This window comes from Bos mutus, chromosome 9, assembly GCF_027580195.1.
Source record: "Bos mutus isolate GX-2022 chromosome 9, NWIPB_WYAK_1.1, whole genome shotgun sequence".
NCBI classification, from domain to species: domain Eukaryota; kingdom Metazoa; phylum Chordata; class Mammalia; order Artiodactyla; family Bovidae; genus Bos; species Bos mutus.
Window position 1 is genome coordinate 25,807,805 of NC_091625.1, and position 72,089 is coordinate 25,879,893.

Here is a 72,089-nt window from a genome sequence, read left to right on the forward strand (position 1 = left end):
CAGTTTAACAGCAGCTTATAGCCTATTAAGTACAAAATAAATGCTCTCTAGGAGTGCAATAACAATTGAAAGCAAGTGGGAAAGCCATATTTGTTAGAAATTATTTAATACATAGTCTTACACTATTTTTAACATTTAAACCATTTTTCTGAAAAAAAAAAAAAAATATATATATATATATTGGAAGAGCCCTAAGAATTCATCCTGCTGTTATTTGGTAACACCCACAATAATGGAATAAGAACCAATCAAAATGCACAGAGAAATAGATTCTACTTCTATTTGTACAAATATAGGCTTTTGCTTCACTTCACCCAACTATGCTCTGCTCTAGCTTAAATCCCTTACCTCTTTTTATTAGATCTTAAGAGAGACTGAGTGTATTGATCCGCATCCTCTGTAATAAGAATACTATGTCTGTCTGTTACTACAACCCTTTCTGTCTCCATGTTAAAGAAGGCCAGGTCATACTGGCCAAGTGCTTAAGTATGATATGTTCACTTCTAATCGTCTCCCTGTCAGAGCGACACATACACTAGTATCCTTTTCAAAATGGAAGAAACTGAGCCTCTGCTGCAAATCAAACAACACAAGCCAGTCCTGCAAATCTCTCTGAAGAATAAAAATTTATGTCTATACTCTCTACGTATGCTGCTGCTGCTGCTAAGTCATTTCAGTCGTGTCCGACTCTGTGTGACCCCATAGATGGCAGCCCACCATGTTCTGCCGTCCCTGGGATTCTCCAGGCAAGAACACTGCAGTGGGTTGCCATTTCCTTCAATGCGTGAAAGTGAAGAGTGAAAGTGAAGTCACTCAGTTGTGTCTGACTCTTCACGACCCCAGGACTGTAGCCTACCAGGCTCCTCCGTCCATGGGATTTTCCAGGCAAGAGCACTGGAGTGGGGTGCCATCGCCTTCTCCACTCAACTAATGCAGACCCCACTTTAGTGGTTCCTGGGAATCATAGACTGTGGAATAATAAGCAGGCACACCTGTTGACTGCTTTCTCTGTGAAGTTAAGTTGTAGAAGGAATTCGTAGAACTTGTAGAAGGAACAGTGGTAGAAGCAGACTACCAAATTCTGTCAGTGGTAACGTGATTTAAAACTTTCTCAGGGCCTAACTGCTGTATAATCTGTTTCCAGGGGATTATTTGTGGAAAAGCTTCCACTGTGGGGTCATGCTTTAGGGTTCTCAAAGGACACCCTTGAACTATTAGGCAGTGTATTCATTTTTTAATGTAGAAGGATCTTAACTGTGAAGATGTCAAAAGTCCCATTATGTTAGATATTTTCTTAGACTCTAGGCCACAGAAACAGAAAATGTATTGAACTGAAAAAAAATCTTTCAGAGGAATAACCCATAACTCGTAGTATATATTAAAAAATTTAAGAAAATGTCTTGATGCTGTCTTTTTCTCCCCTATATCAATGCCCCACGGTACTCATTCTCATTGGCTTTTCAGTATTATGACACAAGACTACTTTTTGAGAAGGAAAATTACTTGAGACGTGTACCCAGAGCTGCTGATAGAGATTTTGAAAGTACCAACATAGTAAATGAGCATGAGGTGAGGGCATGGTGGTATGTCCTGTGTGAAACATGGAGCCAGGGGTCCTGATCATTGTTCTTACCTGCTGCTGCTGCTGCTGCTGCTAAGTCACTTCAGTCGTGTCTGACTCTATGTGACCCCATAGAGGGCAGCCCACCAGGCTCCCCCATCCCTGGGATTCTCCAGGCAAGAACACTGGAGTGGGTTGCCACTTCCTTCTCCAATGGAGGAAAGTGAAAAGTGAAAGTGAAGTCGCTCAGTTGTGTCCGACTCTTAGCGACCCCACAGACTGCAGCCCACCAGGCTACTCTGTCCGTGGGATTTTCCAGGCAAGAGTACTGGAGTGGGGTGCCATTGCCTTCTCCGTTGTTCTTACCTACAGAGTATCAGACACCTCTCACATGGGCTCTAACCTTGGTGTGTGTCCTAGGCAGTATGGTTTGCAGAGGAAAAAACTGGTGAAGACACATTAGAAAATCCACCTCTATCCATTGAAGCCTTTTCTGTAGAAGGTATTTCTCCTTAGTTAAGTAGAACTGGAGCCCCAGAATCAGAATCTGAAGTCTTCTTAATCTAATCCAGGTTCTTCTAACAGATCAGGTGATTGCCCAGCTCTTTTCACTAGAGAGTGTTTCTGATTCCTTTTCTTACCCATGACTCCAAAACAAGATCACGAGATCTACTCCCTTGCATGAATATAGCAGCCAAGGTCAGAGCTGTTAGAGAGAGACTGAGGGATTTTATGTGCCTAGAAACATAGGAGAATCCCGACGCTCTTGTTTCTGTGATAACCCAGAGAAACAAGATGGCAGATTGGGCATTCCTTTCCATTTCAGGGAGTTGGGGGTGGGGAATGAGTTGGAGAGTGGAGTGAGGGCAAGGAACAGGAGAGGAAAGAGACCTGGGGAGGAGGAGAAAGGATTGGGAAGTGAGCCCAGGGCTGGTATCTGGGGAAAGGAGAACCAATACCTCTTTTGTTGTCAGGAAAGCCCTGGACACAAAGGGTGAGTTTGAGTTTCACTTTAGGTCAGTTCAGGGCATTGTGAAAAGGCAGTGTTCAGACAGTGAGCTTAACTGACTGACTCTGAGGTAATTAAATCACTACATTAGGCTGCTGACCATGAAAGCAGAAAAATACAAGCACACAAAAGAAGAAAACAAAAACCTTACATTTGCATCTAATTATATAATTAAAATGTTTACTGTTCCATGTAATAATTATGTGGCTCATATTTGATCATGATGGCATTTCTCTAATTGGGTAAAAGTTTTACCCATTTTTCTTGTGGGACAAAATTTGGTTTCATTTAGTCATTTTTCATTCAGGCATGTAAGGCTTCCATGCCATCTGACTTTGTTTTATTCTGGCTGGGTTTTTGGCAACTTCTGTGGTAATTTTCAGTTTTATTTCCTCTCTTCAGTGATGACTGTAATTGTGGACAGCCACTTACCTGAGGAAAGGATTCTTTCTTGGTCCTCCGTTTGCTTGCTTAGTGTACTTTCTCAGACTCCACAACACACAGTTGGCATCAAATCAGAGCAGTTCTTCTGCAGTGTTGAGAAGGTTCCTAACAGAGGAACCGTTGGCCTCTGCTGTTCCATTGTGATTGGTTCATTTTTCCTTTTTTCATCATCATTACCATGCTTCCGGTTTATGTAGTGGTCACATCCACCAAGATGGAAACAGGAGAGTCTGACAGAGAAAATAAAACTTTTGGTGTGGTTTGTTTTCGTTTGATTGGTATGGCAGGTAGTGAGTAAAGCAGTGTGATAGGTTCAGCCAAGGTTACAAAATGCTGGGCATACAGTGATTATAAAGACAGAAGGTACCATTGATGCCAAGGACCCTTCTGTCTATGGGAGAGAAAAAGATAGCTACATAGGAAATAATAACAAAGGACCTGAGGGTGCATGGGCGCACAGAGGAGGGGGCACATGTTCTACACTTAAGGGGCTAGACGGGCATTGTGAAGAAAAGGAAAGCTGGATAAATGGGCAAGTTGCAATTACTATAGCTGTTCTTGGTGGGTGGTAGCAGATATTCACTGAGATCAATAATAATCCCATTTGGCATGGTCTGTGGAGAGTTAGAACACAGAGATCTCCTTTAGCATATCTCTGGGGATATTAATAGGTATTTTTCCTTCTTATCACATTGTTTGGAAATGTGCTCTGTAGTGATTCAAGTGAGCTAAGATGCTAGTTGGAGCATCTCTTTTTATTGTGGCTTTCATACTCATTTCATTCATTTACTTTCTGCCTTCTCATTTTTAGCCTTTAAAAGACTTCAATAATAATAAACTGTAATGTCTTCAGCATAATGTTTTCCTGAATGCAATGTTCTGACCCTCCACAGTCTGTTGAAAAAATGCATAAAGAAATTTATTTATATACAATACAAAAAGAAGCAAAAGTAGGAGATGCCTTCATCTTGAAACAAAAGTTCAAAACCAGAGAAGTTCATATGTGATTTTTATAGAGACATGACTTTTCTAGTGTGAAAATATGGTATTTTTTAACATTTAAAATATGAATTTTGACCCATATCTCTTAAATGCTACAGTAAAAAAAAAAAAAAAAAAGACTTTTTGAAATCATTTAGTTGAACTTCCCAATATTATTTGTGATAAAAACGGGGATCAGAGTGGCAAAGTGATTTGCATAAGATCATCACTTATTTAATACTGGAGCCAACTAAGAACCCCAATATCATAGTCAATGCCCCTTTCAAATGTGCCACATTATTAGAAGACTGGAATCTGCTAGTAACAGACACAACAAGATATTTCTATTTGGGGAAAATTATCTTGGGAAGTTTAATTTATGAATAAAAATTCAAAAATGAAAAGTGAGCCTATATCTACACTAGACAAAAATATGAGACCTGGTGGATGTGCTGTTGCTCTAAGCAGATAGACAGATAGAAAGAAAGACATGTGTGCATGTGTGCGTGCATGCTAAGTCGCTTCAGTAATGTCTCACTCTTTGCAACCCTATGGACTGTAATTTGCCAGGTTCCTCTGTCCTTGGGATTCTCCAGGCAAGAATACTGGAGTGGGTTGCCATGCCCTCCTCCAGGGGATCTTCCTGACCCTGGCATCAAACCCGTGTCTCTTACTTCTCCTGAATTGGGGGGTGGGTTCTTTACTGCTAGCACCGCCTTGGAAGCCCCATACATATCTGAGAGAGGTCAGGATTTTTCCCCTAAGGCAAATTTGCATGTAACTAGTATTTATGAAAAAAAGCCAATCTGCTAAACTCATTGATGATTCCTAAGGATTCATCTTAAAGCTCTTTCTCCCTCTAATGATTGCATTGGCTTTATTCTATCTGCGGCCATTGCATGTCTTCACTGAAAAATCTTAATTTATCATAAGCTCAGGGGAGACACCAAGCACCAGGTTCTCTGTATCAGTTTCCTTGATTGCCGTGACAAATGACTACAAACTGGGCGGCTTAAGGCAGCACCAATTTATTCTCATCATTGTGGAGAGCGGAAGTCTGAACGCCGAGGTGTTGGCAGGGCTGTATTCCCTCCAAAGGCTCGTGGGTAGATTCTGTTCCTTTTGTCTCGCAGCTTCCGGTGAGTGTTAGCATCACCGCGATCTCCGCCTCTGCGTTCCCATCACCCTCTCCAGCGTGTTCGTGTTCTCTCATCTTCTGTTTCTTATGAAGACGGCTGACATTGCACTGAGAGTCCACTGTAAATCCAGATAACCTCAAGATCTTTCTTTACATCTGCAAAGACCTTTTTTCCCCAAAAGGTCTCATTCATAGATTTGGGGGCTAGGGGTGTGGATATGTCTTTGGGGGAGGACACCATCCTGCCCACTGTAGTTACCTTTCCACAAACCATACAGTCACCTGTGCAAACCTGCAGGTCCACTGTTAGGCTGGCCCACTGTCCTGGTTTTCCCTGCATGAGATTTCCTGGCAATGGAGCTTTTGGTGCTAAAACCAGAGGAAGGAACATTTTGGCTAAAGCATGATGGTTGGTTACCCCCCAACAGACCAAAGGGACTGCATGACCAATATCCCCACACTGGAGGTGTGACGGCAAGGCAGGAGAAAACAAAACCGTCCAAGACAAGGTGAGTTGGCTCAGAGGTGCCCCATCTCCTTCTGAGCTCTGCTTTGACTCCTGTGATGAGTGAGTCAGAGGCCGCTGCTGAAATGAGAGACCCTGGAGAGAAGTACTGTCTGTCAGAGTCGCTCTCCGGACTTCATTTCTGCTCATCTCATTACCTGTAGCAGCCCTGCGTTCTCAGCTGTTGAGGACTCCAGAAGCAGCTGTGGCCGAGGCAGCTGACTGGTTAGCCTTTAGCCACCTGGCCAGTGATGCCTCCGAAGTGTTTCTGTGGACCCCTCGGTGATTTACATTGTGCTAAAACGCCCTTCCTTTTTCTCCCTCCCACTCCCTCCTTAACCGCCCATTCAGCCCCCTCCGAGGGGAGTCAAGAGAGCCAGTGATGAAGGCGAGGGCTTTGATCTCCCTCTAGGCAGTGTCTCTTTCTCTATCCACTTGGGCCAGAGGTCACTCGGTGAGGAGGAGCGGAGATGACCTCGGCCCCGGGGCCCACATGTCTCTCTCTTTGAAGAGTTCATCTCTGTCAAGGACAAGGAAAGATGTCTGGAGTTTGCTGGCTGCGGGGCTGTCTGAGAGCTGCAGCCCTCCACCTTGATCTAATGGCTTCTGTCTTGAGAGAACAAGATAATCCCACCTTCAGACCAACTTTATGAGCTCCTGGTACTGCTTGTAGCCTCTTCCAACCTGAAGCTTCATGGACTGGGGCTGTATCTGGTTGCATTTTAAACCCTATTTTATTCTCCATGCTGCAAAAGATAAGATTCTTTTGTGGGAAAACAGCTGCTTTGCATCAAGTTAGAGCAGTAAATTAAAAAACAAAAGTAATCTGAATGAAAGGATGGGATCAGGACAGGGTCTTGAGGTTGAAATGACCACACTTGCTGCTTTTGTGAGATTGCATTTTTATCTTTGCTGTTGTTTGTTTGTTTGGGGGGTTGTGTCTTTCCTTTACGCAGATTTTACATTTCTTTTTCATGATTAAAAATGTTAATCTCCTAATACAATACCAAAAAAAACTTTTGATCATTGTCATGTATAATGATGATGATTTTCAAAAATTTATATTCAATAATTTTTTTTGGTTGAAAGCAAGATTTTTAAAAATTAGATATTCCTAAGAACCTATTTCCATTCATTCATTCATGTATTTGTGGCATCTTGATTGACATATAGTCTCTGAGAATATACAGCTTTGTATACTGTTCTTAATGGTTGCTTTCTATACTACAAGATGCATATGCAATTTACCATGGTTCACAGGCACATTTAATCCTCACAACATAGTTATAGTTTTCTGCCTTTTAGTGATTAAAAAAAAAAAAAAAAATGAAGTTCAAAAAGCTGGGTGTCTTGCCCAAAATCACAGAGCCAGAAAGTGTCAGAAACTCAGATCTGAACCCAGTGTTAGCTGATATCAATATCCTCATTCTTCATGCTGCACTAGATTAGTAAACCTATTTAGGGAAGGCTTACCATAAAAGATCAAGCATCCCATCATGAGAACCTCTTGTGTAATCACTGCTCAGGGGGCATGCAGTCATATAGGTGTGAGCATCTGCTGATAATATGGCAAGGGAGTTAGAAAATTTGTAGTTTCTGAGGTTAGACTCCCAGGATGAAGAGTCAGAAAAAATAGTAAAGAGGGGTGTAAGGAGGGTTGAATGTTGGATAAAGGCTGGTGCTCTGGGTGGGCAGGGGCTCTGCCAGTGAAATTTAAGACACTTCCAGGACACTGAAGTGTGTTAGCTGGAAGATGCATTTTGGAAAAGCACTGTAGTACCTCCTGAAATATTCTTCCACTGATATGCAGGAAAAAATCCCTCATATTCTTTGGGAGAAGGAAAGAGAGCTAGAAATAGTAAGAAAAATGCGGTGCCTGATTTGAAAGTTTAAAGAATTGCAACCAGTTCCAAGGGGAGAACTGCAGCTATGCGACCTTGGTAAGTTATTTAATCAACCTAAGGCCCAGTTTCCTTACTTGTAAAATGGGGAGAGTAATACAGAGCTAGAGTTCCAGAAAAACATCTACTTCTACTTTATTGACTATGCCAAAGCATAGTGGATCACAACAAACTGGAAAATTCTTAAAGACATGGGAATACCAGACCACCTGACCTGCATCCTGAGAAATCTGTGTGCAGGGCAAGAAGCAACAGTTAGAACTGGATATGGAACAACAGACTGGTTCCAAATAGGGAAAGGAGTATGTCAAGGCTGTATATTGTCACCCTGCTTATTTAACTTATATGCAGAGTACATCATGCTAAATGGCAGGCTGGATGAAGCACAAGCTGGAATCAAGATTGCCAGGAGAAATATCAATAACTTCAGATATGAAGATGACACCATACTTATGGCAGAAAGCGAAGAAGAACTAAAGATCCTCTTGATGAAAGTGAAAGAGGAGAGTGAAAAAGTTGGTTTAAAGCTCAACATTCAGAGAACTAAGATCATGGCATCTGGTCCCATCACTTCATGGCAAATAGAGGAGAAACAGTGGAAACAGTGAGAGACTTTATTTTCTTGGGGTCCAAAATCACTGCAAATGATGACTGCAGCCATGAAATTAAAAGATGCTTACTCCTTGGGAGAAAAGTTATGACCAACCTAGACAGCACATTAAAAGGCAGAGACATTCTTTTGCCAACAAAAGTCCATCTAGTCAAAACAATGGTTTTTCCAGTAGTCATGTATGGATGTGAGAGTTGGACTATAGAGAAAGCTGAGTGCTGAAGAATTGATGCTTTTGAACTGTGGTGTTGGAGAAGATTCTTGAGAGTCCCTTGATCTGCAAGAAGATCAAACCAGTCAATCCTAAGGGAAATCAGGCCTGAATATTCATTAGAAGGACTGATGTTGAAGCTGAAACTCCAATACTTTGGCTACCTGACGTGAAGAACTGATTCATTTGAAAAGACCCAGATGCTGGGAAAGATTGAAGGTGGGAGGAGAAGGGGATGACAGAGGATGAGATGGTTGGAGGGCATCACCGACTAGTTGGGCATGAGTTTGAGTAAGCTCCAGGAGTTGGTGATGGACAGGGAAGCCTGGCGTGCTGCAGTCCATGGGGCCGCAAAAAGAGTCGGACACGACTGCCTAACTGAACTGAACTGAATACCAAGACTGTGTGACTGTTTTGGGGATTAAATGAGACACTGTACATGAACCACTTGGTACAGTAAAGTTAATTCCCCTCCACTCTTGCCTTTATTGCATTTTTCCCTTGCTTTGTTAAATAGCATTCTTGTATTGGAGTACAGGACTCTTACAGTCATTACTATTTGAAATTTTCTATATTGAGTATATATGACCCTATTCAGTTAGAAGGGCTTCCTTGGTGGCTCAGTGGTAAAGAATCTGCTTGCTAATGAGTAAGATGTGGGTTCAGTCCCTGGGTTGGGAAGATGCCCTGGAGAAGAAAATGACAACGCACTCCAGTATTCTTGTCTGGAAAATTCCAAGGACAGAGGAGCCTTGGGGGTCTACAGTCCATGGGGTCTTAAAAAGTCAGACATGACTGAGCAAGTAAACAACAACAAATTCAGTGAGAAACTTGTTGATTTAGCATGAGGAACCTCATTTACAATTAGAATATTTAATGACATCACCTCAGATCCAGTTTTTCAGGCCAAAAAACTTGGGGTCACCCATGAAAATTCTCTCTCAAACCCCAAATCCAGAATAAACAAATCTTGGTTTTATCTTCCAAATCTATTCAGAATCTGTCCACCACTCATCACCTTTGCTGCTTACACACTAGTGATAGCCACCATCAGCTTTTATTTGGAAAAATGTAGTAGATTTCTAAGTGATTTCTTTGTCCATCTTGCCCTCCTTAGGTCCATCCATTCTCAACACAGCAGCTAAAAGTACTTTTTTACCTTTTATGTATAATTCATATCAAATATCATATCTACTCCAAACCCTCCTATGGTTCCCCATTTCATGCAAAGCCAAAGCCAAAGTCCCTACAATGGTCTGCAAGGCCCTACACAGTCTGGCTTCCTTATTATTCCTCTGATTTCACCTTTTACCACAGCTGTTCTTGCCCTGATCCACTTCCTGCTACACAGGACTTGTATTCCCAGAGTGTGACCAAGCACCCTCCTGTCTCAGGACTTTAGCGTTTGCAGTTTCCTCTGCCTGGAATGCTCTGTGTGGCTTGTTCCCTCATCTTTTAGGTCTGGGCCCCAGCAGCATCTTCTCAGGGAGACTATCCCTGACTACATGATCAAAAATTACAATATTCCACACGCTAGACTTCTTCTTTCAAAGTATTTATTACTCTCTAGTACTCTGCTGTAGTTTTTTGAACCTTAAATGCTATCACTGAAGTTTTATGGCTTACCATAAAAAAAATCACCAAATGAAATACAAGTTACCATCACTTAAAATGCATATTATGTGAACCCCACGGGAGCAGAGCTTTTGGTGCATTTGATCATTGTCTAGAAGAAGACCTGGCCCCTAGCTGGTCCTCAAGGTGTAAGTATTGAATGAATTAAGACCCGACTCCTGCCAAACAGCAACTATGGTGATAAGACATTGACATTTAAAGATAGGCTTTGCAAAAAAATAAGTTAAAAAATAAAACAGGCTTTGCATAAAGAAGGTCAGTTCAGTAGCTCTGCCCCAAGCCCATGCTCTGGGAACGTCAAAGGAAGGGAACAAAATATTCTTGCTCAAGCTTTTAATTACAAACATATTGTGTAGCTAAACCTGATATGTGTTACTACATAGCAACAAGACCCACCTCCATCCTTCCCATCCCAGGACCAGAGAACATTTAAAAAGGAAAAGGAGAGAAGATGTAGGAGTAGATTAAGGATTCATTTTCCCTCCGCTATACAGCACCAACTTTTTTTTTTTTGGCTCCTGTGCCCACACTTGACCTCTTATTTCCCTCTTTCACCCTGGACCTCAGTAACAGCTCCTTGACAAGGGCATCTAATCATTTCTAGCATACGACAACATTTGGTTCAGATTCCCTTATCAGCATTACCATTTTTTTCTCTCCTATTTGCCCCACCTCCACCTTAAAGGAGACCCAGAATGGACCTCAGAGATCAGTGACACGTCCACCACTTCTTCAAACACTTCATGTAGAAAATCTTTCAGAGATGTGATTGTGGAACCCTCGACCTGGAAAATACCTGTCATCAAGACCTTTACATCTGTTCAAGGAATTCATTCCAATGACATTGCTTGGCCCTAAATTTATTGCTAGAAATTTATACACACTCACTCACACACACACACACGTGAGCATTTTTTACACATTTAAAATACATTTATCTAAACTCATTTATTTCTACTGAACAATTATAAATCAGTCTATTTAATAATTTAAGAACTTCAGTTTGATTTCTCTTAACACGTATTAAAGGTTTGAGTTAGAGTTTTGAAAAGTTTGTTTCCTGCTTTTGAAAAATGTATGGATAGCATTATAGTAATTTTTAAATATGTTACATATATAAAAAGCATTTTCATTACATACAATGCATATTCAGTAATCTGAAATTAAGTTATGCCTAGTATGTATTTTGTTACTTCCCAGTATCATTACTTTATTCACGTTCAGGGTAACAGATCCAACTAAAATGAAACATTAGCCATGGCTTTTAATTTTCACTTAAAAGGAAACTTCAAGATGCTGAAAATTGTTGCCTTTTAAAATCAGAATTACTTCCAGATTTCTGTAGTACTCTGACTACAAAAATATTTTTAAATATGTAGAACTACCATGGTGGGAAAAAAAATGGGAAATTTCTAATCTTTTTACTAACTTTTAAAGACTTTCTTTATAGTTCATCTGAAGAAGGTGTCACTTCTTTGAAAGTCAAGCTATTTTCTAAAGCTAACATGTAAATCCACGTTAGCTTATTCACTGTGATCCATGGTCCTTAATTAGAAGTGAGTGTTAGAATTCCTCACATATAAATGTGAATTTTCCCTGTACCAACTCAACTTTCTAAATAAGGTAAGAAAATAAAACATAATTAATATACAAACAATGTGTTCGATTCACAGAATTCTTAGATAATTTTTTGAAATAGAATTCTTTATTTTTTAGGAAGTTATAGAATGAGAATAATAATTGTGTGATCCTGTTCTTAAATGGTATATTTTCTCTAATTTGTTTTCTACAATATAACAAGGTGAACACCAGAATGATGGAGAAAATTTGAAGCAACTTGAAATAAAATTAATTTGGGGGTTATTAAAATAAGTATTGCATTATGGTAAAAGTTTGAAGTTTTCTTTGTTTATTGTTAATAGCCTCTGCTTTAAAAATTATTTTTAAAACATTTTATTGAGGTATGATTGATAGAAACTCTTAATTTTAAATCTACCTTCAACTTTAAATGATTTTAGATGTAGTTTCAACTGCTGCTAAATATTTTATAGTCATAGATATGTTTTATAAAGACAGGAATCAGATCCTAAAGTTAAGGGGCATGTAACATTTCTAAAATTATATTAAATATAAATTTAACAGAGAAAAATATTAAACAAGGGCACTGTGATTAAATAAAGTAAATCTTAAAGATATTTCAATAGCAATTAAAATCTGTTTCTGATAACCATAAGCCAAGAACTGATACAAGATACACAAAAAATCAAGAGAAAGGACTGCAAACAAAAATACTAAAGAAAATCATCAATCACAAGGTAATAGAGCAAAGAAGAAAGGAATAGAGAAAGACAAATAACCAAATTACATCACTCTGTCAGCTCCAAATGAGAATGCTGTTACCTGCTCCACCACTGTTATAAGAATGAAAGGAGCCAGTGCATGTGAACAACTGACATAGAACCAAATAGTGTTAATTCCTCTTATTAGCAAGAATCCAAAAATTGCATATTCTAAGATGGGTAGAGTTGCATCAAAAAGAACAAACACCTCGGAATAAATGTAACCAAGGTGGTAAAAAACCTATACTCTAAAAACTATAAGACATTGGGTTAAAAAATTCAAGAGGATACAAATAAATAGAAAGATACACCATGCTCAGGGATTGGAAGAATTAATGTTGTTAAAATGTCCATTCTAAAAAAAAAAAAATCTACAGATTCAGGGCAATCCCTGTCAAATACCAACAGCATTTTTTCCACAGAACTAGAACGAATTAACTTAAAATTTGTGTGGAACCACAAAAGACCCTGAATAGCCAAAGCAATATTGAGAAAGAATATCAAAGAGGTATCACGCTCCCTGATTTCAAACTATACTGTGAAGCTATAGTTTTCAAGACATCTAGATTAGTTCCCCAACCAGGGATCGAACCCATGCCTCCTGCAGTGGAGGGCAGAGTCCTAACCACTGGACTGCCAGGGCATTCCCTGGTTTGCTCTTTTTTTTTTTTTTTTTCACTTTCTGTGAGCTAATAAACTCTTTCTAATTAACATAGCAAATAATGAAAAAAAATTTTAATTTTATTTAGAAATAATTCACAAACCATAAAATTCATCCATTTAAAGTGCCCAAGTCAATGGTTTAAGTATATTCAGTTTGACAACCATCACCACAATCAATTTTGAAATATTTTCATCACTCCAAAAAGTGAATGAATCTTTTTGCAATCTCTCCCATACCCATTAGCAATCTCTCCCTGTTTTCCCCCATTTTTCCTAGTCCTCAGCAATCATTAATTTACTTTCTATCTCTAGGAATTTTCTCATTCTGAACATGTCTTATAGATTAAATCACATAATCTTGGCCTTTTGTGACTGTTTTATTTCACTTGGCATAATATTTTCAAGATTCACCCATGCCGTAGCATTTATCAGTACTTCATTCCTTTTCACTGTGGAATAATTATTGTATGGATATATCGTGTTTGTTTAGCCATTTATCAGTTGATGGATATTTGGGTTATTTTCATTCTTTTGGGCTTCCCTTGTGGCTCAGCTGGTAAAGAATCCGCCTGCAATGTGGGAGACCTGGGTTTGATCCCTGGGTTGGGAAGATCCACTGGAGAAGGAAAGGCAACCCACTCCAGTATTCTGGCCTGGAGAATTCCATGGACTAAGTCCATGGGGTCACAAAGATTCATACACAGCTGAGCGACTTTTACTTTCACTTTCATTCTTTGGCTATTGTTAATACTGCTGCTATGAACACCTGCATGTAAAATTTTGTGTGGACATATGTTTTCATTTCTTTTGGGTATATTCCTAAAAGTGGAATTGCTGGGTCATATGAGACCCGGGTTCGATCCCTGGGTTGGGAAGATCCCTTGGAGAAAGAAATGGCAATCCACTCCAGTACTATTGCCTGGAAAATCCCATGGACAGAGGAGCCTGGTAGGCTACAGTCCATGGGGTTGCAAATAGTCAGACACGACTGAGTGACTTCACGTCACGTCATGTTAAGATAACTTTAGGTGCTTCCAAGGTGGCACTAGTGGTAAAGAACCCCCCTGCCAATGCAGGAGACCCAAGAGATGGGGGTTCAATCCTTGGGTCAGGAAGTCCCCTTGAGGAGGGCATGGCAACACATTCTGTTATTCTTGCCCGAAGAATCCCATGGACAGAGGAGCCTAGCGGGCTACAGTCCATAGGGTCACAAAGAGTTAGATACAACTGCAGTGACTTAGCAGGCACGCATGACAACTTTAATGCTAACTCTAACAATAATGTACAATTCTGAGGACTTGTCAGTCTATTTTCCAAAGTGGCTGCTCCAATTACATTCCCACCAGTGGTGAATGTAGGTTACAAAATTTCTTCTACATCCTCACCAACATTTATTACTGCCTGTATTTTTTACTATGCTCGTCCTAGTAGGTATAAAGTGGTATCTTATTGTGGTTTTTGATTTGCATTTTCCTGATGTCTACTAATCCAGTCTTAGTCTAAACCACAAAGGCATGTTTTTCAACAACCAAATACATTTTTCAGATTTTCAATTTTTTTTGCCAAAAAATATATGCATTAAACATGTTCATATACATGTGATCTACTCTCCTTAATTCTCAAACTGTGAAGGTTGGGTTGGTGGACAAGGAGACTGTCAGACCAAGTTACCTCTCTTTCAGTTCAGTTCAGTTCAGTCGCTCAGTCATGTCCGACTCTTTGCGACCCCATGAATCGCAGCACGCCAGGCCTCCCTGTCCATCACCAACTCCCGGAGTTCACCCAGACTCACGTCCATCGAGTCAGTGATGCCATCCAGCCATCTCATCCTCCGTCGTCCCCTTCTCCTCCTGCCCCCAATCCCTCCCAGCATCAGTCTTTTCCAATGAGTCAACTCTTGGCATGAGGTGGCCAAAGTACTGGACACGTTAATCATTTTTCTATATTCAATCCCAGAACACAAAATTTTTGGACTCTTTAATTAGAGTAACTAATACTATCTAATCATCAGTTCTTAACATACATTGGTTCCTTTAATTCTTATCACAAGGCAGGAACAGGTATCATTGTTCTCATATGGAGTTGACTGAGTGAGGGAATTTGGCCAAGGCTACCTATCTAGTAAGAGATGGAGTAGACATTTAAACCAGGATCTGCCTAATTCCAAAGCCTATATTCATTATCACTGCTTCCTCTTAACTTTGATATAGTTTTGCTCTATTGGTAATGTCGTTTGATATGGACCCAGGGTATTCTTTTTAAGTCCTGTCTAAGGATTGCTTAAGGGAGTCATCAACCAATATCCACAGTGTGGTGTTTCTTACATGCAATGGTTAATTGATAACTTGTACATATTCTGGACTGAGGTGTATGTTACAAACTTTGGAAAAAAATTAAAACTTCTGCTTACTAAACTCATGTTGTTGTTGTTGTTAGTCACCAAGTCATGTCCGACTTGCAACCGCATGGACTGTAGCCCCCTAGGCTCCTCTGTCCACGGGATTCCTCAGGCAACAGTACTGGAGTGGGTTGCCATTCCCTTCTCCAGGAGATTTTCCTGACCCAGGGATCAAACCTGCATCTCCTGCATTGGCAAGTGGATTCTTTACCACCAAGCCACCAGGGAAGCCTGTGCTTGCATGCTAAGTCACTTCAGTCATGTCCGATTCTTTGTGACACTATGGACTGTAGCCCGCCAGGCTCCTCTGTCCATGGGATTCTCCAGACAAGAATATTGGAGTGGGTAGCCATGCCCTCCTCCAGGGGATCTTCCTGACCTAGGGATCAAACCCGAGTCTCCTGCAGCTCCTCTGTTGCAGGCAGATTCTTTCCCAATGAGCCACCAGGGAAGCCCAGGGAAACCTGTACCATATGCTAAATACTATACTAGGTCCTTGTTATATTACATCTCTTTAAACATGCACAACAAGCTCATTCATAGTCCTGAATCAATTTACAGTCTAGTTGGCAAGATGAGACATGTATTTGAGTGCACGAATAACATTTTTTAAAGAGACAAATAATAATACTTGGCACCATTAAGCAGTATGTGCTTAATTTCCAAGTGAATCATATAACATTTCTAGAAATCTGCCCATTATGGAAAGCAAGACACACTTACAGTGACATCTTCTGTAGTCAGGGCATCTGACGGTGATTCTAAACCTTGTACTCCAGTCGCCTAGCAGGAGTGAAGTAGCAGCTTCTACTATTTCAGTAGTCTTTCTTCACATATATTATGTTTATGGCTATACTTTCATTGCTGCTAATTTGGAAGAAGGGCTGGGGCAGGGTTTCTGAGTCAGTTAGCTTCCTTGATTGAGTTGAAGTCCCTGGCAGCAGCTAGTGAGCTATGGCAGATTCATAGACAGCAGCAGCAGGCTCAGGAAGGCCAAGCAAAAATCAGTAAAGCTTCTACTGTTTTCCTATGGGGGGTGGGGAGATGGGGCAAAGATAAAGCAAAATTTAACATTTTAACCATCTTCATGTGTATGAGATATACAATTATCACTGTCATTCATCCCCAGAACTTTCTCTATGTTGCTTTTTGAGCCAGCCCTGCCCATGTGGGGAACTTGGAGATTGAGAAGGTTGCAAAGCAGATACAGAGCCATGGTCTCTTCATTTTTTCCTTTCTTGAGTTGTTGTTGTTCAGTCACTCAGTCATGTCCAACTCTTTTCGACCCCATGGACTGCAGCACATCAGGCTTCCCTGTCCTTCACCATCTCCAGGAGCTTGCTCAAACTCACGTCCACTGAATCGGTCATGCCATCCAACCATCTCGTCCTCTGTCATCTCCTTCTCCTCCTGCCCTCAATCTTTCCTAGCATCAGGGTCTTATCTAATGAGTCGGCGTCCTCTGTCATCCCCTTCTCCTCCCGCCCTCCATCTTTCCCAGCATCAGGGTCTTATCTAACAAGTCAGCTCTTCACAGAGACCCCCAGTCAACTACAAAGACAAAATATAGGTACATTAATTTTTTCTTGGGCTTTTCATGTCTTCTTTCTGTCTTATAATATTTTAACATAATAACTCAAAAAGGAATGTGGAAAAAAAAGAATGTGGATTTCTTAGATAAATGTTCTAAGCATCATGAGGACAGAAATACAGCCTTCCTGTAGAAAATAGTGAAGTGTGAGCCTCTACTTGTCACATTAAACTTATCAGAGAGTAATTGAGAGCTTTAGCGTTTCATCTATGCCACAACCTCCTTTCCTGCTACTGCTGCAAAGTCACTTCAGTCATGTCCAACTCTGTGCAACCCCATAGACGGCAGCCCACCAGGCCCCCCCATGCCTGGGCTTCTCCAGGCAAGAACACCGGAGTGGGTTGCCATTTCCTTCTCCAGTGTATGAAAGTGAAAAGTGATAAGTAGCCTTCTTTACTGCAGAAAGACAAAGTAACTTCAAAATAGGCTATGTATTTGTAATATTTTTTTTGTAAAGAATTGTTTGCATTCAGAAGAACTTGCAGATTGGATAAGATAACCTACCAAGAGAGACGTTTGAGGGGAATGACAGAAGCATAAATAAAATAAAAGTCAATTAAAATGAATTTTAAGTGCTGTTGATGATGATAAAATGGATAAGATCTTAGAAATGTTGCTAATGGAAAATAAGTTAGTAAACCTATGGGGAAATTTTTATGTATATTTAATGTACATTTATTTCTACCATGAAATTAAAAGACGCTTACTCCTTGGAAGGAAAGTTATGACCAAACTAGATAGCATATTCAAAAGCAGAGATATTACTTTGCCAACAAAGGTCCGTCTAGGCAAGGCTATTGTTTTTCCAGTGGTCATGTATGGATGTGAGATTTGGACTGTGAAGAAGGCTGAGCACCGAAGAATTGATGCTTTTGAAGTGTGGTGTTGGAGAAGACTCTTGAGAGTCCCTTGGACTGCAAGGAGATCCAACCAGTCCATCCTAAAGGAGATCAGTCCTGGGTGTTCATTGGAAGGACTGATGCTGAAGCTGAAACTCCAGTACTTTGGCTACCTCATGCGAAGAGTTGACTCATTGGAAAAGACCCTGATGCTGGGAGGGATTGGGGGCAGGAGGAGAAGGGGACGACAGAGGATGAGATGGCTGGATGGCATCACCGACTCGATGGACTTGAGTCTGAGTGAACTCTGGGAGTTGGTGATGGACAGGGAGGCCTGGCGTGCTGCGATTCATGGGGTCACAAGGAGTCGGACACAACTGAGCAACTGATCTGATCTGATCTGATCTGAGCAACTAACATATACCATTCATGTAAATTGCCCATCTATTGTTGCATTATTGTTTTTCTCACGTAATGTACACTTATTCATTCATTTATTCAATAACTTCTAAGCACAGAACGATCTACTAGGTTCATCCTGTGATTCTGGGACCTACATCCCTAACCTCCATCATTTCTCTCTAAGCTCACTCCCTGGAACTAACACACTATTCATCAGACATTCAGCAAAATGCTTACCATCTGACAAACTCTGAAGTTAGAATTAGGATGGAGTCTAGCACAGACCCCAAATAATACATCCACTCCAAATGCAGTTCAAATGTCAAAAGGATAAAACCCAGAGACCCAAAGGATGAGGCAGAGTCACCTGAAATACTCTGGCACCTTCTGTCAGGTCAACAATTGGAAAAAGGGATTCTTGCAATACTGGATCTGAAAATCTTAGCAGTCCTGCTTATGGGGCCCAAAAAGGTGTCACTCAAAATTAAGCTGCTATCTTGGACCCACTTGGAAGAAAAGCATTTTTCTTGGCCACTGTAAATGTTTTTTTTCCATTCAGAGCTCATGTTTGATCCTAGACCAAAGTCTGTACCCCAATTGTAAACAAAGCTATTAAAATACCCAGAATGGCCACGGTGGGGTAGTCTTCAGAAACAGTTCCAAAGGCATATGAACAAGCAAAGCCCTGTGGCCACTTCACAGAACCTTTGAAGTATCAACATCAACTCAAAACATATGGCATCTCAGCATATGAAAAGGAGCCTTTCACTTCCTGGAGAGATGCCACTGGTCAGACTGGAAGGTTCTGCCACAAGAGATACCATGGAGAAGATGCAGTGGCCTATGTAAAATATTAATACACTGGTGGTCTATCTACTTTTTCATTGCTTCGTGTATTAATGATGCAACTTGTTCCTCCAGTTTGCATGAGCTGTTATTTTACGTTGCCTATAGAAACTTGGAGACTACTTTATTCTCATCATTCAGATGTGGACCTTCTCATGTGGGAGGCCTGTTTGAGGCCAAGTGAGATCCACTCATTAAATAATTATTAGTAAAAATGGAGTTCCTTAAGTGAATAAAACTTGCAGCCACAAGATGGTAAGCCCCAGATTATCCGTAAAGATGGGAGAAAGCAGTTCTGCTAATTGGATCTTCTTCTTACAGAGTTATGTAGATCCCATAGACCACCAACTTCAAAAAATGAGAAGACAATACACTCACCTACTATTAAAACCATACAGAGTAAACCCATTCCTGATTCAGAAGTGCCTCAGAATGCAGTATGCCTTAGGGTCACCATTAAACATGTCATTTTTAAGAGCTGTGGAAGACTAAACTCACTCCCCACAGGCCTACTCTGGGATGGGCAATTCTAAACAAACTCTTCACATTAACTTAGTTACTTCTGATTTCTTTCTTTCCCACAAAATTGAGCTCAGTGTATTAAAAAAAAAAGAAATTCTATTGGTTTGAATATGGGAATCTAGATGTGGGAACTCGGATTCTATGCATATTCTCTGACCACTTTTCTGTGCATATTTCTTCATGGTTGAGGTTACACGGCTTAGAAAACATATTCTTTTCTCGTTTAACAGTCCCTCTGTCACGAGCATCTTTACATGTTACTGAAACCCTTTATCAACACATTATGATTGCAATGTCATATTACCTCAATTAAATCAGTTTGTAATGTACCACTTTTCAGTTTGGGATGTGTATTGAAATTGTCTATAATTTAGCTATCATGAATATTGTGGTAACTTTAATGTGTTAATCTTTGTCTAATAATTTGCTTAAAATAATTCCCTAGAAGTGAAGTTATGATCAAAGTGTTTGGTTCTTGAGTGTTAATTAAACTTACAGTGGTAAGCATTTCACAGTATATATGTATATCAAATCATTATGTTGTACACTTTAATGGGATTAGATAACAAATGTGAAAATCATTTTGTCAACAATAAAATTTGATGAAATGTTAATGGTGAATCAAGGAGTCAATTAGATACAAAGAAAAGGCTATTGGGCGTTGTGGAGTCAATTATGACTTCTTTTCCCTGTTCTTCTGCTCCTTGGGGAGACACCCTTTCTTCATTCCACGTGGCTTTGTTGTGCCCCTGCCTTGGCCTGGCCTCAGCCTGGCACAGATGACTGAGGCTAGGCCAGCCAGTGTCTGTCTCCTGGGAACTGGGACCTTGTGGTAGACACAAGGCCACTTGTGTGGCGACAGTGTCCAAGGGAGTCCACCAGCTCCAGAGTAGAACCTTCTTGCTACCCTGGTTTCTGCCCTTTCTCGGGCCTGCACATTTCGCTTTCCCTTCCAGTCTGTGTTAGTGTTAATTGCTCAGTCGTGTCCAACTCTTTGCAACCCCATGGACTGTAGCCTGCCAGGCTCCTCTGTTCATGGAATTCTTCAGGCAAGAATGCTGGAGTGGATTGCCATCCCTTCTCCAGCGGATTTTCCTGACCCAAGGATTGAACCCAGGTCTCCCACATTGCAGGCAGATTCTTTACCATCTGAACCATCAGAGAAGCCCCAAAGAGATGTGATGGATTTACCAAAGAAAACAAAAGCCTGAATGGGGAGCCTATGGGATTGAACCTGCAGCTCCTGTGTCTCTTGCACTGCAGGCAGATTCCTTATCCACTGAGCCACCTGGGAATCCCATTTAGATATACAGGGAAGATAAACTGAATTTGGGCTTCCCACGTGGCTCAATGATAAAGAATCTGCCTGCCAATGCAGGAGACGCAAGAGAAATGGGTTCAATCCCTGGGCCGGGGAGATCCCCTGGAGTAGAAAATGGCAACCCACTCCAGTATTCTTGCCTGGAAAATTCCATGAACGGAGAGCCTGGCGGACTACAGCCCATGGGGTCGCAAATAGTCAGACATGATTGAGCATACATACATGCAAACTCTGAATTACATGTTAGTTTTTCAACTGAAGCACAGAGGGGGAGGTTGGGGTTCTAAAAGGACAGAGAAACAGAGTCAGCCACATTGCCTCTTGAAGTGTGTCCCCTCTGGCAAGCTGATTCTGTCAGGGGCTGCGTGGGCTCCTCTCTCTTTCACTTGGTTCTGCTGGTGACCATAGCACAGCCTAGAAGAACACCCGGCTGCGGTTCAAGGGAAGCGGACGATGCTGCCGACCTTCAGATCAGGGGATGTGAGAGCCTCCTGGGCTTGAGTCTGAACTCTGCCACCAATGTCTAGGTGACCTTGGGCACATTCAGAATCTCCCAGAGCCTTTGAAGCCTCAGCTCTGAATCACAGGCAATAAGTATGAGCCACCTTTTAAAACTGTTATTTCCAACCAAGTAAGCTAATGTGCTCCAGATTCACAATAGTGACTAAAAGTGAAATAAGGAAGATATTAGCATCTCCTTTCCCAGCCCAGGAGCAGAAAAGTTTCATTTTCTGTATGAAAAGCACAAACCAACTTAAAGAGAAATCTGTTAAGTTGTGAGAGACTGACGCTGTGAGGAGAGAGCATCGTTAGTGTAAGAGTAAGTGACAAATTTAGTCATAAAGATTTCCCTTCTTGAGGTGCTTAAAGAATCAAGAAATGCTATCGTTTCCTAAACTGTATTTAGGTAACTATTTTCATATAGAAATAGGACATTTCCACAGATCAAGCACTCATGGATATTTTAAGATCCTCTGGAATTGTCAAGAAGTAGGGAAATTTTAGGTTTGTTATTTGAGAAGATTTCCTCCTCACTGTGAGACTTATAATTTTATAATGACTATTCTTAAGGGAAAAAAAAAAAAAAAAAATCCAGTGTGTGAATTGTTTAGAAGCTATATTACTAGACTTTATATTCAAAATTTGAATGTGAAGGCAGTTCCTGTCCTCAGTAGGAATAGACTTTCAGTTCTTTCACCTTCCACATCTTTTCCATTTATTTTTCAGCTCCTCATGATATGTCACTAAGTAGTCTAGAATTAGCCAAAAATTGGATTTCAAATGATCTTAATGTCTTCCTGAGTTTTTTAGTAACTAAAGTCAACAGGTAGGCTATTATGCTGGTTCTGCAGGATTGAATGAAGCTGTCATTAGGGAAAAATAAAACGTTAAGTGATGAGGAAATTAACTGGTATTTATTGCAGTTGTCAGACTACATTTATGTTCCAAAACAGTCTGCAAGTATGAGTTCCAGCTTGGGAAAATTTGATAGGAAATGAACCACGATCAACCTTATAGAGGAAAAGCTGGCTGTGTTGTATAAAAAGAGATGCTAGGAAAGGACCTTTTCCCCCTAAATAACTATTTCTTGGGCCAGTTGTTTCCCTTGGTACTTGAAAATTCTGGCATTAAAAACATTTCTTTTAAGTCATATTAAACTACTTTCAGAAGGTATCACATATTCAGCTTTCTTTATCTATCAACATCTTTGTGTTAATACTAATTAACTTGTTCAAAACTTATTCTCAGAGGGTAGTTCACTAGGATGGGACAGGAGAAAATGCAACGCAAGGAAACTAAATTTTGATACTCTGGAAGGTGGTAAAGAAAATGTTGGAGAAGAAACTATGGAAAGACGTCAGGACAAGGTGAGGGCTAACAGTGAGTGGCTTCTGCTAGTCCAGGAGTTAGTTTGAGGGTGGGGAGAGGGCCACCAAGGGTTAATGTACCTCCTAGTTTTATAATTTTTAGCTAAGGCTGGCTCTGAATTGGGGTTTGGGGCACATGCGATGGGGAAATCCGATGGGGAGGAGAGTAGTAATTAATCTTAGTAATAGTCCAGCTCTCCTCGGAGAGGAGTTGAAGGCCTGGGGGCTATTGCTATCCTTAAAAGCAGATGCTGGGAGACAGCAGGCCTGGAGGCTGATAACAGAAATCTGTAGACAGGAAGATCAGAAAGTTTCAGCCGGCTGGTGGCACAGGTGGGAGCCGCCTCCTGGGGTGAAATGGGAAGCTGGTGAGACAGCAGGACCACCCTGAAAAGGAGAGGATGTGTAAAAGGGAAGGGGTTTTGTTCCTACATTCAAAAGAAAAAAAAAGCGAGCCTTGTTGCCAGCCGTAGCGAGGAAGGATGTTTCTGTTATCGCAGAGAGCTGGGAAGAGGCTCAGAGGCTGCCGGAGGCCTTCTGGTGTGTTCTGCTTGACCTCCCACTTGACTCGTGGCACCTCGCCTGTGATGGACACCATTAGCCACCCCCCCGCCCCCCTCTGCCCAGGGCTCCACTTTGAGTGTTGAAGTGTTAGTCCCACAATCCAGCCTACAAGTGGCCAGTAAGATGGGGTGCAATGGGCACAGTGCAAATTCCAACCCCTTTGATAAGTCATCCGTGGTCTGGGGGCTGCCTGATCAAAAGGTGCAGACTGGGATTAAGACCCCAGATAAGTAGAATGAGTGTCTGGGAGAGGCCCATTCAACCCTTTGAGGCCGACTGTTGTAACTGGTGATCTTTATTTAACCCACACAGAGGTAAGGATTCTTTTCTATTTCGGCTCAGTTTAGCGGAGAGCCCGTCTCTTGGATGGCCTGAAATATAACTACTGTGCTCGGCAAGGTGAGGTGTTTCCCCAGGCAGTGCCAAAGGCTGGCTACTGACCCTCCTTTGGGAGCACAGACTCAAAATACCATAAATGCTTGGTTAGGAAAATACTGGGCTCGGTTATCTGTTCCTCATCTGGGCCACATAAAGAAATGAATCTCTGGGCCCAGATCCTAACTTCCTTTTGTAGACAGTCTATTTGCTGGCAGCTCTGAGAATCTCGTCACAGGACACTTTAACAATGAAAGTAGTATCTCAGTGAATCATTATTTAATGCTTTTGTTGCGTGTCGGCATGCGTGTGTGCAAGCTCCATCAGCTCAGTTGTGTCAGACTTTCTGCAACCCCATGGACTGGGTAGCCCACCAAGCTCCTCTGTCCATGAGATTCTGTAGGCAAGAATACGGGAGTAGGTTGCCATTTCCTCCTCCAGGGGATCTTCCTGACCTAGGGATGGAACCCACTCTACTGAATCTCCAGCACTGGCAGGGAGATTCTTTACCACTGAGCCACCTGGGAAGCCCCTTTTGTTGCAGATTTGTATATAGATGTAATGTGAGTAAAATAGGTAAACTGAGGAAAATAAAATATTCCAGGAAGCAGATGTTGTGACTGCCAGATCTGATTGCCAAAACTGTGATGGAAAAAATCTTGATACACAAGACCCTGTTCTCAGAAGCACAGAGAAGGAACACTGACATGAGCCTGAGATGTGATCCTAGAAAATACAGATTTGCATGTATCAAGCATTATTATCAGTGGAAGTGAAAGAGTCCTTTCTCATTCATAGGTAAAGGAAAGTTTTATCTTTTCATATAAGGACCTCATCCCAGTGAAGCAATTCTGGAACACTTTTAGTTAAGCTACTGTGTTGTTGTAGAACCAGACATGGAAAAACCCATTTCTCAGATTTATTCACCAATACTACTATTTCTCAGACTTTCCTTGTAAATCTCGTTCTATCTAGAAATACATCAAGTGATTAAAATAATTGACTCCTCAAATGTTATGGAGAGACCTCTAAGGAAGACTTTTGGAGGAAGAGGCTACCTTAGGCTTAAGATGGAGCAAGTGGGGGTCTGGATTGGAAATTGTGTGGACTGAATAATTATTACTAACTGAGTTATTACAACTGAGTTAATAATATCAAGTCATTTGCATGCAGTTAATGTGTGATTTGCATTTCTTTCACTGGACACCTGAGAAATGATGTACCTGCTCAGATTTCTGAATTTCCAACAGTTCTAACATGTTGGACCTCTTTGAGAAGACAACCTCAGAGTGGCATGCTAGTAAACTGTTACCTAATTAGAAACTAAATGAAGAAATAATACGTTAATTTTCTTTATTGAAAAATAAATTATTTTTTTGCCTCTGTTATTCTTTTTCATTTCGTACATTATTATTACAGATGAAACATGCAAAAATAGACAGATTATTATAAGGAAAATTGGTTTACCCATCCCCTCCAGATATCAACAACTCTTCATCAGTCCTGTTTCATATAAACCTCTCCAACTCACCTCTCTTTTTATCTTAAAGCACAGCTCAAAACTCATTTCACTTAACCCTTAAATATTTCAATATGTCTTAGAGTTTTTTAAAACCCAAGTATAGAGCAATGATTTAACCCTAGCAATATAAGAATCTTTGAAAAAAAACCCTTGAAAAAGAAATCTTTCTCCATTTTTTTTTTAATGTCCCTCTATTTTTAACAGAATATCTCCTCTAAAATGACTTCTGCTAATCTGATTTTCAGCTTCTCCTGTGGTTCAGTGGTAAACAATCTGCCTGCAAGACAGGAGCTACAGGAGACATGTGTTCGATCTTTGGGTCAGGAAGATCCACTGAAGGAGAGCATGGCAATCCACTCCAGTATTCTTGCCTGGAGAATCTCATGGACAGAGGAGCCTGGAGGGCTACATTCCATGGGGTTGCAAAGAGTTGGACACGACTGAAGTGACTTAGCATGCACCCAATCTGATTTGGGGGAAAGGGTCCCTGAAAAAGATTTTACAACTTAATTTTGCCCCTGGTCCTAAGTAGTAGGGACTGTTGTTTTCTTGAATTATAAATGGAGACTGGCTCGGTATTTAAAATGTGTCCCAAGATTAGCAGCTTTGCAGCATGGGGGTGGCACAGGGCATGCCTTAATCCTTTAATGAAAAACACATCTTTATTTGAAATACGGGAATTTGATATGTTTCTATTATATTTGTACTTTATGACTTTCTACTCTTCTAACAGAAACCTGGAAGTTTGCATGTTTCTGGCAGCCACGTTGCCCTGTAAAACATGAAATAAACAAAATCTCTTTGATGAGTGACCCTTAGTGTCATAACTGGTGGGAAAAGTATAATGAAAGGAACTGGCAAAAGCCATGAGAGTTCTATGGAACAAATGCTACCAAAATAGAACTACGTACTTCTGCTAGGTGACAGTCAAAATAAATGTGCTGCTTGATATATTTCTTAGGAAAATCAAGCTGGGGTTCCTACGTCAAACTTTGCTCAGTTCACTTTATTGGAATTGCACTTAAAGAAATGCCCAAGGTTACAAACCTAAGCCAGTGTGTTGCTTAGTCCTTCAGCGGCACAGGGACCACAATTTCCTCCCATTTATATTTGGAAATCAACACAGCAGCCCAGCATGGGCATTTCCATGGTAAATAAAAAGGCATTACATTTCTCTTTCCCCAGGCCAGCTGCTTTTCCAGCTCCTCTTCCTATGTTCAGGAAAACGACCCAGGATCTCCTGTGAGAACCTGTGTGATTCAAACTCTGCCAGGAAAGCATGAAGCAGTTTACCTTACACTCCAATATGGGTTGGGTGAATCGTGGGGCTGATCAGAAAAGTTAACAGGCTAGATAGAGCACTGAATAGAACCACAAGGAAATCCATTCCTAAGCGGGTTTCGCTTGGCATCCCTACGTCCTGTGCTGGGTTTCAGATCTCTGTTTAGCTCCCCTTTTAATACAGCTCAGTTGATTTTTTTTTTTTTTAGTTAATTTAAAAAGCAGTGAGAACATGTCAAAAACCCAGAAAACAAGTGGGATAGTCACAGCTTCCTCTCGCAAAGATGTTTATCAGCCCTGTCAGGCATCTCCAGTCTTGCTCCTGGGAACACGCCTCCGTTTAGATAGTGGCCGAGGATTAATTGGCAAGGAGCTGTCTCCTGATATTGAGTTTCTTCCTTCCCTAGCTGACAAGCAAACACCACTCCACCCCCCCACACCGGTTTGATTTACAGTGATATTCTGGTGCTTAAGAGTGGTTCCGAAATAGCCCCGGCAGACCTGCCTTCCTCCACATTGTCCTGTACCTACTGGCTGGTTCCCAGAGACTAGAATATGGTTAGAAAGAAAAACAATGGCCCTCAGTGCCACGGTGTAGAATGGCAATGGGAGGAAATGACAGAGACACAGGAAACAGGGAGAGAGGTTTTCTTACACAAACAAGCCCCAGGAGGGAGGAACAGACTAGGAAAAACAAAGGTAGAACAGGAGAAAGCAGCCACCAGGCCCCGGGAGAATGTGGTCAAGGGCAGGGTCCCCCCTGAGCAGTGGGACCAGGGACCTGTGGCACTTCAGGCCGGTGACCACACCTTCAGGGGTTCCCGAGGTCTGAGGTGAGCAGAGAGGCCAAGAAGGAAACCTAATAACATACTAACCCCCAGGATTTGGAGTCTCTGTGAAGCGCTCATCCCGTCCCCGTGGGGGGAGGGGTGTGTGTGCTAAGTCGTTTCAGTCTTGTCGGACTCTGTGCGACCCCATGGACCGCAGTCTGCCAGGCTCCTCTGTCCACGGGATTCTCCAGGCAAGAATACTGGAGTGGGCTGCATGCCCTTCTCCAGGGGATCTTTCCGACCTAGGGATGGAACCCATGTCTCCTCCAGCTCCTGCATTGCAGGCGGATTCTTTACTGCTGAGCCACTGGGGAAGCCCTGTCCCAGGGGGAGTCAGGAGCAAACTGCCCCTTATTTCTGCCTCCCCGTGTGTATGTGTGTGCTGTCTCTTCAGTCGTGTCCAACTCTTTGTGACCCTATGGACTCTAGCCCACCAGGCTCCTTTGTCCATGGGATTTTCCAGGCAAGAATACTGGAATGGGTTGCCATGACCTCCTCCAGGGGATCTTCCCAACCCACGGATAGAACCCTCTTCTGTCTCCTGCATTGGCAGGTGGGTTCTTGACCACTAGCGCCACCTGGAAAACCTCCCCAGGTAGCAGCAGGAAATAAGCACTGCCCCATGACAGTGCCTGTCCCGAGTCGGCACTGATCTCAGGAGTTGCTTGCCCAGTGGTTCTCTTCTTGCACAAGATGGAATTTGTAGCCTCTCTAACTGATGTGGCGCCCCTGTTCTATCCTTCCTCCTTCAGGAGCTGGTTTCTCGGGGATGGGTGCCTCCATGGCTCCTGTATCTGCATTCCCGTAATTTCTCCCAGAGGCTCCATGCTTTTATCATTGCTTGTTGCTCGCTCACCTCGGTGATCCATGACCTCAGCACAGGCCTGCACTTAGTAGGTGTTCATGAAAGTCTTGTTGACATGAAGTGAAGTGAATTTCCTGACTGCATTCTTGCTTCCAGGTAGAACCTTCCTGTCCTTGGGCTTTTGATGTTGGCCCCACCCTGGTGACCTCTCTTGCCCACTGGCAACATTCACTTACTTTTTTATCAGAAAGTGCCCAGGGAGTATTCTGAGAGAGAAATAGGGAACTCTTCTGCCCACTTCCTGTTTGGGGGCTAGCATGTTAAAAGTAAGACCACTGTCTAGAGATGCCTCACATCTGTAATATTCCTCTATGGAAGTAGTCTTGAAAGGTTTCCCCCCTCACCCATCCCCAGGGGGAATGATCCACGTAGGGGCAGCTCCAAGGGCAGCTGGAGGGGTGGTGATGGCTAGATGACTGCCCTACAGTCTCTACCGCCCTCTCTCCTAAGCCTCTGGGAATAAGGCAATGCATTTTTATATGCACTGTTTTCTTGTATGACTATTGCTGTTTTCAGGACATAGTATTAATAAAAGCATTTTACCGATCTAAGCTGGCATTTCCCAAAAGGTAGCTGGGATTTTAAAAGGTGCTCTTGGGATGAAAGGGAGGACCAGCTGAGTCCAGAGGACATAGTTCAGAACAAATTTACTGTATTCCCTTACAGAAGGTTTCACTTTGTGCATAATCCCTTCTCGATCTCTGATGTCTCATTTAGCACAAGTTTAATATTTCTCCCTTCATATTTTGTGATTTCCCTTAATTTTTCACAACTATTGAGTGACATATACATGTCCATTTAAGTTTGTGTGATGAGGTGATGGAGCCAGCAGATGAGGGAGAAACCTGCCTCGTCTTCTGGTATCCTCCCCATGGGCCTTTGAGGAGGAAGCAGAATTCTAGAGATGACCTCAGGAAATGGCAGCCAAGTGGTCCATGGTGTAGCAGGAAGGAGTTTTTGGCTCAAGGAGAAGTAGTTAACTGGATGGCTTGAAGGCAGATGTGAGAGAGAGACGTGATCTCAGGGTGGATGGAAAAAAACAAATTAATTGTGACTAGTTGGAATCACCGGAGAAGGCAATGGCACCCCACTCCAGTACTTTTGCCTGGAAAACCCCACGGATGGAGGAGCATGGTAGGCTGCAGTCCATGGGGTCACTAGAGTCGGACACGACTGAGCGACTTCACTTTCATTTTTCACTTTCATGCATTGGAGAAGGAAATGGCAACCCACTCCAGGGTTCTTGCCTGGAGAATCCCAGGGATGGGGGAGCCTGGTGGGCTGCCGTCTATCGGGTAGCACAGAGTCGGACCCGACTGAAGCAACTTAGCAGCAGCAGCAGCAGTTGGAATCACAAATTAATTGTGATTAGTTGCTTAATGTATTAAGTTATAAACTCTCCTCATTAAATTATAAATCCTACATGGGTAGCCACTAGGTCCAGAGTTATATTCAATAAATATTTGTTCAGCAGGTGAATAAATACATTTATTACACTATTGATTTAATGGGTATCCAACTTTGCGACCCCATGTGGTGTAGCCCACCAGGCTTCTCTATCCATGGGCCTTTCTGGGTAAGAATAGTGGAGTGGGTTGCCATTTCCTTCTCCAGGGGATCTTCCTGACCCAGGGGTCAAACCCAGGTCTCCTGCATTGCAGGCAGACTCTTTACCGTCTGAGCCACCAGGGATGCCCATTGATTTAATAGTTTCTTATTTATTTGTCCATTAAATCATTAAAACACACACACACATAGAAACACACTGACTTTCATTTGGGGGATGAGCATTAGATACTAAAAATAATGTAGAGGAAATAAGCAAATGAAGCCATTCCATTCGGATATGCTTCAGTGGTATAGTTCCCCAGACTCACAGAGCTTGCCCACAGAGTCAGCCCTGTAAAAATGGCTTTTATTTATCCTGCTGGTCACCAGCCCCATGGTTACTGGAGTTGTTGACAACTTCCTTCTTTCTCCCAGTTGGAATTATCTCATTCCTTCATCTTTCCAAGGGCTTCCCTGGTGGCTCAGATGGTAAAGCATCTGCCCTCAATGCAGGAGACCCGGGGTTTGATCCCTGGGTTGGAAAGATCCCCTGGAGAAGGAAATGGCACCCCACTCCAGTATTCTTGCCTGGAAAATCCCATGGACAGAGGAGCCTGGTAGGCTACAGCCCATGGCGTCGCAAAGAGTCAGACTGAGGGACTTCACTTTCACTTTCATCTTTCCAAAGGATATTGAGGATTCTTAGTAACTAGTTATTTTTCTTTCAAACTCCCAGAGCATGAACAACCATGCTAGTTGTTGAATTAAAGTGCATTTCTAAAGTTAGGACCCGTCTTGACATCTGTGAAGGTGGAGAGGAGGTGGACAGCAGACAAGCTTAGATTTGACTGTAAGATAATAAACACAGCACTATTTTCTAAATGTTCTGGGCCTTGGGCAAAGACTTATAGGGTGGGGATTCTGAAACCAAAAAGAAATTTGAAAACAACCCACAAGGTTTTTTCATTTTGTAAATAAAGATAGGAGACAGGGCAGGATTTAGCTTCTATTTTTAGCTCTGCTGTTCCTTATTTGGTTGTTTTTAGGCAATTCCACCTAACATCTTCTTAGCTTTATCCGTATGTACTTTATCTATGAAGTATCTTTAAGAGATTATAGCTAGGGAAGAACAGAAAAGTTTTAAGTGTCACAGAAACATAATGCCTCTGGAGATTCACTTTTGTACTACCTGTGAAGTGGTTTCAGATAAAGCAAATCAAGACTATTTCTTTGAATTAGATAATGTATATAAAATTCTTAGTATAGTCCCAGGCCTATCATTGAGTGCTCAGTAAATGTTTGCTATTATTACTATTATTTTCTTTCCCATTCTGAAAATTATAACATTTCAGAGCCCTACCAACTAACTTGAAAATAAATTTATTGATTTATACTGAAAATTCAGTATGTGCATGGAATATCTTTCTTTTGATTAATGCAACAAGTTCAAGAGCAGTATTTTCACGTTGAAGGTGTAAAATCTGTGCATTGAGAAGTGGAATTAATTCCAGAGAGCAAACTGCTTTTACTTCATCCCTCAGTGAGTTCTTATCTTTCTTTATCTACATTACCTAAAGTATCTTGGGTGAAAACTTTGTATTGAAGCATCAGATTTAAAATTATGTTCTGGACTCCAATGGTTTTGGTATAATTGCTGCACATATTTCTAATCCATTTTCCTAAACGTCCAGAATTTGGGAGGAGTAGGGATAGATAATCATAATACTCTCTGCTTATCCATACCATTTAAATTACTAGAGTGCAAAAGTACTTGCCAAATAGTTGGAGCTGCAAAGAACAAACTTATTTAAAAAAAAAAAAAAAACTTACTTTAAAAAAAGCTTTGCCTCAATTTTTTAATCTAACAGCACAAGCTGCTGAAGAGGAGTATTTATGGGAACATGGAAAGACCACGTGAATGTACAGCTTTAAAATTAATTCTAAGGGAAAATTTAAATATCTCAGACCACTGTGGCCCATTCTGTAAACTTTCTCCCCAGTTTGTGATTCTCCTTTTCTTCTTCCATGGCTGATGTTTCCTTCAGGGTTTCACCATTACTCACAGTGCTTCTAACTGGGTATTTGACTTCAACTGGATTTTAATTAAAATAGATCAAAACTGGAATGAGATGCCTTGTGAGAGAGAGAACTCCATCACTGGATTGGTTAGTCAGATCCTGTATGACTATATGGTAAGGATGCTGAAGACAGCATCCTTTGGGAGATGGCCTATGTGGTGAATAGAATCTTTTCACATTCCTGGGATTTTGCTCTATAGATCTAAGTTAACACAATTTTATTTATTTATTTGCTTTTATTGTCTACCTATTCCATTTATATGAGATAGTTGGCATTTTACTTAATTTTATGCTGCATGTTATTTTTCTATTTATGCAACTACATACTTGATTTTGGACTTCCCTGGTGGCTTAGCCATAAAGAATCCTCCTGCAATGCAGGAGTCGCAGGAGATGCGGGTTCGATCCCTGGATGGGGAAGATCCCGTGGAGGAGGGCATGGCAACCCACTCTAATATTCTTGCCTGGAGAATCCCATGGACAGAGGAGCCTGGCTGGCTATAGTCCATAGGGTTGTAAGGAGTTGGCCATGACTGAAGTGACTTAGCATGCACGCACACATACTTGATTTTAAAACCACTTGAGAATTGTTGGCAATGCCTTAAACAGTTGTCGCAAAGAGCCAATCCCAAGACTATTTTGGGGTGGTGGGTCCTCCCTAGGCAAATCCGAAGTATGGATTCTAGAAAGTCGGTCCTGGGGGCTGGATGAAAGGAGGCACAATGGGGACAGAGGTATTATAAGAATGATTTAGATTGCGATTTAGGAAGCAAAAAGCTAAAGTAGTGAGATTTGTAAAGATAATCAAGTGTTTTCTCAAGGGAAGTAGAGGAAGATCCCAGTTGGTGGTTAGTAGGGCTGTATTTGCTCAGTGCAGCCTTGTTCATGACAAAAAATGGATTAGAGTCTAAATTGCCTAATAGTGTTGTTCTACTGCTGTGTCCTCTTCTTCTCACTGCTACTATTTCATTGAAGTTCTCTCTTTTTCTTGGGTATGTTCAGTTCATGTATATAATCCTGTTTTTATTCTCCCAGAGCCTCTAAACTTGCATGCCTTGTGAAATTTGGTTCTGGGTGACTCAGCAAATGCTCAACCGCCTGCTCTGATGTTCCAGAGTGGGAGGAGAAGTAGTAGTGGCCATTTGCTGAATTTTTTTTTATGTTTTAATTGAAGGAAATTTGCTTTGCGATGCTATGATGGTTTCTACCATACAACAATGCAAATCAGCCATAACGATACACCTATCACCTCTCTCTTGATCATCTGTCCCCTCCTACCATCCCATTCCTCTAGATCATCACAGATTGCCTGGCTGGGCTCCCTGTGTGAATTTCTTTTTCCAGCATTTCAGAAAAACTTGGGTGGCAGTGAGGAGCTATGAATCAAATCTTTAGGTAAGTGAGATAAAGATTAATGGAGAAACTTGATGGTGTTGGGAGGTTTACTAGACTAATTATAGTGGTCATTTCATAATACACACAAATATTGAGTCATTGCATTGCATGCCTGAAACTAATATAAGGTTATATGTCAGCTATATGTAAACAGAAAAAAATAAAGAAACTCAGACCCTAAACTACAAAACCATAACATTTTAGAAGCAGCAGATACCTTAGAGATTAGAGATGATCTTTCTCACTGGTTCTCTACCCTGACTGTAGATTAGAACCATTTCAGTGGCTTTAAAAAACAATACTAGTATTGGGACTTCACCCCAAAACATTAATTCCCTTTATTTTTCTGACACACACACAGAAAAGATGAAGCCTACAGGTTCTATTAATTGCAACAGGTTGCAGAGTAAGTGGTGGCAGAATGGGGCCAGCAGCACCAGCATCAGGGCGGTGTACTCCCAGCAGAAATCCCTTTTTCAGAAAGTCCTATGTATTTCTCTCTTCCATCTCATTGTTTAAAGTTCTGGGTGGAAATGGTGATCCTCCATTTTTTCCCCACCCCGTTTCTTCACCTCAGCAGTCAACAAACACCTTTGTTGGCGTTTGAAGGATTTTGCTCTATAGATCTAAGTTAACACAATCGTATTTATTTATTTGCTTTTATTGTCTTTGAAGACATCTTTGAAGGGTTCCTCTTGCAAAATAACTTGGAAATTCCAGACAGTTTTGTTTATTTAAAGGGCCCCTAATAGCAACCCACTCCAGTATTCTTGCTTGGAAAATCCCGTGGACAGAGGAGCCTGGTGGGCTATAGTCCATGGGGGTCAGAAGAGTTGGACACGATTTAATGACTAAACCACCACCACCTGATCTAGGACACTTGTGATAAACCGAGATCATGTGGAGTTGGTGAAGCTCCCCATAAGGCACATGTATCTTGAGAGCACATTGACCATTTGAGGGGTTCTCAAGGATAAGAACCCCATTTGGAATGGGTTCAATGCAAGGAAGGCATTCCAGTCTCCCCCCCTACCTTCCCTGAATTCCATCCAATAAGCTGCAGTCTGGTTAAATGGGTCACCCAAGAGGCTCCCAGGTGGCCAGCCACCCTCAGGAGGAGACACTGAGGCCCTCTGACCTGAGGGCAGCGTTTCCCGTTACAGAAGTGAAACGAGGCTCCAAAGCTGGCAAAGGGGCACTGCCGTTGGAAAGTGCCTGACTTATACAACCCAGAGCAAAAACTCAAAGGCTTCCAGTCTCCCCCAACTCCTCCCCACCACATTTCTTTTCAAAAAGCAACAAATTCTGGCTAGTTATCACTTATGCTCCACCCCATTCTTCTAAGTCAGCTTTTGTGCAGGAAAATAGAGAACTATTTTCATGGCCTTATCAGTGTCCCAGGAAAGGGGAAAAGAGGTCTGGCTGGCTATCTGCGCCTGCCTGGGGACAATGAGATGCTGAAAGCGGGCTCCAAGGGTGAGGGGTTGCCAGTGCAGACCCCGCAGAGTGTCTGCAAGGACCAGGGAAGGAGGTTGGGGGGGTGGGGAGGGGTTCTGCTCAGCCTACTGAAAACATAATAGCTCCTGGGGTGGGCTGCTGCAAACAGGAAGGGTGTGGGCAGGATCTGAGTGCAGCTGCCATTCTGCTCATGCCGCCCATTCCCACAGCCTTTGATCAGCAGGCAAATGGCATTTTGTGCCCTGAGATAAATGCCTGGTCAGAGGGTGTGGGTGGCTATGGAAGGGGATAAGGATTAAAGATGAAGGTGGCTTAGAGCCTGCCTTAAGGATGTGCGTTTCAAGTCTGGGATCAAGGAGGTGCTTGGCGCAAGGACACAGAAAGGTTTCCCATGGATGCACTCATTTGCTCATTCATCAAACATTTGTTCTGCACCCAGTAAGTTCAAGGCTCTGTGCTAGACACTGTAGGGAATACAGTGGTGGATAATACACAAACCGTTTCTAGTCTAATATGAAAAAATCTCAGGCATGGGGAGCTTATTTGGATGCCAGAAATCACAGAGTGGAGTGTGGTGGAGTAGCAAGAGGTGGGGAACTCTTTCAGTCTACATATATTCTCCCCCACCATAACCTCAGACCCTTGCCGCCTCCACTTCCACCCCTCCCCACCTTAGGATGTGCGCCCTGCGGTTGAAAATCACTGTGAATGAGGAATACTCTGCGCATGTGAACTGGGTGGAGGCAGATTAGTAAAAACAAGGGAAACTGCTGTTGGGTCTAATGGGGAAGCTGAGGCTTCTACAAAAACAAAGAAACAAACAATAACAGCCAAAACCTTCAATTACACAGTAAAGAGTGTTATTGCCGTGAAGGAGTTGGAGGTCTTAAGCAGTGAGAAAGAAGAGAAGTGGTCCCTTCCAACCTGGATGGAATGATGGATAATGGTGATGATGGCGGGGAGGTGGGGGGGGGGCAGTGGTGGTAAAGAAGAGCTTCGTGGAAGGATGATTCCTAGAGGAGGTCTTGAAGGGTGGTGAAGTGACAAGGGGTGCCTGGAAGGATGAGAAAGTAGAAAGAAGATTTTGGGGGCAAATGAAATATCATTTTGAGGGGCAGGGGTGAAGACGTGTAGTATAACGTGGCTCTCCTTGGCAGAGAATGGTTATGTTTACTCCAAGAAAGAGAACGCTGGAAAGTAAGAATGGAGTCATTCTCTGGAGTGCTTTAAAAGCAGACTAAGAACTTTAAACCTCTGATCAGGCCACGGTGAGTGGGGATTTTATCCTCTCCCCTATCTCTTATGAAGCCTAAACTTTTCCACAGCCTGAAGGAAGTCCCCCAGATCCTGTGATATAATGCTTTACCTCTGAGCCACCCACAAAATGTGAGGGCCACACACCAAAACAGTTCAGTAAATGCCCTAAATCTTTCCTGAAAATCTAGGCCAAGGCCTCTTACCATTCATTGATTGATTTCACAAAATAAATATCTCAAAAGTGTCATCTATTAATTCATAATTTATAATGAAAATTAATTTATAATGCATAATTAAGATAAAAGCAAAAATTCTCTTAAATTTATAATTGAATAATGTTCTGGCATCGTTCTAGGCCTTGGGGGATATCACGTTGAACGAAAAATCCTGCCCCCAAGGAAATAACATTCTAATTGGAGAAAAGGAACCAAAAAATAAAGGTGGCAAGTGATGCTTTATAAGGAAGAAGAGCATCAGGTTAAGATATCAGATGCAGAGATGGCGGTGGTGGGTTAGTCTTTGTAGGGTGGTCAGAGCAAGGCCGCTCTGATAACTGAAAGGGCAGGAATATGACTGAAGTGAGGGAGAAGCATTCCAGGAAAAGGGGATTTGGTTCATCCTGTAATGATTGCAGGGCTTCCCAGGTAGCGCCAGTGGTAAAGAACCCACCTGCCAAAGCAGGAGACATAGGAGACGCAGGTTCAATCCCTGGGTTGGAAAGATCCCCTGGAGGAGGGCACTGCAATCCACTCCAGTATTCCTGCCTGGAGAATCCCATGGACAGAGGAGCCTGGAGGGCTACAGTCCATAGGGTTGCGAAGAATCGGACACAACTAAGCGACTAACACTTTCTGTCTCACTCTTTGCAACCTCAGTGCGTGAGTGTTAAGTCGTTTCAGTCATGTCCAACTCTTTGAGATGCTATGGACTATAGCCCTCCAGGTGCCTCTGTCCATGGGATTCTCTAGGCAAGAATACTGGAGTGGTAGCCATTCCCTTTTCTAGGGAATCTTCCCGATCCAGAGACCAAACCTGTGTCTCCTGCATTGCAGGCAGATTCTTTACTGTCTGAGCCTCCAGGGAAGCCAAGGAGGGACCTTACCCAATTCACTAGTGATGGATACATACACCTCCCCTAGCGGGGTAAGCAGACAGGTAAGGGAAAGCCCAGAGCCAGACATCCTGGAATGTGAAGTCAAGTGGGACTTAGAAAGCATCACTACGAACAAAGCTAGTGGAGGTGATGGAATTCCAGTTGAGCTATTCCAAATCCTGAAAGATGATGCTGTGAAAGTGCTGCACTCAATATGCCACCAAATTTGGAAAACTCAGCAGTGGCCACAGGGCTGGAAAAGGTCAGCTTTCATTCCAATCCCAAAGAAAGGCAATGCCAAAGAATGCTCAAACTACCACACAATTGCACTCATCTCACATGCTAGTAAAGTAATGCTCAAAATTCTCCAAGCCAGGCTTCAGCAATATGTGAACCGTGAACTTCCTGATGTTCAAGCTAGTTTTAGAAAAGGCAGAGGAACCAGAGATCAAATTGCCAACATCTTCTGGATCATGGAAAAAGCAAAAGAGTTCCAGAAAAGCATCAATTTCTGCTTTATTGACTATGCCAAAGCCTTTGACTGTGTGGATCACAATAAACTGTGGAAAATTCTGGAAGAGATGGGAATACCAGACCACCTGACCTGCCTCTTGAGAAATTTGTATGCAGGTCAGGAAGCAACAGTTAGAACTGGACATGGAACAACAGACTGGTTCCAAATAGGAAAAGGAGTACATCAAGGCTGTATATTGTCACCCTGTTTATTTAACTTATATGCAGAGTACATCATGAGAAAAACTGGACTGGAAGAAACACAAGCTGGAATCAAGATTGCCAAGAGAAATATCAATAACCTCAGATATGCAGATGACACCACCCTTATGGCAGAAAGTGAAGAGGAACTCAAAAGCCTCTTGATGAAAGTGAAAGAGGAGAGTGAAAAAGTTGGCTTAAAGCTCAACATTCAGAAAATGAAGATCATGGCATCTGGTCCCATCACTTCATGGGAAATAGATGGGTAAACAGTGGAAACAGTGTCAGACTTTATTTTTCTGGGCTCCAACATCAGGCTGCAGATGGTGACTGCAGCCATGAAATTATAAGACGCTTACTCCTTGGAAGGAAAGTTATGACCAACCTAGATAGCATATTCAAAAGCAGAGACATTACTTTGCCAACAAAGGTTCGTCTAGTCAAGGCTATGGTTTTTCCTCTGGTCATGTATGGATGTGAGAGTTGGACTGTGAAGAAGGCTGAGCACCGAAGAATTGATGCGTTTGAACTGTGGTGTTGGAGAAGACTCTTGAGAGTCCCTTGGACTGCAAGGAGATCCAACCAGTCCATTCTGAAGGAGATCAGCCCTGGGATTTCTTTGGAAGGAATGATGCTAAAGCTGAAACTCCAGTACTTTGGCCACCTCATGCGAAGAGTTGACTCATTGGAAAAGACTCTGATGCTGGCAGGGATTGGGGGCAAGAGGAGAAGGGGACGACAGAGGATGAGATGGCTGGATGGCATCACCGACTCGATGGACGTGAGTCTGAGTGAACTCCGGGAGTTGGTGATGGACAGGGAAGCCTGGCGTGCTGCGATTCATGGGGTCGCAAAGAGTTGGACACGACTGAGCGACTGATCTGATCTGATCTGAGTGATGGATACATACACCTTCCTTAGTGGGGTAAGCAGACAGGTAAGGGAAAGCCCATGCTGTATGCTTGAAGGGAAAATCAGCACACGGCCTTTTTGAGTTTTGTCCCTTGGTGGCCGGTCCTTTGCAGTTCAGTGTTGTGTGCAGTGGTTTGATATGATTTCAAATCTGCTTGTTTGTGACAAAAGTGAGACTGTTTGTAGGAGTAAATGTGTTTTCAGAATGAAGTTATTCTTTTGATAGAAAAGTGAAATTGTGTGTCCGGATGTCATCATCCATGTCTGTGGTTGCTGATAAGAACTTGGTAGCCCAGCACCTGAGGGTGCTACTGTGGGCTTATCAATAAGAACATAAAGAAGCAGCTCTGGCTAGGGGACTGGTTTAGAAATACCCAGAGTTTGTGAGGACGATCTGAAGATGTTCAGTCTGGGCAAGGCCACACTTTGCTGATCTAAATAGCTCTGATAAGACCTTGGGGCATTGGCTTCTGCCTTGGTCAAGGCTTCTCTTTAACCAGCAGTGGGAAAAGCCACGCAGCGGCCCCAAGAAGTTCATCTAGCTGACAAATATCCCAGTTGCCTAGCAACATGCTCCAGCCAAAAGGGACTTTCATTTTCCCAACTCATCTGAGGGTACACCTCAAGCTAAATTTGGACTTTATTCCTTCATCTCTCCTTGCATGAAACAATAGCATAATTTCAGGGGTGCCCAACCTCCAGTATCTAATACCTGATGATTGAGGTGGAGCTGATGTAATAATAATAAAAATAAATGTAATGTGCTTGAATCATCCTGAAACCACCCCCCACGCCGATCTGTAGAAAAACTGTCTTCCACGAAACCAGTCCCTGGTGCCAAAAAGACTGGGGACCACAGGTGTAATTAATCAATCATTGGTTTGGCGTATGTTATTTCTTTATTGGCTTATTAGGAGACATTATCCTACCGTCTTGTGAAATTCTGATAATCCCCAGAGTGAATCTGGGGCTTCCCTGGTGGCTCAGACAGTAAAGAATCCTCCTGCAATGCAGGAGACCTTGGTTCGATCCCTGGGTGGGGAAGATCCCCTGGAGAAGGGAATGGCAACCCACTCCAGTATTCCTGTCTAGAGAATCCCATGGACAAAGGAGCCTGGCGGGCTACAGTCCAGGGGGTCGAAAAGAGGCAAACTTAACTGAGCGACTTAACACTTTCACTTTCACAGTGAACCGGTGTTAAATAAAATACTGGCAAAGACAACTCAATCTCTGAGCATGATTTGCTGCTCCTCCAAACAAAACACTCAGTATAGCCTTCTTTTAGGATGGAGGCAAACAAAATTTACCCAAAATATCTTCATAGGCCCTGATTTTGGTGAGTAATCCTGGATTAGGAAAATGTTGTGGTTTAGAATTCTTCTATGGCACTGAAGGTGGTTTTGGAAGGAGACTGTGAAATTTTAAAAGGGTGTTGAATTGTTAGGGATAAAAAAGGTCTTCCTATAAATCAGTTCCTCATTAAATCTAAAATAGGTTTCTCCTTTGAGGTATAAAGGAGGATCCCATCTTTGTTGCCTGCTTCAGAGCCAACAACTCATCAGTAAACAACTCACAAATGTCAGAGTTTTCTTTGGCAGATGAAATCCCCTGTTGAAATACTATGAAACATGGTATTTCTCTCCCTGCCCTGAAATTGCCTGTGCTTTCCCAAACCTATGTAAATATAGTTGGAAAAGTTCAAAAAAACATGTGCGTGGAAAAATTAGTAAGTTGAATGAGTCTCATGTCTTGGTATACAGTGTGCTCCTAAAAATGAGAAAGTTGAACCATAGCTGTATTCATTCCCTAAGGGCTAAAAAAAAAAAAATTTTTTTGATCATGATTTTTAAAGAAAAATTTGGACATAGTTCAAGAACTATTGCCAATATTAATTAAGGTTGAGAATGACTCTTCTTATAACTAGTATCAGTCTTTTAAAATACATATATTATTTATTTGGCCTCACCACACAGCTTGTGGGATCTTAGTTCCCCAACTAAGGGAAACTAAGGGAAACCAACGTTAATTCATCAGGTCCCCAGTAGTGAAAGCACCAAGTCCTAACCATTGAATCACAGAGAGTTCCCTTAAAAATATTTTTATTTTAGTAAAATAATAAAGGAAATGTAACTTTAAAAAGAATATCAGAACTTCCTCTATTCTTTCCTTCCTTCTTTGTAACGACATTTCTTTAATCGTGATTGTACTTGGAAGACCTCTTTTAAGGAGATGATATCTGTTTGAAAGCACTTTCCTGGGCTGCTTTGGCGGCGGGGGATATTCATTTTTTGGCCCCTTGGAGATCTTAACCATGTATATATGTATCGGGGCCTCTGAAATAGCAAATGTCGAGAATAAATGAATTGTTCAACTACATCAAATGTATCAAGGAGGAAGTTTTAAACTAGAGAGGGAAACCTATTCTGAAGAGATTTAATTTTGTTCGGTACTTATTGTTGTTCAGTCTCTAAGTTGTATCTGACTTTTTGTGACCCCATGGACTGCAGCACACACTTGGCTCTCCTGTCCTTCAGTGTCTCCCAGAGTTTGCTCAAACTCGTATCCATTGAGTTGGTGATGCCATCCAACCATCTCATCCTCTGTCGTCCCCTTCTCCTCCCACCTTCAATCTTTCCCAGCATCAGGGTCTTTTTCAGTGAGTCAGCTCTTCACATCAGGTGGCCAAAGGACTGGAGCTTCAGCTCCAGTGTCAGTCCTTCCAATGAATATTTAGGGTTGATTTCCTTTAGACAGGTTAGATCTCCTTGCAGTCCAAGGGACTCTCAAGAGTCTTCTCCAGCACAATTTGAAAGCATCGGTTCTTTGGTGTTCAGCCTTCTTTATGGTCCAACTCTCACATCCATACATGACTACTAGAAAAATCATAGCTTTGACTCTATGAATATTTGCTAGCAAAGTAATGTCTCTGCTTTCGAATATGCTGTCTAGGTTTGTCATCGCTTTTCTTCCAAGGAGCAAGTGTCTTTTACTTTCATGGCTGCAGTCACAGTCTGCAGTGATTTTGGAGCCCAAGAAAGTAAAATCCACTTTCCCCCATCTATTTGCCATGGAGCAATGGGATTGGATACCATGATCTCAGTTTTTTGAATGTTGAGTTTTAAGCCAGTTTTTTCATTCTTGGAAAAGGAGGGTTCTTGGAAGCTTGTACATCTGAAAGACCAGAAAACATGTCTGCATTTAAGATATTAAGTAAGGCAAGAATACTGGAGTGGGTAGCCATTCCTTTCTCCAGGAAATCATCCCAACCCAGGGATTGAACCTGGGTCTCCTTCATTGCGGGCAGATTCTTTACTGTCTGAGCCAGCTGGGAAGCCTGGAAAATGATCTGGGACTGAGGTAATCGTCTCTTTGTCCCTTTACAGAGTAAAGACCCTAGACCCTGAACTCCGGCCTATGTGAGGGATCTAGGTTCTGCTCAGACTTGAGGAGCTGTCTGTTGGAATATAGGAACCCTGGAGTGACCCTGTGAACCACTGGTGTCTTGGCTTGAGCCCAGCGGCCAGCTGGTGGAACTAATGAGGGCCAGGGGAAGGAAGGGTCTCATCCCATCTGCTCTAAGAGTAGTGCTTTGGAAAGGGCTACTTTTGAATAGCCTGCCTGACCTATGGAAAACCTAGAAGATGCACTACTGAACCAATTTCCCTGTCTGGGGATTTTTCTTAATTTCTGGGGCAGGTCCAGGATAAATCAGGTATTTCAGACATGGATAAAATCCATTTGACCCCCGGTTGCAGCAGGGGATAAAAGATCCCTATGGTATAGGGTATCTTTCTTCAGCTACATCTTAAGTCTGATAAATCAGGTCAGTAAGTAACCTTTTTGAGCTTCTACAGTGGCTCTCTAATGAACAGCAATTTTCCTCCAAGTGGTCTAGTGGTATCGTGAGGGTTAAATGAGATACCTATCATCATTCCTAGCATGTTGTGTCTGATACACAACAGTTCCCCGTCCAAGTCTACAATTAGGGCATGAATACTGGCTCAGGGGCTCTGGCTAAGGAGCAATAGGCTGTTCTGAGACCCACCAGACAGGTAAACACATGTTATTCACTATTTCAATTTGTTGTGAAATCAGATGAAATTCCACTTTTTTAAGATCAATGTTCATTCATTCAACATGAATGTTTGCTAGGCTCTGCTAAGTTCTGGAGATATCAGTGAAGTACAGCCCCCATCTGAAAGCAGTTCTGAGTTTCAGGGAAAACCCAGCACATAACAGACAAGGAGGGCTCCAAGGATTTGGCTGTTGTTCAGTCGCCAGGTTGTGTCTGACTCTGCGACCCCGTGGACAACAGCGTGCCAGGTTTCTCTGTCCCTCGCCATCTCCCTGAGTTTGCCCAAGTTCAAGTCCAATGAATCAGTGATGCCATCCAACCATCTCATCTTCTGTCTCCCTCTTTCACCTCTGTCTTCAATCTTTCCCAGCATCAGGGTCTTTTCCAATGAGTCAGCTGTTCACATCAGGTGGCCAAAGTATTAGAGCTTCAACTTCAGCATCAGTTCTTCCAAAGAGTATTCAGGGTTGATTTCCTTCAGGATTAACTGGTTGGATCTACTTGCTTTCCCAAGGGACTCTCAGGAGTCTTCTCCACCACCACAGTTCGAAAGCATCAATTCTTCTGTGCTCTGTCTTATTTATTGTCCAGCTCTCATATCCGTACATGACTACTGGAAAGACCATAGCTTTGACTATACAGAACTTTGTTGGCAAAGTGATGTCTTTGCTTTTTAACACACTAGATTTGTACTTGTAGTCAATCAGACAAGAAGGATGAGGGTGGAAAAGGCTTCAGGGGTGAGAATCATTTTTAATAAGGACACTGGATAATTCAAATGGACGTGCCTAAAAGAACATACTTGAAAACAGCACTGCTCTTAAATACATTTAGCCCAGAAGACTTCATTTTTGTGAGTAACATGGCTCTCTTATAGTTAACTGTAAAAAATAAACTGACTTTATTGCCCTGCATCTGTGCTATTACACTCTCCCACATTTTTGGGGGTGGGAGTGGTAATCTTCAATCTTATTTACCAAGAAAATCACCCTTTCTCCTATGCCTTTTCCAATCATCATATTAAAAACAAACAAACAAAAAACCAAGCACGCAGATAATTAAATCCACTTAGCTTCCCCAGAGACATAGGCCTCCATGAGTCTGTCCTCTAAGCTGCCAGGATTGCGCTGAGGTCTCTAGCGCTTCAAACAAATGTGTGGTTGGAGACACATTGTTAGTGTCCAATGCTCACTCAGATGGATTCGGTTTGAACAGGGAATAAGCATCAGGTGGGTACGATGAGCACTGAGTAATATGGAGTATCGTTTTGTTTGAGTTTTGCTCTTGTAATGACTTATGGGCTCAAGTTGTGTTTATATAACGCTGTGACAAACAAATTGAAAAGTGAAAAAAATTCAACAAACTAGCCGATTGTCTTATCTTCTTGTCGCACCAATAATTTACTTTCTAACTTCAACAGAATGAGTATTTGGGTGGATAGCAGGTACAGATTAGGCTTAAATTTTCCATCTGGTGTAGGTTATTTTGTGACAGCTTAACTCTGAAGAAAAGGTTTATAAGAAACCAGTGTGTATACTTGCACAAGGCTTGACATTTACTTTTACCAAAACTTAAAATTCCATGTACAGAGAGAGAGAGGTGCCCAACCACGCCATATCCTGGTTTATTATACTTTAATTGCCCTTTTGGTCAGAGATGGGATTGCTGAAGTAGCAGCATTGATGTTCACTGTTTTGTTTTGTCATAGTGTCCGGAAGAAGGTTAAGTAATATATTCCTGTAAGGTGGAGCCAATTGCTGGCTTCTCTTTTTAAGAGAATTTTTTTTCTCACTGAAATGGCCTGTGAGATACAGATGGCTAAGTATTCCGAGACGCATGGTGTCTCACAAATCTTAACCAATTAGGAAGGGCTGTAGAGAATTACATGGAATTAATCCCATCCAGAAGGTCTAGGGACAGCCTCAACTACTCAAACTCTAGTTACTCAGTTTACAATGTCACAAGAGCCCTTGATGGGATTAAAGCTGGGTATCTCCCGGCAGTTTGTCTACTATTTCTTGTGAACAGCCTGTGTATATGTGTGTGTGTGTGTCTCTACAACTGTGTCAGCATTTGTCAGGGGTTAACCTTAAGCTCTCACATTCATTTATTCAATCTGCCAAGCTAAGAGGTCCTTTGAAAATAGCCACTTCTTTTACATTTATAAAGACCATGCCATTTGGTTGACTTCTCTTGACTTTTTCGAGTGTTTGTTTTGAATTTTCATTTTATACAGGAAATAGACATAATCACCAATAAATTTAACTTTAATAACTTAGACCCTGGGAGCCTTTCTTGGTTGGCAAAATACTCCCTGCATGCTGCAAATCCTCCTTATGGGATATCCTATTTTTTATCTGGAGTTGAAAGTCAGGATTAATCCACATGATTAAGAAAATCTTTCTAATAGATACCCTGCATCCTTTTTAAAATTAAACTCTGCTTGGAAGTTTCTTTCTTTTCTTACTAAAATCACAAACCCAATGATAAAAGTAAAAATAGATCACAGGAATTTTAGTGTTTTCTATAGGTATTTTTAAAACTCAAAGATGATGGGGTCCTACTCATTAATTATATCACTGAAAAAGTGGCGTTAAAATATAATTTTGAGTCAACTGTTAATAATCAATATTCATTTAGCAATGTACTCAATAGATCAGAGAAACTGGGCAGTTTATAAATAAAAAACTATTGATTCTTACAATTTATTTATCCATTTGAAAAATTTCTACATCACGCATACTATATATATGTGCTTGAGTGAACACACACACACACATACAGAGTTCATCTGCTTTGTACACTCTGAAAGCCAGAAACACTTCTGCAGACAGCATTACTAAGGTTTCTCATCTTTCCCTTTTGCTTTCTAAGGGTGGAATAACGTGGCTCCTTCCCAGACAGTCAGACGTGCTATAAAAAGTAACATCAACCATGGGAATTGTAAAGGCAGAAGGGATATGCCATAAACAGGGATAAACATCTTCCTTTATGCAAAGCTGCCAGATCCCTTTAAGCAGAGAACTGCTCCCTGTCCCCACGGTGGCCCCTCTTTCCTGTCCAGGGGTCAGTGAAGCGGGGCTTTCCCTCCTAAGTGACCCACCATGAGAGGCTTAGATAAGGCATACAGTTGCCCTCAATAGACCTGAAACCCTCATCTCCAGGACAAAGTGGGAAAGCTATACTTTTGTTACCACTCTGTCAAGGAGAAAAAGCCCAAAGAAAACAGTCACTGGACAAAGCCTACTTTGTGTGCTGAGAAAGCCTGATCCTTGACTGTTGTTTGCATCCTATTTATGCAACAGAGATGATTTTTCAGAGGGTTAGTAAAATTATCAGGAAGGCAATTTTAATACTCTATGTTTGTTTGCTTAGCACACTCTCCATTTTCTAAAGGAAGAAGACATTCAAGCAACTTTCTTTAAACAAAAATTTAGAGGGAAAAACATAATGTTCATTTCTGAACAGGAAAGGCCTCTCACTGTGAAACGCTCTGACAAAATGAGAAATAGACTTTATGCCAAGTCTTAATGGACTTATTCCATACATATGATGTAGAGATAAAATACATTATATATGTATATTTTTATTATATGCTGTATATGTTAGTGTATATAATTATTATTTCCATTTTTTTATATGTGATCAAGAGCAAGTTCTAGATATGATGGCTTTTTTTAACTCCCAGATCCAAACAGGTTTTAAATGATGTGTAATGTTTTCACGTCGCAGGTAACGTAGGAGGTGGAGTGAGAGGTGGAGAATGCCAAAGACAAAGAGATGCAGAAGGGGAAGCATGGGTTTGGGGGCCCTGTGGTCCAGGTTTTGGATCTTAATTCCTCACCTTGCTCATTAATAGACCTTAGTAAGCATTATTTTGCTTTGATTTTTGAGCTATGATAGTGGGACAATACCTCTTTTACAGACCTACAGTTATACTTCTGAAAGCTTCCATCGTAAAGTAGCCATGAAAAATAAACTTTAGAGGTGGTTAAGTACTGAAGATAGGTAACTTTGGAATGACTTAGTTTTCTATCCCACCTCCCCTTGAGAGGCCGAGGGAGTTTTGAGAAGCATTTGCTACATTATACCAGTGAATTTTTAAAGTAGCATCCATTATCCAGTCAAGGAGGATTGACTACTGATTCTGCACCAGGCATTGTGCCGGCTACCAGGGAGGCTCTGCAGTGTGCTTTGAGGAGCTGCAAATGTTTGATTTGAATTTTATTCTAGACTTATATATATATTTACTATCTGAAAAATCAATGGAAATGGCATGTGTGTTCAATATGCTATATACCACATTTAACACTTTTGATATCACTGATGTCCTCAGATTAACTCATTTTTGTGTCGATTCAACATAGCGATTTCTTCTGCCTTCTCTGAAAATATTTTTCCTTCTCCTAAGTGTGCCATCTATTAGCAATGTAATGGTGCTTAAATGTTCCTTTAAAAATTCAGGCCTGCTCAAGTGTACTCATGTAAAAGTACATGACAGGGTTATATGAACGTCGGGCTTGACTGAATTCCAGGTCAGGCCTGGGAATCTGCTCAGAACAAGCTCTGTTCCCAGGATAACTGCACAATTGTGCAAAAATTCATGACAAGTTATTTTATTTCAGTAAAAATTGGGATTCTTACTGTAAAGATGTTGGGTACATTTTTCTGACTTTTGTATTTATGAGAAAGAATGAACAGTTGTTATATATTAATGCTAACTCAGCTTTTTAAATGAAATGCTACTCACTTTTTTGAAGAGTATGTTAATATTGCAAGGAGAGCTGTGTAGGAATTGCATCATTTGTAATGACTTGAATGGTTGGATTAAAATTTTTCTCAATACTCTACAACTTAAGCAAAATACAGTGAAAAATGAAATGGTGAGACTGATTTCAAATTATTTTATAAATCAAAATACTAGTGTGCTTAATGATTGATTTTGTAGTAACTCAATATTACAAATTAATTACATAAAAGAAGTGCACAAATAAGATAATGTTTCATCTGTTTCTATGCTGGATCATTTAAAGTACTATTAAATAAGTATAGTAACCATGACTCTATATGACTTTTTCCAAAAAGAAGATCATGGGGAGGAGAAGAGCCAAACTGCTACAGAAGCTCTAAGACATTGCTATTTTCCTTTTCTTCTGAATGAAAAGGAAACTTTAACCCTAAACATATAGGTTGTATGGTAATGCCAGCACAAATGTTATACATCACAACTGGATAGCCTATAGAATTGTGACTGAGAAATCATGTTTTACTCATTTTATGCACAATGTCCCTTGAGTGAAAGCATTATTAAATCACCTCCCCCTGCCCACTTCCACCTTCTCCTGGTCTTCCTTGGTGGCTCAGATGGTAAAGAATCTGCCTGCAATGCCGAAGGCCTCTGTTGGATCCCTGGGTTGGGAAGATCCCCTGGAGGAGGGAATGGCAACCTACTCTAGTATTCTTGCCTGGAGAATCCCCATGGACAGAGGAGCCTGAAAGGCTACAGTCCATGGGGTCACAAAGAGTCAGACATGACTGAGCGACTTTCACTGACTCACTGACTCACCCAATTCCACCAGACTCAAAACCCTGCATTTATCTGGACAAGGATCACGTGGACTCTTCTAGTTCTATGGGGCTCATTTCTCCTTTAACCCAAATGCCAATTCATTCTTAATTTTTTTTTAAATTACAAGAAAAGCATCTAGACATTCAAAAATGAAAGCACCAGCTTTGTAAGAGTTCCTATGGGAATGTTTCCTTTGCTGTCAATATTTAGAGTGGAGTATATCCTTAGTGTCTGTCATTGTTCTCAATACCAAGGAGAAAATATCACTTCCTGTTCCCAGATTTTACAAACCGAAAGGGAGGAAAGAAGAAATAGGGAGTGACCTGTCAGCATGTGAAGCTGATGCTTCCCTTAGATGATGAAGATTGGATCCAGGCTAGGAGTTGTCTCAAAAGGTTTTTGTGCATTGGAGGGTGGGAGTATTAGAGGAGCTTTTATTAATGCAGTGTGTATGGCGTGAGTAATGGTGTTTATTTATTACTCTATGTTTCGAGTCTTGATAGTTTAAATGTTGCTTTGATGTGAATGATGATTTACAGTTACTTTTTTGATCTATTGCACCTATACCAGACAATTTTTTATTATTTTTATTTTTAATTGGAGCATAATAGCTTTACAATGTTATGTTGGTTTTGCTGTACAGTGTGAATCAGATCTATGTATATATATATCTCCTCCCTCTTGAGCCTCACCCCTCACCCCCACCCTCCAAATCCCAGCCGTCTAGGTCATCATAGAGCACCGAGCTGAGTTCCCTGTGCTATACAGCAGCTTCTTAACCAGCTATTTCACACACGGTAGTGTATATAGTCAAAGCCACTCTCTTAATTTGTCCCACCCTCTCCTCCCCGCACTGTGCCCACAAGTGTGTCCTCTACATTTACCTCTATTCCTGCCCTGCAGATAGGTTCATCAGTACCGTTTTCTAAATTCCATATATATGCATTAATATGCGATATTCGTTTTTTTCTTTCTGACTTATTTTACTCTTTGTTGTTGTTCGGTTGCTCAGTGATGTCCAACTTTTTGTGACCCCATGGACTGCAGCATGCCAGGCTTTCCTGTCCTTCACTGTCTCCCAGAGTTTGCTCAAACTCATGTCCATTGAGTCAATGATGCCATCCAACCATCTCATCCTCTGTCATCCCCTTCTCCTCCTGCCTTCACTGTTTCCCAGCATCAGGGTCTTTCCCAATGAGTCAGCTCTTCACATCAGGTGGCCGAAGGATTGGAGTTTCAGCTTTAGCATCAGTCCTTCCAATGAATATTCAAGACTGATTTCCTTTAGGATTGACTAGTGTGATCTGTTTACTGTCAAATGGACTCTCAAGAGTCTTCTCCAGCACCACAATTTGAAAGCATCAGTTCTTTAGTGCTCAGTCTTCTTTATGGTCCAACTCTCACATGACTATATGGACCTTTGTTGGCAAAGTGATGTCTCTGCTTTTAATACACTGTTTAGGTTGGTCATAGCTTTTCTCCCAAGGAGCAAGCATCTTTTCATTTCTTGGCTGCAGTCACCATCTGCAGTGATTTCGGAGCCCAATATCTTCACTTCACTCTTATACTAGACAATTAAATAGATGCAAATTCCCATTTAGAAACTAGAAATATATTTTATCTTGTTCTCTAGGACATTGGTGTGATAAAGTTGCTTTCCCAGCAGCTTGATGTCACCTGGTTTTCCCTTTAACCCTTCTGGTCCAGAGAGATTAAAAACCTCTACTGAAATCTGTTTACAAATTAGTATTAGTGGCTTCAGCCTTGCTGATTCCACTCTTCATTTCTCTATCTCTGCCTTTCTCTCCTGCCCCTTCTTCCAGTGTTCTTGCCCTACATTTTTTGTTTATTTTTCTGAAAGGAACATGATTTTCTGTTTCTAAAATTATTCCCTCCTGTACTTTTCTGCCAGTGTCCCTAGGCATTCACAGAATTCTTCTGCACAGAATATGAACAACTTATCCTTAATTCTGTAATTTTTCCATTTTGAAACCACTCTCCCCACCCGAACACAAGGTTAAGATGGTCACTATATTTACCTCTCTCCCTGTGGATCACCACCCAACTAGACAGAACATGAATCAGTGACTAAGCAGTGAAAAGATCCTTGATCATCCGATCTCCCTCATCCCCTACACGAGATGCTTTAAACAAAAGACACTCAGAGCTAATCACCTGAAAATCCTGCCAAAGTAAAAGCAGGCAAAACTTCAAAAACTTGTTAAAACAGGTGGAAAGGGACCTATCTTTATGCTTCACTCGTATCCATTCAAAATCATTGTTTTCCTTTTACGAAATGCATGTGTGGGGAGAAGGGTAGACTAGTGGTTAGCTTTGGTTTGCGTCCTTGAGATGTAAGCCTGATTGGGACTTCTCCTGTGCTCTCCAGCAAGGCACTCCGAGCAGAGCATCTATTTCCCCGACAATGAAATGGAAATAATGCCTCCATCCCGAGGGTCCTGGGGTTTACTGTCAGTGAAGTGCTTTGGAATCCACTGCTGAAAGGCGCTCAGCAGGTTCAAAGCACCAGCATTAACAAAGGTTTATCATATTTACAAACCAGTAAATCCTTCCCATGGGTGTAAGATGATTCTTCCTAGTTTCATTCTCTACAGAGACCTCAAAAAAAAAAAAAAAAAAGAGCTTCAGATTCTTCCATACTATCAGCTTAGCACGGCTCCAGCTGCATACATGTTCACAGCTCTTCCCTCCTTTTCTGATTTGCAGCATGTGCTGAGCCCAAGACAAAAGAAGTACTATTCACAAGTGTGACTCATGTGAAAATTGAAACTTCATGCTCCATTTTATTGAGGGCCTTGCTTTCTTTCTGTGGGTTAGAATAATTGGGAATAAAGATAAACACTGTAAAATAAACATGAACGCTGAGTCCAATAAAGTAAATTTGAATCAACTGTTCAGTGGCAAACCTAGTGGACAAGTAGGGAAACTTCGAGAGTTGAAAAGCTAGTGGCGGTCCAGTGGTTAAGACTCCGTGCTCCCAATGCAGGGGGCACGCATTCGATCCCCTGGTTGGGGAACTAAGATCCCATGTGCTGTAGTGTGTGGGAAAAAATAAATAAAATTAAGAAAGAAAAGCTAGCGATGAACCTGATCCATAATTTTACTAAGCATTCTGTGTAAATGTTATTTTAATTAATAGAAGCAATGCCCAGTTACAAAACACATGGTGATTGTAGTAACTTTTGTTACAAAAGAATAGGGGATCCAGAAGAGGGCACCTGGCCAGCAGCAGGGATGAAGGACAGCAAAGTGGGTGGAGAAGGTGCAACAGAAGTGATGGTATCACAGGTTAGATGGAAAAAAAGAAAGGTGACCTGTAACGTGTGCCAAGTTTATGAAGACATCATGCTAAGCAGCTTACATGCACTATATCCCATCTCATCCCAATAATGACTTTACAAGATAGGTATTATGATTGCTTTCATTGTGTTGAAGCTGAGACCTGTGTGTCATTTTCGCCAGGTAATGGAACTACTAAATGACAGAACAAGAATTTCTACATGGTTTCATAGAACTCCCAGTCTAACTCCTTATATCATACTCTAGCACCATTTTGGAAAAAAAAAAAAAAACTCTGTTGATCCTCAAAACTATTGTTATTTTTCTTATTATGACTTGGTAATGAGCACACTAAAATAATACTGTTAGTTTTCATCTTGGCCTAGTATGTCTCTTTCACACCTCTGTGTCCATATTCTCTTTTCCAAAATCATATTTGGACTGAAAACCCGCTCTTTGAAAAATTATATCTGTTTTAAATATGTTGGTAGTGAAAATAGACACATGTAAGTCATAATGGTTGGTGTCTTCTTCTGCCCCAGCGATAGGGGTGGATAGGCATTGAGATGAAGTTTGAAGAGTTTAGATAAATTTTGGCATAAAGTATATGAAAACAAAACCCAATTGTGAACATCATTTGAGGAAAGTTTTTCCAAGTCTTGTACTAGGAAAAAGAAAACTCTTTCTGGGAGATTCTGTGAGAAGAAATTAGCATCTGGGTACTCTGAAGAAAGCAACTTTTGCCCCAGCTATTTCTATCCCACAATATCTGTCTCCAGAAAGTCTCTGGAAAGGAACTTGACCCTTCTAGGACTAGTCCCAATCTGTTCCCTGACCTACTAGTATCTCAGTCTCACTGTATTAATCTACCCTCTTCATTGCCCTCTAGATTACCTCTCTATCTATTTCCCAGATCTCTAGTTTTAGATCCCTGCCTAAACCTTGTCTCTTCCCTTGTAGCCTGGGGCAATGAATTGCCTTTGTCTCTGAACTAGACCCTTACATTTTGATCTGCTTCTGGGTTTTCCCTTGTAGCCTGGGGCAATGAATTGCCTTTGTCTCTGAACTAGACCCTTACATTTTGATCTGCTTCTGGGTTCTGTTTCATCCATAAGCTAAAGGGTGATGGAGGGTAGGGAACAACAATGCTGTTCTCTGCAGCAACGAGAAGCTCACTGAGCTTGCCTTCACTAAGGCCTGGGCAAAAGTGAGGGCCCGGTGACTGAGAGTTCCTATGAGAAACAAATTTTTGTTGCTTATAAAACTCTAATCTATGGCCTGTTGTCATAGCAACCAGAAGCAGATAAGATAGCCTCACAACAGAATACTACTCACTCATTAAAAACAAACAAACCAACTATTCATATGCCAGCAGCTTGATGGATTTCCAGGGCATTATGCTCCATAATAAAAAGCTACTCAAGCAGTGCCAAAAAAGGTTTGTGAAGTCGCTCAGTCGTGTCCGACTCTTTGCCATCCCATGGACTGTAGCCTACCAGGCTCCTCCGTCCATGGGATTTTCCAGGCAAGAATACTGGAGTGGGTTGCCATTTCCTTCTCCAGGAGATCTTCCTGACCCAGGAATTGAACCCAGGTCTCCCGCATTGTAGGAAGACACCTTACCATTTGAGCCCACCAGGGAAGTCCAAAAAAAAAAAAAAAAAAAGGTCTACAAATAACAAGTGATGATAAGGATGTGGAGAGAAGGGAACCCTCCTACACTGTTGGTGGGAATGTAAATTGGTGCAGCCACTGTGGAAAACACTATGGAAGCTTTCAAGATTCCTTGAAAACTAGAACTATTGTATGATCCATCAATTCCATTTCTGGCTGTAGATTCAGAAAAAATGAAAACATTAATTTGAAAAGTTACATACACCTCCAATGTTCCTAGAAGCACTATTTATAATAGCCATGATATGGAAGCAATCTAAGTGTCAGTCAACAGATGAACAGATAAAGAAGATAATAAGCAATGGAATATTACTCAGTTATAAAAAAAGAATGAAATTCTGCATTGCAGCAATGTGGATGAAGCTAGAGAATATGTTTAGTGAGAAAAGTCAGAGAAAGACAAATACTGTATGACATCACTTACATGTGGAACCTAAAAAATAATACATATGAATATATATGCAAAACAGAAGCAGATTCAAAGATATAGAAAACAAATGCATTTGCTAGAGGGGAGAGAGAAGGGAGAAAGGGAAAGCTAGCGGGATAGAAATAAGAGATACAAAGTACTATGTATAAAGTAGATAAGGAACAAGGATATGTTGTGTAGCACAAGGAATTACAGCCATTATCTTGTATTAATATTTAATTTAATATTTAATATAAATATTTAATGGAGTATAATCTGTAAAAATACTGAACCACTTATGCTACAGTCTGAAGCAATATTGTAAATCAGCTATATGTCAATAAAAAAATACTAAGTCCTGCCAAGCAACTTTTTAATTTCCCTTTGTTCTTACTCCTAGGCTCCTGAAGAAGATTCAGGTATGAAAAATTTACCCAAAACATAAAATACAATCCATATTATTTCAATGTCTCTTGATTAACAACAGTACTGTGCCAAATTAGATCATAATAAAATTCAAGGTTTACAAAGTAATGCATTTGTTCATTCTTCATTTTCTATCCCATTCTGATGACTAATGCAGATGAGAGACTGTTTATTCCACACAGTTTTAAAGCTTTGCAAACAAGTTGCAAAGTTTTAAAACTCATAGACTTGTAAGCTTGCTGAATAGGAATAGTCTGTAGTTGTTTAGAATCTTATCTTTTTTTTTTAACTTTTTGTTTTGTATTGGGGTATAACCGATTAACAGTGTTGTGATAGTTTCGGAAACGGCAAAAGAGCTCAGCCCTGCATATACATGAATCCATTCTCCCCCAGATTCCCCTCCCATTCAGGCTGCCATATAACACTGAGCAGAGTTCTATGTGCTATACAGTAGGTTCCTGCTGGTTATCCATTTTAAATATGGCAGTACGTACAGGCGCCAACGATTAAGTTCATTCTCTGTGAGTCTGTATTGTAAGTTCATTTGCATCATTTCTTTTTAGATTCCACATATAAGGAATGCCACGCACTATTTCTCCTTCTGTCTTACTTCACTCAATATGACGATCGCTAGGTCCATCCCATGTTGCTGCAAATGGCATTATTCCATTCTTTTTAATGGCTGAGTACGATTCCATTGTATAAATGTATCACATTTTCTGGATCCATTCCTCTGTCAATGAACTTTATTTTGCCACACCTTGTGGCATGCACTGGGCAGCATGTGGGATCTTAATTTCCCAGTCAGGGATCGAACCCACACCCCTGTGCTGTGGAAGCAAGGAATCTTAACCCCGAGCCTCTGGGAAAGTCCCTTAATTATCTTTTTCAAAAATTTTTACTGACAAAATAAAAGCAAGTTACTTACTACCTCCAAATCTCTAGGAATCAACAGTTGATCTTTTGACTTTCCCTGCCAGAATCAGGGACTTTAAATCTTTGCCAGCGCAGGTTAGAATCATCTCTTTTCTCAGACCCCACAGAAGCCAAACTCCTGACTTGTAGAAAGTGTTTGATTTTTGTTCTTTTAGGTTCTTTTAGGACAAGTTGTTCTAAATCCCTGCTTCAAACCACTCCTAAAGTGGTGCTGGAAGCTGCTGGGACCCCAAACTTAGTAGAAGGTCTGGTTACCCAGGGATTTCCCCAAAGAGATACTGGAATTCTCTTCTGTGACAAACAGGAGTTGGGAGTGGAGTGAACATTAAGACTGCCGTTTTTTAGGATTGTCTTCATGTGATAATAGTAAAAAGCACACTAACTTCTGGTTGATTTTTGCCAGTGTTTTAAAATTTCTACAGACAGTACATCCGCTTGTTGCCTATACTTGGAAAATCTACCCCTATCATCGTCCCCTCAGAAAGACAGTGGTTTCCTCACTTCTCTGCTCAGAAGGATATCCTGCTCTCATCTTTCCAGACAAAACTGAGTGAGATTCAGATAACATCCAGAGAGTGAGCTCTGAAAGAAAGAAGGAGACAGAAAAAAAGACAAAAAGAAGGAACCATTTTCCTCTTCATGGTGAGAGATGACTCTACAAAATGAGTTTTACTGCAGTTCACTGAAAAATAAATTCCAGATTACCATAAGGAATACCAATTGGAATTTTATTATCATTGAAAAGTGTCTTTCTCAGTGGAAGTAGCTTAAGCACAAGAATGTCAAAATCAAGATGTTGACTAATATCTGTTTCTGATTTCTATTTTACTTTTTAATACTTTAAATCTTACATCAGCCATTGTCTCCTCTGAAAAGTTGTTGGATGCTGGAACTAGACAAGGTTCTATCTTGGGTTATGTTCCCTAGCAGAAGAGCCTGAGAAAGGCATTTTGGTGCATATGATATGATTGAGGGATTCTTCTCAGAAGAAAGAGAGAGAAGCAGGATAGAGCAGGGAAAGAGCTAAACAAGAATGTAGTCTCAGGGGAACTCTTTTAGTCTGATCCCATCTGGACGATGTACTCCGGCCAGCCTGTACTTGCGTACACCACGTCAATTGGTTGTTGACTACAAGTTGCTCCGGGTCGGGGGCTGGGAGGGGGTGGGGTTATATTACCTTTCAGGAGAGATAATTCCCATTTGGTGAAAGACAATCTTCCAGGTAAGAGAGCAGCCTTTAGCAGACAAACTCACAGTAGCTGCAGGGTGAGTGCACTGGCCTAGAAAAAGGGGATCTTGGCAGGGCACCCACAGCCTCTATGACACTCTATTCCTTACACCACTCATAAGCAGTTGTTTCTCACATGAATTCTCTCCATCCAGGAACATATTTTCCAAGACCTGGTTAGTCAGTGGGGTGATGTTTAGTTGACCAGGATCAACTGGCTGAGTCATTGTGTCCACAGTCATTTCGTGACTGGTGAATTTAATGAAGCTGATGGAAACCAGGATCCATTCAGACTCTAAGTCTTTGAGGGTAATACCAATCTCTGCCTTTCCCTCTGGGATGTATTGTTGGTTGTGATGTATTATCTTGGAAATTTCAGGATGCAGAGATATTACTTTGTTGACAAAGGTCCGTCTAGTCAAGGCTATGGTTTTTCCAGTGGTCATGTATGGATGTGAGAGTTGGACCATAAAGAAAGCTGAGTGCCAAAGAATTGATGCTTTTGAACTGTGGTGTTGGAGAAGACTCTTGAGAGTCCCTTGGACTGCAAGGACATCCAACTAGTCCATTCTAAAGGACATCAGTCCTGGGTGTTCATTGGAAGGACTGATGCTGAAGGTGATGCTCCAACAGTTTGGCCACCTGATGTGAAGGACTGACTCACTAGAAAAGACCCTGATGCTGGGAAAGATTGAAGGTGGAAGAAGAAGGGGACGACAGAGGATGAGATGGTTGGATGGCATCACTGACTCAATTGACATGAGTTTGAGCAAGCTCCGGGAGATGGTGAAGGACAGGGAAGCCTGACGTGTTACAGTCCATGCAGTCGCAAAGAATCAGACATGATATGAGCGACTGAAGAGCAACAATAGCTCTTTCTCTACTAGGCTGAGAAAGGGAATCTTGACAAGACAAAACAGTGACATCCATGACAAGGCCTTTCCTTTCTGCTCCAGGTCCCTGCTACATGGCTTTATTTATTTAGTCCTTAATGTCGTGGCATGATCTGTTTACACGACTGTGTCCCTCACGAGGGTAAAGATATTTCCAGATGAGATAGAGAGGTTCATCTCCATTTATCCTTATATTCCCCATGTCTAGGCCAACACCTTTCAGTTAGTAGATATTCAGTAAATATTTGTTGCTTTGAACTCTCACTGCTGCTGCTGCTGCTAAGCTGCTTCAGTCGTGTCCGACTCTGTGCGACTCCCCCCCGTCCCTGGGATTCTCAGGCAAGAACACTGGAGTGGGTTGCCATTTCCTTCTCCAACTCATCAAAGTGAAAAGTGAAAGGGAGGTCACTCAGTCTGTCTGACGCTCAGCGACCCCATGGACTGCAGCCTTCCAGGCTCCTCCATCCATGGGATTTTCCAGGCAAGAGTACTGGAGTGGGGTGCCATTGCCTTCTCCGAACTCTCACTAGTAATAATAAATTGATAAAATAATGTAAGAATAGAATGTATGTGTGTAGCACTTTATCTTTTGGGGACAGAAAGATAGTCAGGTGCCTAGAAAACAATAACAATTCCCAAAACAAAAAATAAGACAAACCACATACAAGACTAAGGTGCAAGTTATTTTCATTGCAGAATGTATATTTTGTATTCATATTTATGAATCCTTCATTCCAGGAAGTGCAAATGCAACTCCAGGACTCTTGTCAAGCAGTATATTCTAAATAATATTTTTGATATGATAAAAGTTCATCAGTAGTTCTCAAATCTTTTGATTCTCTCCAAGTCTCTCAAAGGTATTAACATTCTGAAAGTAAAATTGAAAACTCTCTAAGTTGTAGGGTTGGGTTTTAATCCTTGGACAAGTCTCCCTCAAGTCATAAAATCAATAAATTATTCCTTTGAAAGAAAGAGAAAATGGAAGAGGTTTGCTTCGTGGAAGAGTGAAGGGGTAGTGATAAAGCCTCCCAGGTAAAGCCAAGGACAAAGTCAGCCCTAATATTTATGTGGGATACTGACAAAAAACTTTGGGAAACTAGGGACTTCAAACAAGGAGATTACTCTGAGGGCATGGATTTGATCCCAGGTTGGGGAAGTGCGGCATGCTGTGTGGTATGACCAGAAGAAAAAATATTTTTTAATAAAAGAGTTAAAAGAATCAGCACACCTGAAGTTCTGTTACTGCAATTTTCTGTACAAAAATGTAATGCTACAGGAAAGAACATCACCTAAAACAAGCCTCAAGTCGCTTGACAAGGAGTACTTGTCAGGTGGGCAGTATGGCCCTCCCTATACTAATGGGTCCCCAGTGATGTTTCCCAATTAACACTGTTTTCTCAGTGGAGTCTGAATGTTTGTTTGTTTGTTTTTCCTGAGCACTGCACTAGTAATGACTTTGACCGACTTAAGCTTTGTTTTCCTTGCTATAAAAATTTTGCAAAGATTATCTTTCTAATCCATACAACTTGTGTCAAGTGACTGCTGCTTTTCTTTCTGATTAAAAAGCATCTATGATTCTTGTAGAAAATTTGAAAAATAAAGAAAAACAAATGGAAAAATCATCAAATCCTGTTACCTGAAGGCAACCAGTACTAGCTGCTGCACTCACTTCCAAGCATTCCCTTCTTTGTGTGTATGTAGGCCTGTACATGGGGTTTCCTGGGTGGCATGATGGTGAAGAATCCACTTGCTGATCCTGGAGACACAAGAGAGGTAGGTTCGATCCCTGGATCTGGAAGATCCTCTGGAGTAGGAAATGGCAACCTGCTCCAGGATTCTTGCCAGGAAAATTCCATGGACAGAGGAGCCTGGTGGGTTATAGTCCATGGGGTCACAAAGAGTCGGACACCACTGAGCACAGCACAACAGCAACAATGCATATACAAAAATATCCTATTTTTATTTAACATAACTGTGTGTGACTTTTATCATGCCGTTAAAAATAATATCTGTGAGACCCTTTCATTTATTTATTTAGTTTTGCTGTATCATGCAGCATTCAGGATCACAGTTCCCCAACCAGGAATCAAACCCATGACCCCTACAGTAGAAGCATAGAGCCCAAACCACTAGACCACCAGGAAATTCACTGAATACATGATATATTGTCATATGATTGTACAATTATTAATTGGATTAATTTACTTAAACGTTCATCAGTTTTTGAACGTTCAGATTATCCTATAGTGGAAAACACCATAGCAAACCTTTTGGTCTACCTTTCTAGTCACTTAATTCATTCAGTATTCATCAACAGACATCCACTTAGCACTTATTCCAAGTCAAAGGCACTGTGCAATCAGTGAAACAAACAGCAGAAGACAAATTAGGCCCCTCTCTGCCCTTTCTGACATAATGACGTTTTGTGGGATTTTTTAAGATTTTTTTTTAATGTGCACCATTTTTAAAGTCCTTATTGAATTTGTTACAATATTGCTTCTGTTTCATGCTTTGTTTTTTTGGCCACAGAGGCATATGGGATCTTAGCTCCCCAACCAGGAACTGAACCCACACCCCCTGCATTGGAAGGTGAGGTCTTGACCACTGGACCGCCAAGGAAGCCCTGTCATCATGGAGATTTTGATCTGCCAAGAGAGAAAATCCTGATGTTTTGTAGTTACAAGTGTGATGACTATTTCAGAGAGGAAGTGCAATAGGTCTTGTGTGTTAGTGAGGTCGGCTGTCATAACAAAATACCATAGACTGGGTGGCTTAAACAACAGAAATTTGTTTTCTCACAGTCTGGAGGCTAGAAGTTTGAGATCAGGGTGCCAGCGTGGCTGGGTTACAGTGAGTGATTTCTTTCTGGCTTGTGGGCGGTCCTCTCTTATTCAGTATTCAAGTGGCTCTTCCTCAGTAGTGTGCTTGAAGAAAGAGATTTCCCTCTCTTCCTTCTATGATAAGGCCACCAATTCAATCAGATTAGCACCCCACCCTTAGGACCTCATTTAACCTTAATTATTTTCCAAAAGTCTTAGTTTCAAATACAGTCACATCGGGAGTTAGAGCTTCAGTGTGTGGATGTGGGGACAGGAGACACAAGTCCACAGCAAGACCTGGGGAGAATCTACTGGAGTATTTTCTTCAAATGTTTAAAAAATTTAAGGTTTTACTGATTTTCTTTTGAATTTGGATGTACCCTTTTAGGGTTGCCAGATTTAGCAAATAAAATGCAGAATGTCCAGTTATAGTTGAATCTCAGGTATACAGCAAAAAGCTTTTAGTATGTCCCATACAACATTTAATGTCCTGTATTTTCTCTGGCAATCCTTTCTTCCATGCTTCACCACGAGGAACATCACTTTATTTTTTTCCATGTAAGGGATCATAGCTTACGTATTTATTATTCTTCAGGACACTTAACTTATATATTTGTTGAACTGACTTGTGAACCGTGAGATGAGGTAGTTTTAAAGTATCCAGGTAAAATTTATTGCTACATTTGTCTGACGTTTCTGTGGGTAAACACTTAAAAAAAACTATTTCTCTCTCTCTCTTTTTTTTAACCAATTTGTATGTGTTTATTATTATATGACATATGTTATTATGACTTATTATTATATGTATTATTATTATGACTTATTATAATATGACTTATTATATGACTAAAATTTTTATTATTTAATCATCAGTTCCTAGAGTATCTACTTCCTTTCATTTTAACATAAAATTTTAAATGGAGGAGGCTTAAGAAAAAGCACTGTTCATTCCTTAATAATTCTTCACAGAAACCCCATTATAAGCGAACAGTTTTCCTTGCAAAGTCTGTCCTGCTGGAAAGCTTTTTATAAATACTCAGAACAATGTGGCAATGGTGTGGGGCTTTCAGAAGACGTGTTCGTTGCACCTCTTCACGTTAATTCTTTGTCTCAAGGCTGCTTTTCACTGTATTTTAGGCAAGGTATCTCTTATCTCGAGAGTAGGGTTTCAGCTGCTAGAATACTTTGTGACTCTCAGCCACTTTCTCTGCCTTAAAGGCTTTCTAACTGTTCCTTGAAAAACACCCAAGCCAAGAAGGTGGCACAATTAGCATTTGCTTCAATACTCTCACAGAAGCTCTACCCAAGATAATTTTACACTCAGTCATGGACACATTATACCAGTTTTTTCAAGGGATTACCAGCTGGAAATGAGAGCTGAAATGTATCCTATACAGTACAATTGTACACACAAACTACTAACGTCTTAAGAGACACAATTTCAACTTATCTATGGAATCTAGCTGCCCAACGAAATATTCAGCAAATATTTATTACATGGAAGTGTCTGATTTGAATGTCAATGCTCTCCAAAGTACTTTACTGGTCTCCAAACTCGTTTTCAGGTTTCCTAAGATTGCTTTTCTTTCTCTATATCCATAACTTTTCTCCCTAAAGCCATAAACACCAGGCATTGTCCTGCTTATCGTCTCTTAGGAAATATGCTCTACTGGAATGACCCAAGCTCCTGGCTAGCAAAAGCTGAATTGTAAACTCTTGAGGATGGAGAATATAACACATAAATTTATGTTTTCCTTTTTTGGTTAGGTTTTGACTTAATCAGTTCAGAGAATGGGAAACCGTGAATTAAAAATACTCTTAAGAGTTGAAAGGAATACCTCAGTGTTCTATATTCAAATGAGAAAATTTTTTGAAAGTCTGAACTACAAATGTTTTAATACAATTTTAAGTAACAATTGCTTTGTCATGCACTTTTCTTGCCTAGCAGTAACTTCCAAGCTCTATAGTTCTTTTAGAACCTAAGCTTCAGGGGGATAAGAAGTTTTTAGTTATTTTGCTCACTTCTCTATTTCTAGTGCCTAGATCGGTGTTTGGCACATAGCATAGTCCCTGTAAATATCCTTTGAAAGTATGAATAGATAAAATATAGTAAAAAACAACAACAACAACAACCAAAACTGCTTGGTTTCACCTCCTTGGTGTGTAATCATGAACAAATGCTTGGTGAGTAAGAAGGATGCTCACGATTTGCACTAATTTCTTTTCTACCGTCAAGGTGGGTGTTCATCGGGCATACCAACTCTTTCTAATTGATGTTTTGAAAACTCCACTTGCCAAACATTAGTGACTTTTGTCCTGCCATGTTTACATACCTGAGACCAAGCACAGGCACTTTTTGAAGTTAATTAAAGATTCACTTATGTTAAACATTTCGGATGATAGCAAGAGACCAACTTGACAGACAATAGAAATAATCTCTAGTACTTCCCTCTGTGATTTTTCTCAGACAGGTCTTGAAGGGTCTGGTCCTAATGGGATTGACAGATTCAAGATGGGGTGATGGGGAGATGCTGTGTTACTGCCTAAAGCAAGAGAAGGCAAGTGAATTCAGGGACAAAATCACGCAGGTCACCCTTTGCATCTCTGAGCGCACATTATCCAGGACAAATGTAAAACCCCTACTCTGGCCTCCGCTAGCACCCACCGCCTTTCTGGTGTGCCTTCCATTAATTTGTTGCTGTGTGTTTGAAGGCTAGTTTTAATACCAGCTTAGAAGATAACCGTATCAGATGGCTTTCCAACTTTTTCACCTGAAAGTGTCTTTTATCTTCTCTCATGATCAACTAGGTTCTTGAAGATTTTATCTATTTAAAATGGTATTTATAAATTAATAATTAATTAATTTCTCATTTTTATTTTGTTTAGAAACTCTGCTCATTGGAGTTTTTTATTAGCAAATGACAAGCTGTTACCACAAGGCACTGACTTAGCTCCAGCCCCTGATGGCTCAGACAATAAAGAATCTGCCTGAAATGCAGGAGACGCAGGCTCAATCCCTGTGTAGAGAAGACCTGCTAGAGAGGAAAATGGTAACCCACTCCAGTATTCTTGCTTGGAGAATCCCTTGGACAGAGGAGCCTGGTGGCCTACAGCCCATGGGCTCTCAGAGTCAAACACAACTGAGCAACTAACTTTCTTTTTTTTTTTTTTTTAAGAGCAAAGAGTCTCAGTGTTAACCCCAAGGAAGTTTATCCTGACTGAAATATATGACTGACCTTAGGCTGTTTGAAATAGTCAAAGTGGCTCCTGTGGACTCCTGCAGGCCCTCAGCTGAGAATCACATTACACTGCACATTGTGACCAGTTGGAGAGCTTAAAAATACCCCATTTCAGACCAGTTAAATTAGAATTTCTGGACCCTGCAGTGATTTTTTTTTTAAATAAATTCATGTGATTAAAAAGTCCAACAGGGCTGAACAGTGATTTTAATGCATGACTAGAATTGTGATGCCACTACACAGTGTAAGCATGTCTAAAGCAAATGTCAAAAAAAGGAAAAAATAGAAAGAAAAGGGGAAAAAAGGGGGAAAGCCTCCTTAGGAAGATGTGAGAAAGGCTTTTGGAACTGTGGGTCTTGCCTCTGTCTTGCTAATGGCAACTCCTGGATGTGAGGAAAGAGGTGCCCCTTTTCCTCTAAGGATCCCCCTTCCCAAGGCACATCTCAATAATAGAAAAAGGCACTGCCAAATCCAACAGGAAACAGGAGAGTGAGCTCCAACTCAAGATGTCTCAGGATTAAATTCCCTGCATTCAATTAAATACGTGTGGGCATCATTAATTTCTCAATTGGTATTCTCCCAGCCAAACAGTCCTGTGTTTGCAAATGGCTTTCTCTCCTCCCTGCACAGCTCTGGTGTCATCCTTTCTGTTAAGTCCAGTGTTTACTAACATGTGGGTGACAATTAAGATTAGAAAGTGATGTAGTAGTAAAAGTCAGGCATCTTTGCAAGGTTTTCTACTCTTTCCGTGGTCCCCCAGACCCCAACCCTGGCCCCCTTACCCTTGACTGGTGACCATTCAAAACCTCAACAGAAGTTATGTGATTATTAAAGATGTCCAATATTTCCCCTTAGGATGTGCAGATGAACAGAAGCATTCCAAATGACTAGGAATACTATTGCTGTTGGAATATTTGCTCATAAAGGACAAAATTATTAAGAAGAAACAATAAATGAATACTTAACATTTTATGAAATGTGAAAATTCTGATTCAATATGTTTGCAGTTGCCTTATAAAAATAAAGACTTCCAAAGGTTCTTTCTTGATAAATGTAATATATCTTATAGTACCTCATTGATTGCAACAACAAAAAAAATGCCAATGCTTTTTTCACTTATCAAGTCTTTCTGAACATGGGGGCTTCCCTGGTAACTTGGATGGTAAAGCGTCTGCCTGCAATGCAGGAGACCCAGGTTCAATCCCTGGGTCGGGAAGATCCCCTGGAGAAGGAAATGGCAACCCACTCCGGGATTAATGCCTGGAGAATCCCATGGACCGAGGAGCCTGGTGGGCTACAGTCCATGGGGTTGCAAAGAGTTGGACGTGACTGAGCAACTTCTCTTTACTTCACTTCTGAGCATAGTGAGGGACCTTAGAAAAAACCAGTGGACTCAGCTGTCTGACTGTTAGGGAATACAGAAAATTTTCAATGTCTACCCTCAGAGGCAGCTGAGTTGGGTGAATAGAACAAAGGCTTTGGAGAAAACCAGACCTGGATTGAACATATATTCTGCTCATTACCAACCTTGTGCAAATTAATCTTAATCAGGCTCAGATTCCACATCTATAAAATCAGACTGATAGAATACCTGTCTCAAAGAGTTGTTAGAAGGATTCCATGAGCAATGTCTACAAAGCTTACTGGATCCGTTGTTTAGAAACAATTCATACATATTGCTATTATTATTATTCTTAAAAAAGTAGATGACATTCCCTTTCCTCAAAGAGTTTAACGTCTTTTGAGGGAAAGGATTGATGCTAAACTAATACAAGTTAGGAATCTAATGAAGCTGTCAACTAAGAAGAAAGATAAAGGAAGGGATTTATCAACTAAGAAGAAAGATAAATGAAGTCATGCCATGTGGCTTGTGAGATCTTAGCTTCCCAACCAGGGATAAAAGACAGTGCAGTGAAAGTACCAAGTCCTAACCACTGGACTGCCAGGCAATTCCTTTTCCTGTTTGATTTTAATCATATGTCAAAAGCACATGGTTCTGCAAATCCGTGAAATGGGTTTTCAATTTCATAAATTTTTACTCTTATTTCCCCAGACTCCCTAATAAAAGCCTCTGCTCTGATAGTTCTTTGCTTTGGCCTCAGCCCGTCTCTCTCTTTTCAAGCCTCAATCTTCCTCATATCCCAGTCGCTTGAAATCCAAACTACCCCAAGTCACACTTCTCTCAACAGTGATAAGACTTCAGTTCACCAGCCTGATACTCCGTTACACAGTCCATTTTTTTCCTTTGTATCTATTCCTTATTTTCTCAATTAGGCTGTAAACTAAAGGGCTCATCATAGTTTTAGTTTGATTTTCTAATTCTTATTTTCCATAAAACCCATGGATTTTAATTAAATGGAGCCATTACACACACACATCTTCAGATTACATGCTTCAAAAAATATCTTGGATTTCTGAGATGAAGAAGGACTTTTTAAAAGTATTTATGGAGGCTGATTAAGTGACTTGATCAATATGGGGAAAATATTAAAAAAGAAACTGAAGTGTGGTTAGAATGTCAAGTTGAATGGCAAAGCGTATATTTATGTTAAGCATTTTAGGTCTTGGGACCAAGCCTAAATATGACAGTATGTACAATGACACTCACATGTTTAATTACATGTATGACATAGAAAATCTTGGAGATGAATAAACTGACCATTAGGACAAATCCGGTTTGTCCTAGCACATGGGATTTAAATTCACATAATTTTATTACCATCTACTCCCAGATACATAGAATAAACTAATTATATCACTGTGCTGTGTAAAATGGGTTTTTTACAGCCTTGTTGATCTAATATGCCACTTGTTCAGAATAGAAGTTTTATCAGATTTCACAACTGCTCCACTGTTAACAAGAAGGCATAATTTTTCTGTGCATGGGAAGAAAGTTTTGGTAACTGCTTGAAAGAAAGCATTGTTACTTTTTCATCATTTGATCCACTATTTCTTTCACCACTTACCATTTCTTCTGACCATGGGTACTCCTTATCTTAATATATTCAAACTAATTTTAGTTTTCACTTAATTTTTAAGTTGGTGTTCAATGTCAGACCAAAATTATTAAATGAGCATATTTTATGAGATTAAAAATATTTCCAATATATATCTCATCATCACTGCCATATCCCCAAACTGATCTTACTCACAATGAAAAATATAATAATGAATTATCTCACATTAGACAAAAAGCATGACTACTGAAATTTATATATTATACTAAAATTGTGAAGATTAGAAAATAATTTTTAAGATGTGTAGCTAGCCAAATTCTGTTTAAACTTTTAAACCTTTAGTGAAGTTTCCTTCTGGGGCTGAGGATTCAGGTAACATTATTGGTTAGTTCCGGGACAAGGAGGTAACCCTCCTGGTTGTGGTTAGAAGAGCCTGCACTTAGGACTTAGCCCATGCGGTTGGGGGATTAGTTACACACATGGGGTGAACAAGTAATTAAATATATGGAGGATAGTGAAAGCCGGGTTTCACCATTGAAGATTAAAGTTACAAATATGAAAAAAGAGAAGGCCAGAACAAATTCTGGATTGGAATCTGCAGTATTGATGGAAATACTTGAGTTGTTTCCTTTGATATGAGTAGAAGTAGATACAGATTAGGTATGGATATAAATAGATATAGATTAAGATGTAAACACAGATATCAGTTGTATTCATCTGCTTGGGTTACCATAACAAATTACTACAAACTGAATGGCTTGAACAACAGAAACATTCTCTCCCAGTTCTGGAGGCTGGAAGTCCAAGATCAGGGAGCCATTACGGTCAGATTCTGGTGACAGCTCCCTTCTTGGCTTGAGAACAGCTGTCTTTCCCATATGTACTCACATGGACTTTCCTTACTGTATGCACATTGAGAAAGAGAGAGATCTTCTTACAATGACACTAACCCTATTGGATAAGGGCCCCACCCTTACAACTTCATGGAAAAAGCAAGAGAGTTCCAGAAAAACATCAATTTCTGCTTTTTTGACTATGCCAAAGCCTTTGACTGTGTGGATCACAATAAACTGTGGAAAATTCTGAAAGAGATGGGAATACCAGACCACCTGACCTGCCTCTTGAGAAATCTGTATGCAGGTCAGGAAGCAACAGTTAGAACTGGACATGGAACAACAGACTGGCTCCAAATAGGAAAAGGAGTATGTCAAGGCTGTATATTGTCACCCTGCTTATTTAACTTATATGCAGAATACATCGTGAGAAACGCTGGACTGGAAGAAACACAAGCTGGAATCAAGATTGCCAGGAGAAATATCAATAACCTCAGATATGCAGATGACACCACCATTATGGCAGAAAGTGGAGAAGAACTAAAGAGCCTCTTGATGAAAGTGAAAGAGGAGAGTGGAAAAGTTGGCTTAAAACTCAACATTCAGAAAACAAAGATCATGGCATCTGGTCCCATCACTTCATGGGAAATAGATGGGGAAACAGTTGAAACAGTGTCAGACTTTATTTTTTGGGGCTCCAAAATCACTGCAGATGGTGATTGCAGCCATGAAATTAAAAGATGCTTACTCTTTGGAAGGAAAGTTATGACCAACTTAGATAGCATATTGAAAAGCAGAGACATTACTTTGCCAACAAAGGTCCATCTAGTCAGGCTATGGTTTTTCCAGTGGTCATGTATGGATGTGAGAGTTGGACTGTGAAGAAGGCTGAGCGCCAAAGAATTGATGCTTTTGAAGTGTGGTGTTGGAGAAGACTCTTGAGAGTGCCTTGGACTGCAAGGAGATCCAACCAGTCCATTCTGAAGGAGATCAGCCTTGGGATGTCTTTGGAAGGAATGATACTAAAGCTGAAACTCCAGTACTTTGGCCACCTCATGTGAAGAGTTGACTCATTGGAAAAGACTCTGATGCTGGGAGGGATTGGGAGCAGGAAGAGAAGGGGACGACAGAGGATGAGATGGCTGGATGGCATCACTGACTCGATGGATGTGAGTCTGGGTGAACTCCGGGAGTTGGTGATGGACAAGGGAGGCCTGGCATGCTGCGATTCATGGGATCGCAAAGAGTTGGACACGACTGAGCTACTGAACTGATCTGATTACCTTCTAGGCTCCATCTCCAAATACTGCTACAATGGGATTTAGGGTTTAACTTAAGAGTTTGGAGGCACACAGACATTCAATCCATAACGCACACACAAACACACAAACACACACACTACATGAGCACACCTAGAATAAACACATGAGCACACCTAGAATTCATATCTTGGTTCACTAAGGGGAACCAGGACTCTTTAGAGAAATGGCTAATTCCAGGGCCTTGGAAAAAAAATTCAAGATGAGTCTTGAATATCTTACTGAGCTAGATAGTAAGAAAGTGCTAAAATGATAATATGAAAGCCAGTTTGAATGACTCCCACTTGCCAAATCTAGGATAATTTAAGTCTCAAAATAAGTAATAAAAATAATAGATAATAAATCATTGAATAAGATATAAAACCATATATACGCCTATTAAAATCTCTGTAGATAGATAGATGACAGGTAGATAAAAAGACCAGAAGAAAAGCTCTCAGTTCAGTTCAGTTCAGTTGCTCAGTCATGTCCAACTCTTTGCGACCCTGTGAACTGCAGCACACCAAGCCTCACTGTCCATCACCAACTCCCGGAGTTTACCCAAACCTATGTCCATCGAGTCAGTGATGCCATCCCACCATCTCATCCTCTGTTGTCCCCTCCTCCTCCTGCCCTCAATCTTTCCCAGCATCAGGGTGTTTTCAAATGAGGCAACTATTCACATCAGGTGGCCAAAGTATTGGAGTTTCAGTTTCAACGTCAGTCCTTCCAATGAACACTCAAGGACTGATCTCCTTTAGGATGGACTGGTTGGATCTCCTTGCAGTCCAAGGGACTCTCAAGAGTCTTTCCCAACACCACAGTTCAAAAACATCAATTCTTTGGCACTCAGCTTTCTTTATAGTCCAACTCTCACATCCATACATGACCACTGGAAAAACCATAGCCTTGACTAGATGGACCTTTGTTGGCAAAGTAATGTCTCTGCTTTTCAATATGCTGTCTGGGCTGGTCACAACTTTCCTTCTAAGGAGTAAGCGTCTTTTAATTTCATGGCTGCAGTCATCATCTGCAGTGATTTTGGAGCCCCCCCCAAAATAAAGTCAGCCACTGTTCCCACTGTTTCCCCATCTATTTGCCATAAAGTAATGGGACCAGATGCCATGATCTTAGTTTTCTGAATGTTGAGCTTCAAGCCAACTTTTTCATTCCCCTCTTTCACTTTCATCAAGAGACTCTTTAGTTCTTCACTTTCTGCCATAAGGGTGGTGTCATCTGCATATCTGAGGTTATTGATATTTCTCCCGGCAATCTTGATCCCAGCTTGTGCTTCCTCCAGCCTAGCGTTCTCATGATGTACTCTGCATATAAGTTAAATAAGCAGGGTGACAATATACAGCCTTGACGAACTCCTTTTCCTATTTGGAACCAGTCTGTTGTTCCACGTGCAGTTCTAACTGTTGCTTCCTGACCTGCATAGAGGTTTCTCAAGAGGCAGGTCAGATGGTCTAGTATTCCCATCTCTTTCAGAATTTTCCATAGTTTATTGTGATCCATACAGTCAAAGGCTTTGGCATAGTCAATAAAGCAGAAATAGATGTTTTTCTGGAATTCTTTTCCTTTTTTGATGATCCAGCAGATGTTGGCAATTTGATCTGTGGTTCCTCTGCCTTTTCTAAAACCAGCTTGAACATCTGGAAGTTCACGGTTCATGTATTGCTGAAGCTTGGCTTGGAGTATTTTAAGCATTACTTTACTAGCGTGTGAGATGAGTGCAATTGTTCAGTAGTTTGAGCATTCTTTGGCATTGCCTTTCTTTGGGATTGGAATGAAAACTGACCTTTTCCAGTTCTGTGGCCGCTGCTGAGTTTTCCAAATTTGCTGACATATTGAGTGCAGCACTTTCACAGCATCATCTTTCAGGATTTGAAATAACTCAACTGGAATTTCATCACCTCCACTAGCTTTGTTCATAGTGATGCTTCCTAAGGCCCACTTGACTTCACATTCCAGGATGTCTGGCTCTAGGTGAGTGATCAAACCATTGTGACTATCTGGATTGTGAAGATCTTTTTTGTATAGTTCTTCAGTGTATTCTTGCCACCTCTTCTTAATATCTTCTGCTTCTGTTAGATCCATACCGTTTCTGTCCTTTATTGTGCCCATCTTTGCATGAAATGTTCCCTTGGTATCTCTAATTTTCTTGAAGAGATCTCTAGTCTTTCCCATTGTATTGTTTTCCTCTATTTCTTTGCGCTGATTGTTGAGGAGGGCTTTCTTATCTCTTCTTGCTATTCTTTGAAACTCTGCATTCAAATGGGTATATCTTTCCTTTTCTCCTTTGCTTTTCGCTTCCCTTTTTTTCATAGCTATTTGTAAGGCCTCCTGAAGTAAAAGTATTCCTAGTGATGGAATTAGGAAATTACCACTTGGCAAGTACAATGATAATAATCATTTCGGGGCAAAAAAATCATTGCTGGATGCCAAAACTAGTTGGTGATAGTTTGATGAGCATCAGGATATTTATAGTGTTAACATATATCTTATTAAAATACTTGTTAATCACTTATTAATAAACAGCCCCCAAATACTGTCAGGTATCATCATAACCAAGTGGTAAAATTCTGCAGCAACCATACTGGGACAAATTGATATCATGTGCTTCCTTATATGACACTCCAGGAAGAACACAGCATTACTGCTGTGATATTCTGTCATGAAGCATACCCTGAATCTAACCATGAGGAAAAATCAAAATCTTCAGGATGAAGGCTGCTGCAGGAAATAGTACTGTACTCTTAAAAAATACATAAAATACAAGCACATTAAATTCCAAGAAAGACTGAAGAATATTTCCAAGTTAAAGTAACTAAAGAGACATGGAAACTAAATACAACTAGTATTCCTAGATTTGATCCTCAATTTATAAAGGATATTATTATAATAGTATAATTAGAACTGAGTGTGTGAATGTGATGGTGGTAATCTATTAATGTTGATTTTTTGATGCTCTGTGCCTATGTGAGAGAATTTCCTTATTTTCAAGAAATAGATATTCATATCTTGAACAGTAATGGGACAGTATGTCTACTTACTCTTGAATGGTTCAAGTATGTATATTATATAGAGTAATTAATATGATATTAGATATATACATATATATTTTACTTATATGTGACATATGTATATACAGACAGAGAGCAAGAGAGAGAGAAAGATAAAATGTGAACAACTGGCCAATCTGCATGTGGGTTACATGGATGTTCTTTGTATCATTCTCACAACTTTCTTATATGTTTGAATGATTTCAAAATAAAAGATTAAAAAATTAATGACTTGCAGTACAAACAATGTAGAAAATTAAGTGAATTACATAAGACTGAGATTGAGCAAATGTAAAAGAACTTACCCAGAGAGAACACCCTTAGGTATATATTAGAAATGCTCAAGCTCAATAAAAATTCTGTTAGGGAGAATCATAATCTATTGATAAACAAAAATAAGTTGGAATGAAATCAAGTAATGTCAAAGTTTGTCAGAGTTTAGGCATAAAGGAAACATTTATTGCAACATCATTGATGGCATTATATATGGTTGGGCCTGTGTGCTCACTCAGTCATGCCCAACTCTTTGTGATCCCATGGATTGTAGCCCACCAGGCTCCTCTGTTCATGGAAATTTCCAGGCAAGAACACTGGAACAGGGTGCTGCTGCTGCTGCTAAGTCACTTTAGTCGTGTCCAACTCTATCGACCCCATAGACGGCAGCCCACCAGGCTCCCCCATCCCTGGGATTC